At 42.3% G+C, this 72,089-nt stretch overlaps 2 protein-coding genes across 2 annotated transcripts; one reads left to right on the forward strand and one right to left on the reverse strand.

The window, feature by feature from the left end:
* Nucleotides 1-6,430: 6,430 nt before the first annotated feature.
* LOC122022932 lies at nt 6,431-8,562 on the reverse strand. The gene is made up of 4 exons (XM_042581037.1): nt 8,516-8,562; nt 8,211-8,428; nt 7,561-7,808; nt 6,431-6,446 (listed from the first exon to the last, which is right to left on the reverse strand). Exons 1-4 carry the CDS (start codon nt 8,523-8,525, stop codon nt 6,431-6,433), a joined length of 492 nt encoding a protein of 163 aa, XP_042436971.1. The 5' UTR covers nt 8,526-8,562.
* A 10,703-nt stretch (nt 8,563-19,265) lies between these two features.
* Nucleotides 19,266-21,529, forward strand: LOC122022269 (probable indole-3-acetic acid-amido synthetase GH3.1). The gene is made up of 3 exons (XM_042580225.1): nt 19,266-19,738; nt 19,816-20,720; nt 20,791-21,529. The coding sequence occupies exons 1-3, from the start codon at nt 19,431-19,433 to the stop codon at nt 21,408-21,410; spliced, it is 1,833 nt and encodes a 610-aa protein (XP_042436159.1). The 5' UTR covers nt 19,266-19,430; the 3' UTR covers nt 21,411-21,529.
* The last annotated feature ends 50,560 nt before the right edge of the window (nt 21,530-72,089 follow it).

Consider the following 72,089-nt stretch of genomic DNA (forward strand, 5'->3'; position numbering starts at 1 on the left):
AAGTCCACCTGCAGGGTTTAACATGACAATCCTTATGAGCTCCTCTTGGGGACATTCTCAACCTAGATTACTAGGACACAGTTTCCTTCTATAATCAACAACACACACTATAAGTGATATCATTTCCCAATTTATCGGGCTTATTGATTTATCGAACTAAATCTCACCCATAGATAAATTAAACAAATAAATATCAAATATATGTGCTTGTTATTATATTAGGATTAAGAGCACATACTTCCATAATAACTGAGGTTTTTGTTCTTTTATAAAGTCAGTATAAAAGAAACGACCTATAATGATCCTACTCAATACACTTTAAGTGTACTAGTGTAATTATATAGTTAAGATAAACTAATACCTAATTACACTACGACCTTCTAATGGTCTGTTCCTTTCCATTTTGATCGTGAGCTACTGTTTATAATTTATAAGGTACTGATAACATGATCTTCTGTGTGTGACACCACACACCATGTTATCTACAATATAAATTAATTGAACAACTACATTTATCATAAATGTAGACATTTGACCAATGTGATTCTTATTTCTAGATAAATGTTTATACCAAAAGCTAGACTTTTAGTATACATCCTAACACGGAGATCATGCCTATATCTCTTATTGCTACGTTGCCCCGATTTTCTACCTCACGGGCTCCTTCTGTTTCTCCGATGCACCCTAGTGGTTGTATGCTTGGTCCTTCTTGCTCAACTCGGGGTCGGCCTGCCTGCCCTGTAGCATTGCGCCACTCCTCCATCATTCGTTAAACTTGAGGGGCCAATTCTGGTGGCGGTAGACCCCTCTCAGCAGCTAGCCGGGCATCCCAGGCGAATTGGTAGCAGTCATTGGTGGCGTGCGTGTGGGATCGGTGGTACGTGCAATAGCGTGGTCCCCAGGGACCAGGTCGGGGGACCTGAAATGCAACTACCCGTGGCATCGGCCGGGTATCCTGACCGGGGTGGAAAGTGGGTCGGGCATCCCGAGCACGTGGGAGAGGCTGAGCAAGCGGCGGAGGTACTCTTCTCTCTGGCCGATTTATTGAAGGAGGCGGTTTGTCTGCCTTCTTTCGTGCCGCCTGCGCCTCTTCCACATTGATATAGCTGACCGCTTTTTCTACATCTCATCGAAATTATTTACGATATTCCTAATGTGATTCCTAAAGAACTCTCCTTCAGTTAACCCATGGGAGAAGGCGCTCATGAGTATTTTGGATGTGGCTGAAGGAACATCTTGAGCCACCTGATTAAAGCGCTTAATATAGCTTCTTAATGGCTCCGCAGATCCCTGCTTGAGGGCAAACAAGCAGTGATCTGTCTTTTGATATTTCCTGCTGCTGGCGAAGTGGTGCAGGAAGACACTCTTGAAGTCAGCAAAATAGGTGATGGACCCATATGGCAGTCCATCAAACCATTTTTGGGCAGAACCCGATAAAGTATTCAGGAACACGCCACATTTAACAGCGTTGCTATATTGATGTAACAGGGATGCGTTCCTGAATTTGTGAAGATTATCTTCAGGATCTTTACTGTCATCATATTCCCCTATAGCAGGGGGGCAGTACCCTTTAGGCAACTTTTCTTCCAAGATTTTAGAAGAAAAGGGGATTTTCTCTTCCGGCTCCGATCGGCGTTCCTCGCGGGGAATGATAGATTTCCCCTTCTTGGAGTCTTTAGGTAAAGAACTCTCGGCCACTGAGACTTACAGCTGCTCTTTGTGGCTATAATATCCAGGGTATAGCTGATAGTATCCCTGTCCCGACTCTCTATAGAAGGCAGGGGGAAATTCCAGAGGTTGTTTTTGCTTAAAGCCCCGATTTGAGGCGTGAGCAGGCTCTTTAGAGACGTCCGGTAGCTTTTTTGGTTGAAAAGCAGTTGTTTGTTGTTGCTTTTCTGAGGCAACCCTCTTCTTTGCTTCCTTGAAGAGCTCATATTCTCCAGCAGTCATGGTCACATTGATGCGTCCCGAGTACTCCATCGTCACGTTCCGGAACAGGCTGTAGTGTTCCCACAGACGACGCCAAATTTGATCCCGTCCGGAAGCTGAGTCGGATGAAGGTGGACCTCGATGTATTGGAAGTTGATGGAAAGTCACCGCGACGTCTGACCTACCTGGCCCCCCCTCGGAGAGTTTCGCACGAGTGGATGATGAAGGAATATGACCAGGGTGATGACAATACGGCTCTGCGCACACTCAAACGAGCACCCGAGTCGTTAGAGACCAGAAATCAGGGAAAAAGTCTCCGGGTCAGGCCCACCAACGCTCAAGTCATGTACTTTTTCCCAGAAAACACAGAGAAAGGATGAAAAGTAAAGACTAGTGAGAAAATGACGAGTGAGCGTACCTACATAAGGGACAAAGCATCCCTTTTTATACTGCAACGGATGTTTTTGGAACCTGGCATGTGTCAGGGAATGTCGGCTATCAGGCTTTGTCTACCGGTGAGTGACACATGGCGCCTCATCATAGGCCGGCAGCAGAACCAAAGGGGGATTGAGCCCCGACTGTTAGCATATTCCCTGACACACTGATTATTCTCTGACAGACAGTTACGATTCCCTAGCTTGTTTGTCCTGTAGTGCCTGGACGCTGGGTCTGTACTCCGAGATCTGTACTCCGACCTGTTTCTGCCTGCTGTTATCCATGATTTGTATGTCCCGACCTGTAAGCTAGGTTTGTGTCCTAACCTGCATCTGTCTACGGTTATCCCTGGCTTGTATATCTCGAATTGTACGCCAAATCCGTTTCCCAACCTGCGTTCATCTATTATTATCCATGGCTTGTACGTCACGACCTGTACGCTTGGTCTGTTTCCCGACCTGCCTCTCTATTGTTATCCATGGCTTGTACGTCCCGACCTATACGCCCGGTCTGTTTCCCGACCTGCCTCTCTATTGTTATCCATGGCTTGTACGTCCCGACTTGTACGCCCGGTCTGTTTCCCGACCTGTCTCTCTGTTGTTATCCATGGCTTGTACGTCCCGACCTGTACGCTCGGTCTGTTTCCCGACCTGCCTCTCTATTGTTATCCATAGCTTGTACGTCCCAATCTATACGCCCGGTCTGTTTCCCGACCTGCCTCTCTATTATTATCCATGGCTTGTACGTCCCGACCTGTACGCCCGGTCTGTTTCCCGACCTGCCTCTCTGTTGTTATCCATGGCCTGTACGTCCCGACCTGTATGCCCGGTCTATTTCCCGACCTACCTCTCTATTGTTATCCATGGCTTGTACGTCCCGACCTGTACGCCCGGTCTGTTTCCCGACCTGCCTCTATTGTTATCCATCGCTTGTACGTCCCGACCTGTACGCCCGGTCTGTTTCCTGACCTGTTTCATCCGAGGCATTTCCTTCTGCGCCTTAATCTGGCCTGTGGGCCCACTCCTCAGCTATACCTGGCCTGCGGGTCCAACTCTCAACTGTACTCGGCCTGTGGGTTCAATTCTTAGCTGTACCTGGCCCGTGGGCCCAATTATTGATCGCTATCGAGGCTGGCTATTGTCCGACGTACCTCGTCAGCTGAGACTTTGACCCTGACCACGCAAACTTGACTTCGGACCTCCACATAAGCTTGACTTCTGACCAGCCACGGAGGCTGGACTTTTGACTTCCCTGACCTCCACGCAAGTCTGACTTCTGACCACCCTGACTTCCATATAAGCATGACTTCTGACCATCCTGACCTCCACGTAAGTTTGACTTCTGACCATCCTGACCTCTGACCATCCTGACCTCCACATAAGCCTGACTTCTGACCATCCTGACCTCCACATAAGCTTAACTTCTGACCATCTTGTTGTCTTAACTTCTAACCACATCATCTGACTGACCCCACGAACATGCGTCGTATCAGTGCTCATTTTCGAATGATTTTTGAAATATTTTGGTGCTATTCTTTGGTATCATTTCAATGATGTGTTTCTTCAATGTGAACATTATAATGATGCATAGGAAGGGTAAAATAAAAATGTGGTGAAAAAAGTGATTCATTCGTTCTAGTACCTTGATTAATTTGTTCGTAGATCAATACGAAAGAGATAAATCATGAGTAGTTACTAGTCATTAGTGTAAGTGATCAATGCATGAGAGAAGATATGCTCGGACATGTAAAATTTTAATCCTAAGATTTTATATGATAATATTTTATATCTTAATAATTGTACCATGTCGAAGGGATAAAATTAAAAAAATATATGCACTTTACAAATATGAAAATCAAGTGTATTGGCAACTTTAAATGCCGCCCTTTCATCAATTACCTTTTTTTTTTTAACTTTATGCCAATAGTAGTTGATTACAACAGTAGATCAAGTAGATAAATGACACTAAATGATCTCGCAAACCCTTTGTCAGAATTTATTCACTCGTACTATAATATTCTATCATGAAAATGATCATTTAAACTTGTTGATTATGGTGTATATAGTGAGATGAAGTGACACCATATGACTTTGCAACTACAGATGTCCCCTTCTACTGTCAAACTCAACAGTGTTGACACTCACAGCTATTAATGCCATCCTTCATGTCTGCTAACGTAATTGTAATCCATACTTGACAAAGATGTAGCTGGGAGAATATTGTACGGATAAGTAGTATTTAGATGAAAGTTAATACCTTAAGTATTATAAAAGAAAATTTTATTAAAATTTTTTTAATAAAATTTTGTTATGATTTTATATAATAAAATTTTATTATGATTTTTTATAATAGAATTTTGCTATAACTTTTCATAATAAAATTTTAATATAATTTTATCGGATCTAGGATTTATGTACTTTTAATAGGGATCATTGTAAATATATTATACAACAACTATCATAAGAATTATTGGATTTGGTTCTTTTTTGTAGAGAGAATTCTAATAAAGTTTCGGCCGTTTTTGTGTAGTAGGCACGTCGCCGAATCACGATAACTCTTCTTCTTTCTCTTCTTCTTCTCCTTCCTTGTGTCTCCTCTTCTTTTGTGTATCTTTGTCTTGTTGCTCCGCGCGATCTCTTTCTCTCTTCCTCTTCTTTCGAACCATGAGGTTGAGATGTGTTGCCCCCTTTTTCGCAACAGTTGGTATAAGAACTACAATTTTTAGCATATTTCTTCAATATGTCGGGGACAGCTTCTGCGAAGTTTGATATTAGTGAAATTTGACGGAACCGGAAACTTCGGATTATGGCAAAGAAGGGTCAAGTACTTGTTGGTGCAACAAGGCATGGTGAAGGCGCTAGGAGAAACAAAACCGGAAAATATGGAGAGATCAGATTGGAAAAAACTTCAAGCAAAGATAGTGACAATAATCAGGCTTTATCTTATGGATTATGTGATGTACTATGTCATGGAAAAGGAGTCACCGGTGGCAGTTTGGCAAAAGCTGGAAAGTCGATACATGTCAAAGTCTTTGACAAACAAGTTGTATCTTGAGTAGAAATTATTTGGATTGAAAATGACAGAAGGAACCTATCTGAGCTAGCACATCAACATATTCAACCAAATTGTGAGCGATCTGAAGCGAGTTGATGTGAAGATCGAAGACGAAGACGAAGACAAAGCGCTGATGTTGTTGAATTCTCTACCTTCATCTCATACGGATGAAAATTTAGTTATTATTTTGATGTTAGGTAAGGAAACTCTCAAATTGGAAGAGATCATAGGTGCGTTGCTAGGTTTTCACCAAAGGAAGAAAACAAGCAATCACTACAACAAAAACTGCAAACGACAACGGATATTATCCGTTGTCGTAGGGTGAAAAAACCGTTGTAACTGAGGGTGTTGTAGAATGTATGGCCCTACGACAACGGTTTTGAATCCGTTGTCTTTGTAGACATTTGACAACGGTTTTTATCCGTTGTTGTATATATGCTTAAAATTTGGCTACGAAGGATACGACAACGTTTTAAAACCGTTGTGGTAGATAATTTCAACAACAAAAATAAACCGTTGTGGTAGACTTTTTTTACAACAGATATAAACGGTTATGGTAGATAATATTTGACACATTTTGTTTTTTTTACAATAGTTTTAATATATTTTACAACGGATAAAACCGTTGTCTTTTATCACTTTTTACAAAAAAAAAATTCGTTGTGGTTTACCTTGTTTTTACAACATTTTTAACTGTTGTCTTTAATGTTCATTAATACCAAACAACCAATCTTATTTTACTATAAGCAAACCACCAATACAAAACTAAATATTTATTACATTAAATCCAAAATAAACATCCATATATAATTCATCTTGTAACCACATATACAAAAATATACAAAATGAGTTGTTACTCATCAAAATACACATGTTTTTCATTAATGTTCTCCATATACATTAAATCACATGTTTTCCATTTGCTGTTCTCCATATGGCTTTTAATTTACAAATTAGCAAGGCAAGCTACATCCTAACAAAGCTCACTTCTTGCATCAAAAAAACTCAAGCCTCACGTATTGTCCGACCTGCAAGAGAATAATTTAACAAAATTTATCAAATTCCAGAATTCCAAAAGGAGAATGTAATTAACCAATCTGTAGTGCATAGAAGGCAAAAACAAACCAAATGAAGGAAACAAAAAGAGGTGTTTATTAGAGAATAACAGTACATGGAATCTACTAGGAGCAGTGATACCTAGCTTAGCATAGTTTACTAAATAATTAGCACTACATGCAGCTAACATTATTTAAGTGAACTATGATCCAAGATCAATAGAATCCATGCAAAGTGCATTACATCCATTAACATCTTGAAACAAAATATTCATGTAATTTTCTGTGCCATTTTCCAGACTACATTACCTTTGAGAATTTGGTATGCACAATATGCTTTTCCATTTTGCAAGTAACAAGTTGCTAGGAGCTACAAATTGATCTGCAATAAACAGACCCATGACAAAAGCCGCATAAGTGAAAGTAAAAAACATGGGTTCAAAATCTTCCAATTAAAACTTGAACAAAAAGAATTGGATCATCATGATGAGTTATGGTAGGGTTAATTGTTTGTAGAGCTAAAACAATTCCACAAATTCCTCAAAATAGAAATCACATACGCACAGCTTTAATTATTACATAGGACACTTAAAAGAACCAAAGTGTCAATCAAATAAGCGTAGATTAAGAGCTATAACATTCACTACATTCTAGCTGGAAAAATAGATTTTTCATTCCATTTCATCAATACAAAAAGAAAATCTAACAAATTTAGCTGCAATGCACATGCAATTCACGGGTAATTTGCACTGCTCATCCAAGCAAAAGTATATAGAGCAAACTATTAAGAAATCAAACTGCAGTATATAGATGTTTTGTATATCAATATACTATGGATCATACACAAAATGCCTTTACAAGCTCTTCATTTCATTATTCTCAAGCAATCACTAACAGGCATATAGATTAAATGAGTGATGCAAAAACTTACCACATGTACTGGAAGTGTTTGTGGATCCACAAATCTGAACTTATCAACCTTGTTTTCTTTTTTCATCTTTTTGAAGAGAAACCTTCCATTCAAGCAAAAAAATGTTAGTATGTTAATACAAATAAAATGAAAAAAATGAGTGATGCGAAAACTTACCACATGTAAGCAACCAGACAATTAGCAGATATTGACTCCAACTCATAAAAAGATGTGATATCTTCAATGTTCACTAGAAGTTCGTACTCATGGTCAAAGAAATCATGATAAAAAATAATTGATATAGTTTTTTCAGGGCTGTCCAAAACACGCATAGAGTAACAGTACAATAAATGTAATGACCGTGGCACATTTGATGGCAAGACAGGATTACTTCTTTTTGCAATACTTTTCTTCCTTTGAGGCTTCTACAAATTGCAAATATAAAAATGTTAGTGGAAAGTTCTATCACTTATGTTCAGCATCTTTCTGAACAACCCTTTAATTGGGTTTCAATTACCATCAATGTTCTTGTTCACGCATGTAACCTCAATGTACAGATTACATGGGTGTGCTAGATCTTATATATCTTGTATTACTAAATTTTATCCAACAAATACGTACAACCTTCAATCAAAATCTAAGAAGGTTTGGTTGGAAAAATCCAGCTAAACAACTATGCCAAGCAAATGAGAAAAAAAACCAGAAAACATACACTGACCAAATCAGAAGCTGAAAATTTGTGGTTGCTGAAACAAGTCCTCAAAAATTCCCAATGAAGAATTAAATTTGTACTCACGGTGTGGTGGCCGAATGAGTCAGAAATTTACCTCATTTTTCATCACTACCCAACGTGTAGGCCAAGCAACATGCGTCCCTATAGCAAAAATCCTAGAACAATCACGACCAACATCAAGGTCGAGCTGTATCATCAAGCGCCACAAGACCTCGCCTTTACTGAGTGGCTTGTTTACCTTGCTGATCACATCATTGATCATTTCTTTCATGATTCTCGTGTTCTTCTTGAATTCGTCAGAAGATGCCAGACCTGCAGATAATCATTTTTGTCAGGATAATCATGGGATATGAAGGCTAGATCTAATTGCTGCTCTAATTAAGATTGAATATAAAGTACCCAATAACATCTCCTGAAGCTCTAACTCGGATTCCGAACTCCAATCAGCACCCGACGAATCCATCAACTCGTATGGGGTTTCAAGATTGTACGTAATCTCTAATTGTAATGGGAGAAGTCAGGACCTTCCTGTTGCTGCTGTTCTTCTAATTTCCTGGATTCAGAGGCATAAAAATAGCAACTGTAACAGTGATTTAATATGAACAAGCAGCATAGATAGCCATAAGATTCGAAAAGAACTGGTAAGAAGAGTATCATACCTTCGCTTTCGGTGTCAAAGATTGTATATTAACTTCTCCATTAAAGAAATCTGATTAAAGATTGACAAAATGTGAAAAAGAAAACATGAAAATTGTAAAAGAGAACAGAGGATGAAATGGTGCTAACAAAGGTTACATGGTCTGACAACAATCCGACATTCTTCATGAGGATGAAATGGTGGAAGGCCCCTTCAGGGTCCCCATTTTGTGCTCTTCCTGCAATCACAGTATGGCAAGAGACCACATTGAGGAAAGGCAATCCTCTCAGAACCCTTTCTCCTTCTTTAAGATGACCACTTCTCATGTACATGTGAGCTAGAGAGCTCCCAACACACATGTCCTGCTCAAACCCATTGATAACCACGAAGGCATGGATTTGGCGACCAGAACCTGCATCCTTCAATCCAGCGCAGCATCACAAGGTGCTTCCCAAACCAAACTCATCGGGACGCAGGCCCTCCCTCCTCGACCTCAGGAAGCACTCGAGTCCCTCCTCATCGAGCTCGAAGTGAGCCAGCCCGGCAATCATGGCGTTCCAGGTGGCGAGGTTCCTCTCTGGCATTTCATCGAACAACTTGCGGGCAGCGTTGATGTCCCCGTTGTGGATGAGGCCGCCGATGAGGATGTTGAAGGACATCACGTTTCGACATGCCATTGCGTCAAACACGGCGCGGGCGGCGGGGACCCGGCCAAGTTTGAGGTACATGTGGAAAAGGTGGTTTCCAGTGAAGCGGTGGAAAGAGGCAGCGCCGACGATGGCTATGATTGTGTGGAGCTGACGGCCTAGGCGGAGGGAGCGCGGCGAAGGGAGTAGGCAGCAGGCGTTCAGGAGGTGAGAGAAGAGGTTGGGGTCGGACCATAGCTGGGGTCAGATCGGCCATCTTTCGGAGCACGATGAGAGGAAAACGATGGAGGCTGGGAGAGGGGGAGATGGTCGTGGCTGTGGGAATGGGAATGCGACAAAAAATGCGGAGGCGGAAGGGATTTGAGAGATATCGAGAAGTTTCTATTACAAAAAGACGATTGGAGCTATGGATAGTGTTGAGGTCGTGGAGGAAGAAGGGAGGGAGGGAGCGGAGGCCGGAGTCGCCTCCCACCAGTTCGTTGATTCCATCGCGACGAAGGAGAAAGTAAAGTGGCTAGGTTCGTGAGCGCGAAGGGAAAAACACTGCGCCGAAAACAAAACAGCGAGGGAAAGGAAAACAGCGAGCGGGAAAATGACCAAATTTACTAAAAACGCGGATAAAGACAATGGTTTATAAAACCGTTGTAAAAAGTGTTGTCGTTTAAAAAAAAACGCTCAATGACAACATTTTTGCCAAAACCGTTGTCTTTTATATTTAATAGGGAGTTCAAAGACAACGGTTTTGGCAAAAACCGTTGTCTTTGAGCAAATATGCAACGCTTTCTCTTAAAACCGTTGTCGTAGGGGTGTTGTTGTTTGCAGTTTTTGTTGTAGTGGATGAAGTTTCTTAAGGAGAAGGACTTGTGGTAAATAGTAACCAAGAGCATGGTAGGAACAAATCTCGACATGGATCTGGTAATGACAACAAGTCTCATTCTAAGTCGAGAAGGAAGAAGGTGATCACGTTCTACAAATGTGGAGGCAAAGGTCATATCAAAAGATATTGTCTAAAGATAAAGAAACATATTGCAGAGAACAAAGGTAGTTCGGCAAAATCTATAAACATAGTTGAAAAGGAAAATTCAAAGAGCAATAATAGAGATATCCTATCAGTTATGTCGAGTTCGGAGCAGCTGACGGATGCATAGATTTTTTACTTTGCATGTTCATATCACATGACTCCAGATAAGGATTGGTTTGACACCTATAGGGAAATGGATTCTGGTTCAGTGTTGATGAGAAATGATGCGTCATGCAAAGTTATCGGCATAGGGAATGTCAAAAATAAGATGTTTGATGATGTGATCAGAATTTTATGTGATGTCAGACACATACTAGATCTAAAGAAGAATTTGATCTTACTAGGCACACTGGATGGTATTGGTTGCAATTACAAATTAGTAAGTAGGGTGTTGAAAGTCAATAAGAGAGCTCTGACAGTAATGAAAGGACAAAAAGTAACAGGAAACAACTATAAGTTGATAGGGACTACAATTGTAGGTGGAGTCGCCTCAGTGGAATCTGAATCAGATAATACAGTCTTGTGGCATATACGGCTAGGGCATATGGGTGAACGTGGAATGTTAAAACTTCACAAGAGAGATTAGTTGAAGGGTATCAAGACGTGCAAGCTTGAATTCTGCAAATTCTATGTTCTTGAGAAACAAAGCAAAGTGCAATTCAAGACAGCAACAAATAAGACGGAGGGGATTTTGAACTACGTACATACGGATCTATGGGAACCATCCAGTGTAGCATCACGTGGAGGGCACTTGTATTTTGTGAGTTTTACTGATGATTACTCACAAAAGGTCTGGGTATACTTTATGCGTCACAAGTTAGAAACTTTTTCAAAGTTTAAACTATGAAAAATTGAAGTGGAGAACCAGACTGGAAGGAAGATCAAATGCCTTAGGTTAGATAATGGGACTGAGTACACAGATTCAAAGTTTCAGAAATTTTATAAGTAGCATGGGATAATGAGGTATTTCTCGGTTCATAGAACACCTCAGCATAATGGAGTGGCAAAAAGGTTGAATAGAACAATCATTGAGAAGACAAGATGTCTTAGGTTGAATGCAGGGCTAGCAAAGATTTTTTGGGCAGAAGCAGTTAACATGACATGTTATCTCATTAATAGATTACCAAGGGCAACACTAGAAGGCAAAGTATCAGAGGTAGTATGAACAGGAAATCAAGTAGATTACTCTCATCTTCGAGTTATTGGATGTCCAATATATATGCACATATCTAGTGAGGAAAGATCAAAGCTGGATGCAAAGTCAAAGCAGTGCATTTTTATGGGGTATCAAAAAGGAGTTAAAGGCTTCAAGCTTTGGGATCCTAAGGCAAATAAAGTGGTGATCAACAGAGATGTGGTGTTTGACCAGAATACTATGCTACAATGTATTCATGAAGAAGGAAAGGAAACACTACAGAGGAACATGAAGAAGATGTTGTGTATGTGGAGCTAAAGACTCATGACTCTGATGAGTTTCGCTCAGAGCACACGGAGCATTGCACTATAGCTGGTGGTAGAATGAGACGAGTCGTAAAACCACCCACCAAATATAGATTCGAAGACTTGATATTTTATGCGCTTATCACTAGTAGCGGAGACCCTACATCTTTTCAGGAGACGATGCATAGCTCTAAGAAGGACAAGTGGACGGGTCCTATAGCGAAGGAGATGGAGTCATTGCATAAGAACAAAACGTGGGATCTAGTGGAACTTCTTGAAGGAGAGAAAGTTATAGGGTGCAAGTAGATTTTCATATACTTGAGAAATACAGCTAATTATGACATCATATTCAGTAGACAACCGGAAGATCTTTCAGTTGCTGGGTACGTAGATGCAGACTATGTAGGAGATTTAGATAACATGACGTTTACTACAGGATACGTGTTCACTGTGACAGGAGGACCTATCTGTTGGAAATCTATGATACAATCTATTGTTACATTGTCTACTATGGAGTCGGAGTACATAGAAGCAACTGAAGCAACGAAGGAAGCTTTATGGCTTACAGGGTTGGTCAGAAAATTGGGCATTCAGTAAGGTGGAGTCAAGTTGTTTTGCGATAGTCAGAGTGTTATCTATTTGGTCAAAAATCAAGTGTATCATGCAAGAACCAAATACATTGATGTATGGTTTCACAAGATCAAATAGCTGTTTGCTTCCGGGGAAATTTAACTTGAGAAGGTTCACACTGTAGATAATGTTGCAGACAAGCTGACAAAGCCAGTGACAATAGAGAAGTTCAAGCATTGCTTGAACTTAATCCATATCTCTAAATGTCAGAGGAACAAAGCCCAGACCCAGAGATCCAGGTAGAGTTTTGTTCAAATACTCGTGTTCTTCGAAGGGGTGAATATTCGCCAAGGTGAAGATTGTTAACGGATGACTCATATTTGGATGAAGGTCAATGCGATGGATGTCATGGAAAAAAACTCTATTAAAATTTTTCGTAATTAAATTCTGTTATGATTTTATATAACTGAATTTTGTTATGATTTTTCATAACAGAATTCTATTGTGATTTTTCATAACAAAATTTGTTACGATTTTACTGGATTTGGGGTTTTTCACTATTTATAGAGATGATTGTAAACCTATTATACAACAATAATCACAAGAATTATTAGATGTGATTCTCCTGTGTAGAGAAAATTTAATAAAACTTCAACCGTTTTATGGAGTAGGCAAGTCGTCGAACCATGATAACTCTTCTTCTCCTTTCTCGTCTCCTCTCCTTTTGTGCGTTTTTATCTTGTTGTTTTGCTCGATCTCTTTCTTTCATCCTCTTCTTTCGAATTAAGAGGTTGAAAGATGTTGTCCTCTTTTTAAGCAACAAAGAAGTACAGGAAAGATCAAGTACACAGCTCACACAAATCAGTATGATCAGCATGGATATCACAGCCAGAGACAAAGCTTATCTGTGCAACGTAAATGCCATGTCTACGTCTGCATGCCCCAACTGAGAAGGTTAAAGCATGCACGGAGCTGCATCCATCCATCGTCCTCATCCCCATACACCACGCTGTCGCTAGAGAAAAAGAACAAAGCAAAGAAGCTAACGATACATTATATTAACCTCAGTTAATTACTGCAGCTAGCTAGCCGTGCATTAATGGCGAGCATGGTCTAGGGTTGTGGCAGCGACGACGACAGGACGACGTAAATGTCTGGGCCATGCATGCGCGCGTGCAGTTAGGGGTTGGCGACACGCAACGTGAATATCGGATCGGTGTCTAGGGTTTTCAGCTGGATGAAGTGAACAGCAACCAATGGCGGGAGAGAGCGAGACTGGGGGAAGATGGCGGGCATGGGCGGCGATGTTGAAGGGCGTGCCGGGGGGTGACAGCGGCCGTCGCGGGGGAAGTCCGACATGCCGTTAAACATCCTCCTCTTCTGCAGAGTCTGCCGTTAAACATGCAGCAGCTAATTAAGCTGATGAGTTTGCCATGCACTACTGTGTTTTCTTCAGCATGCTTTTGGTGGAACAGATGAGTGATTAATGGAGTTGTTGGTTAATTTACTCACTGTTGCACATTATGAAACTAGCTAGCTTGATAAATTCATATTGAGTGTGGAATCGAAGGTGAAATCTGAAATGATTGATAGCCAAATTAAGAGATTAAATAGAGATAATTTTGTATATAAGGATTAAAATAAAATAGAAAGATACAAGTATCGAGTGGCTGTTAAATTTTATGAAGGGACTCTATCTCTCTTATAAAATCTTGATCATTGATGATGAAATGGTCAATGAGACACGATGGGATGATTAGAAATGGATTCTCTCTAAGAAATATTGTAGAAGACCACTCTATAAAATTCATATTCATAGGAGCTTATATACCATTTTAGTGATTATGATATATATTTTTTCAGCATTTGAAAATTTTCTAATACCCTTCCTATCAAATATAAGTAAGAAGGTAAAGAATTAGAGTAGATTTTACCTTAAGGGATTTGAAATTTTGTATATTAATTTAAAATTGGCCTCGATCAGAAATTATATTTGTGTGTTAATAGGGATATATATAACTATTTGTGTTGTGTATTAAATGAAGTAAGATTCTTCATTAAATTTATTGAAAAATAAATTATTTATAAAAATATGTTTTTAAAAAATAGATTTTTGTTATTTAATTTGATCTGATTAAAAAGATATTGATAATATTTTTATATCTGTAGCGTATATAGATGGAAAAATATTTTCTCAATTATAATAGGTTGAGTTGGGGTTAGGTAGAGAAAGTGTGCTAACCATCTTGCTTGGGCTACCTAACTTGACTAGAGCGTTTGACTCAAATGATTAACCTGCATGAACTTGTTTGACTGACATGGCCAGACCAACTAGATCAATAGGAGCAACTGGCTAGACAAAGTCTGACTGACTAGCACTATACATATTGATCCAATCAACCTAAGACCAAATAGTCTGACTAAATTGCTCAGTCTACTCAAGCTAATCAACTTTCCCATATCAATCCACCTCCGAAAACAAAGATGGAAGATGACGAGAAAAGAGGAGTTTATTGATAAAAGAAAATAATTCATGGATGAGCGGAAAAATAAATAAATTCTAGTCTTTTCTAAAGGAAGTCTTTTTTTTTAAAAAAAATATCTATCACTTATCTTTTCAAGGAAACATACCGTCGGTGTATCTTTTTTTTCTTCAAACTATGTAGTAAATAAGCTATGGTAATCAAATCTTTGGTTAGTGATTCGGTCTGAAGTTGGTAGAAATGATACACGCTGGGTAAGGGTTTCAAGGTGACTCAAGTGTCGACGATATGGAGACTCTGAGATGGAGGTAGAATGTGGCCGTGCGAACCTGGAGCTGGAAACTATAGCCCTGCATGGCAAAAACAGGAACTAGAAGAGGAAAACGTAAGTCATCGGATTAAGGAAGGGTCTATGACGTAAACACTTTGACACTCAAGTCAAACAGTAGTTGAGCAAAATGGAGAAGAAGATGAATAGTAGAACTGTCATAGATGCATATGCCTGTAGGTGTTTTTGCATGTGTAAAATCATACCTCGCCAACGAAGAGGATTCCCCCTTTTTATACCGTCTCTCATAATCTCTGCAATTAATGAGATGGTGGAAAATGTCTCATGTCAGAATATGGGTTAGTGGAGTTGTATATATCAGAGTAGTAGAATATTTCCTGGTGAGTAACTGATACTCTCTAATAGGTTATTATAATTCTCTAATAATATTATCTTCTATAAGGAGTCCGGCCAACTCTTGGGCCGACCAAAAATATACTGGGAGTCGTGCTCAGAAGAAGTGGGGAGCTGAGCTCCTGAGCGCCGACTGGCTATATGTTGAGAGACTTGCCCCTGAAAAATGAGGAGCCAAGTTCTAGAAGGTCCAACCGACACTTTGGGTCGGGTGGATATAAGCTGGGAGTCTTGCTTCTGAGTGGGGAGCTGAGCTCCGTAAATTTGACCGACTTAAATCCACTCAGGTTTATTCTGGGAATTTGACATTCGCTCGGAAATAATGTTTGGTTGGACCTTATGTCGAATATACCCGAACAGACTAAGAGGACTTAGTTCTACTTCCTTGGGGACTTTGCTCTGAATGGAACCAAGAAGGTTTACATCGTGCCAGGAGTAACTCAAGATCTAATCAGACAAAGGTCCGATCGACTAAGCTTTTTGGACGAGTTGCGCGCTTGCACTAGCTCCGAGTGTTGACCCCTCCTTAACTTTGACTGTCATATCAGTTGACTTTCTTGACTTCAAACCCAACTTTAGGGGTATCACCTTATTCATCATATCACTAATCTCCCCTTCAAGTCTAGTTGAAAGAGGTTGCAAACCCAACTGACTAGACACTGGTGTTTCTTGTGCCTCTGCTCGGATGCTTTGTCCTAATGCGACCACTTGGGTTTATTCTGGGAGCCTTGTCCTTTTGAATAATTTACAGTTATGGCAAGAGTTAAGAACAACAAACCAACTGATCATTGAGCACGAGGGTAGACTCACTTATAACTCGGCCAAGCAGCATGAGAGTCTAGGACAGATGTGAGGACAAGATCACTTATAACTCGGCCGAGTGGTACGAGAGTCTGGAACAGGTGCTAGGGCAAGCTTGCTTATAACTCAGCCGGGCGACACAAGAGTCTGGGACAGGCGCGAGAGTACGCTCGTTTATAACTCAGTCTGGAGACACAAGAGTCTAAAATAGATACAAGGGCATGCTCTCTTATAACTTGGCTAATCAACACGAGAGTCTGGAACAAGCATGAGGGTATGGTCGAATACAACTCGATCGGGCGGTACAAGAGTCTGGAATAGGCACAAGGGCACACTCACTTATAACTCGATGTAGTGTCACAAGAGTCTAGAACAGGTGCAAGGGCTTACTTGCTTATAACTCGACCAGGCGGCATGAGAGTCTAGAATAGGCGAGAGAGAAAGCTCCCTTATAACTCAGTCAGGTGGCACTAGAGTCTAGGACAAGCGTGGGGGCAAACTCACTTATAACTCGGTCAGACGGCATGAGAGTCTAAACAAGTATGAGGGAAAGCTCTCTTATAACTTGGTCGGGCGGCATGAGAGTCTGGAACAGGCACGAGCACATGCTCTTTTATAACTAAGTCGGGCGGCACGAGAGTCTGGAATAGGTATGAGAGCAAGCTCACTTAAAACTTGGCCTAGCGGTATGAGAGTCTTGAATAGGCGTGAGGGCAAGCTCATTTATAACTCGGCCAGTTAGTACGAGAGTTTAGAACTGGAATGACGGTAAGCTCTCTTATAAGTCGGTCGATCGGCACTAGAGTCTAGGATAAGCGTGAGAGCATGCTCGTTTATACCTTGGTCGGGCGACACGAGAGCTTGGAACAAGCGCAAGCGCAAGATTTCTTATAACTCGACCAGATGGCACGAGAGTCTGGGACTGGAGCGAGGGTAAGCTCGGTTATAACTCAGGCAAACGACATGAGAGTCTGAAATAGGTGCGAGTGCAAGTTCACTTATAAATCTGTCAGGCGAGGAGCCTAAGTATAAGTGAGTTTGCCCCCACGCTTATAGGCGAGGAGCCCAAGTATAACTCGTGTCAGTCGGCAAGTTGAGAAATGATATTATTTATATGGTGTGTTGTTGATTATAGAATGCAACTGTGTCTTAGTAATCTAGGTTGATGATGTCCCCTTGAGGAGCTCATAAGGATTGTCATGTAAACCCTGCAGGTGGACTTAGTCCGGCATGACAATGAAGTTGGGTGGTACTACTCTTGGAGTTAGATATTAATTAAGTGAGTTGTCAGTAACTCATTTAATTAGTAGACATTCTATATCTTAAACACAGGGAGATTAATGCACTCATAATAAGAAGGAGCTCATAATGTAATTTGGGATTGGTGTGGTAGTTCAATAATAACTCTTTAGTGGTATGAGTTATTATTGATGAAGTTGAGCTAGGTGTTCAGGGCGAACACAGGAAGCTCAAACTCATCGGGAGACCAAAACCAATTTCTCCTCTCGGTCCCTGTTGTAGGCGCTATAAAACCTTGTATCCACTAAATCCACTTCTTATCCAAGTAATGGGCCGGACATAACCTTGCTTGGAGCAAGGGGGCTGACCAAGCATAAGCTTGGAGCCCAAGTAGTGGTCGACCAAACCATGCTTGGTGTCCAAGCATGGGGCCGACCACATAAGATTAAAAGGAGAAAAAGATAAGAGTTGCACAATTTAAATAGAATCTCCGCTTAATATAATTTCTCCTAAATTCAGCACAATTTAAATAGAATCTAATATATTTTTTATCCAATTAAGTTAAAAAAAAAAGAGTTAGACTCAATTTGATAGAAGATATACTAGATTCTAGTTTAATATATTAAATTTAAGAGAAATTATACTCATTTTAAAACTTTTTATATATAAAAAAGATAAGAGGCAATTAGGTAAATTAATAATATCCATTATGTTTGGTTAGAGAGTGGGAAATTGAGTACGGTTTTTTTCCTGCTTAATATAATTCCTCCTAAATTCAGCATTATTTAAAGAGAATTTAGTATATTTTCCATCCAATTAAGCACTATTTAAAGGAAATATAGTATATTTTCCATTCAATTCAGGTGAAAAAAGAGTCATGCTTAATTTGATAGAAAATATACTAGATTCTAATTTAATATACTAAGTTTAAGAGAAATTAAGAAGAAAACTTTTTATTAAAATTGGAGAGAAGAAAACTTTTTATTAAAATTAGAGGGTTATCCCCTCAATATCTAAATATGTCTCTTATATATACCACAACTAAGACTCAAATAAGAAAAAAAATACAATTAATATATCTTAATTCCAATTCCGTAAAGAAAAGAAATAAATTTTTATTTGAAAAGGAAAGTAATTAACTTAATGAGCTTAACTCAAATTAAGACGCAGATAAAGACAAATCCTCTTTAAAAAAAATCATATATATGAAAATTAACCTAAATACCTAAAAAAAATAAAAATTACCAAAAATAGTAAAAATACCCTGAAAAGAATTTAAACAGTAGAATTTGGGATTGAAAATTTGACGATTACGCATTCCACCCATAATAAACGTAGGTTTTCGAATTTTACACATGTGATGATAGACAAAATCTGATTCCAAATCCTGAGTCAAAAATTATTTTCGTTTGAAATTTAAAACCTCACATTAGTCAACACGGTTTGGGATTATATCATATTTCTTTTTAAAATATATTATTGAAATTATTATGGAAAATTGAATACATAAAACTTATCGAAAAATATTACATCAATTGAAATTTCACGAAGTTGACGAAAACACTCTTCATCTTCACAAATTTCTTTATTAATTTGCTAGATAAGACGCCTATTTTTGGGTATTAATCTATGCAAATATTCCTTGCCCCCACGATCTTCTCCTTTCTATAAAAGCTCTTCGCCGTCTTCCTCTCCTCACACGCATCGATCAAACACCGACGCCATCTTCATTAAATCAAATCATTTCAATCTTGTTGTTTATCGATCCATCGTTACTATTGTGAAGTTTAAACCATGCCAGAGGCAGGGAAGATCACGCCGCCGGAGGCGCACCTAAAGGCGCTCGAATTCATCGAGCACGTCACGGCGAATGCTGACGTCGTCCAACGGCGTGTGCTGGGCGAAATACTTGGGCAGAACGCCGCCGCCGAGTACCTCCGCCGGCATGGCCTCTCCGGCCGCGCTGGGGCCGACCCCGACGCGTTCAAGCGTCTCATCCCTGTCGTCACCTACGAAGACCTGCAGCCGGACATCCTTCGCGTCGCCCACGGCGACACCTCCCCCATCTTTTCCGGCCGCCCCATCTCAGAGTTCCTCACGAGGTATTATGAACAGTTCGTTCTTGTCTGCTTAATCCTGCGAGATCAGTGGTCTCAGGCAATCTTTGGTGGAATATCAGCTCGGGGACCTCGGGAGGGGAGCGGAAGCTGATGCCGACGATCGAGGAGGAGCTCGACCGGCGAAGTCTGTTGTACAGTTTGCTAATGCCAGTGATGGGGCAGTTCGTGCCGGGGGTGGACGGAAGGAAGGGGATGTACCTGCTGTTCGTGAAGGCAGAGACACAGACGCCCGGCGGTCTCGTGGCCCGCCCAGTGCTCACCAGCTACTACAACAGTCGCCACTTCCTCGACCGGCCACGCGACGATCCCTTCAACTCCTACACCAGCCCCAACGAGGCGGTGCTCTGCCCGGACCCCTACCAGAGCATGTACTCCCAGCTGCTCTGCGGCCTCGTCCAGCGCGACGAGGTGGTCCGAGTCGGCGCTGTCTTCGCCTCCGGATTCATCCGCGCCCTCCGCTTCCTCGAGAAGCACTGGAGGAGCTTGTGCCGCGACATCCGCGACGGCGAGCTCGACCCGGCTCACGTCACCGACGGCGGCGTGCGCGAAGCAGTCTCGCGCGTGCTGTGCCGTCCTGACCCAGACCTCGCGTTGCGGATCGAGGCCGAGTGTCAGCAGAGCTCGTGGAAGGGCATCATCCCGCGGCTCTGGCCTGGGACCAAGTATGTCGACGTCATCGTGACGGGCGCCATGGCGCAGTACATCCCCACCCTCGAATTCTACAGCGGCGGCCTCCCTCTGGTCTCCGCCATGTACGCCTCCTCCGAGTGCTACTTCGGCATCAATCTCAACCCCCTTTGCGACCCCAGCGACGTCGCCTACACGCTCATCCCCACCATGGCCTACTTCGAGTTCCTCGACCTCCAACACAGCAGCAACGACAAAGCCGATGTCGATGACCTCGTAGACCTCGTCGACGTCAAACTCGGCCACGAGTACGAGCTCGTCGTCACCACCTATCCCGGCAAGTTAAATCGTATATACAAGAAATTTGGCATCGAAAGCGGAGGTCAAGTAAGTTGCATGCATTTCAGGGCTGTATAGGTACAGAATCGGCGACGTGCTGCGGGTGTCGGGATTCAAGAACAAGGCGCCGCAGTTCAAATTCGTGCGGCGGAAGAACGTAGTTCTGAGCCTCGATGCAGAGAAGACGGACGAGGTGGAGCTGCAGGGGGCGGTGGGCGCGGCTGCTCGGAACCTCGAGCAGTTCGGCGCGGCGTTGGCGGACTACACGAGCTACGCTGAGACGGGCGGGAGCTCGGGTCCGGGGCACTACGTCCTGTACTGGGAGCTGCTGGGCGGGGATCGAGATCGGTCGCCGGTGCTCGCGGCGGCGATGGAGGACTGCTGCATGGCGGTGGAGGAGGCGCTGAACAGCGTGTACCGGCAGGGCCGGGCGTGCGACCAGTCGATCGGGCCGCTGGAGATCCGCGAGGTGGAGAAGGGGACGTTCGACAAGCTGATGGACTACGCGCTGAGCCAAGGCGCGTCCTTCAACCAGTACAAGGCGCCGCGGTGCGTGCAGGCGGGGCCGCTGGTGGAGCTGCTCGACGCGAGGGTCAAGGCCTCTTACTTCAGCCCCAACTGCCCCAACTGGAGGCCCGGCCACAAGCAATGGACCAACAACCACGACGAAGACCACAACCCCGTCTAACTGCTCGCAACTCGTTTGTTCTAATGCTAAATTGTACAGTTGAATAATGGATTTTTCTCTCTTGTTTAAATCTTACATTATTATTATTATTATTATTATTATTATTATTATTATTATTATTATTATTATTATTATTATTATTATTGATCATATATGAAATCTACGAATATGAGTACGGGTTCCGATGAATGACGATGACCTCCGATGAAGATGACCTTTAAATATCTAAGAGAACTCCTCAACGCTCCTACGCACAGTGAGACGAGCCAACAAAATATTAGTGACATAAGACCGAGGTAGGGATCCCTGACTAGACCCTCCGACGTTCAAGTCAGTTTCTCTCACAAATGGAAGAAGAAGAAGTAGACAGTAACTGAAGAGTTTGAATGCTAGAACTTACGTACCTTGCCAACGGAGAGAATTCTCCTTTTATACTACCTCACGTGACCTTTGTAGTTGTGAAGTGGTCTCCGGTTCGTTAGAGTTTGTTTAGAGATGAAGTTATCTTTTATACTTTGTACAATAATCCTTTAAGGAGTCTTTTTTTACCCCAGATGTACTCATTTTGTCGTCTATGACTTGTATTTATAATGGAGGCGCGTCATCATAATTGAAGAAGCTTCTAATAGATATTTTCCGCCAAATATTTTGTTAAGCATGTCTCGGCCGGTTATTCAAGCCGATCGTATATACTGTTAAGAATACCTCCTGCTGAATATATCTCGGCCAGTCGTTCAAACCGACTGTATATACTGTTTAGATTACCTCCTGCTGAATATGTATCGGCCGATCGTTCAAGTCGGCCATATATAATGTTCAGACTACCTCCCGTTGAATATGTCTCGGCTGGTTATTCAAGTCGACCGTATATACTGTTCAGACTACCTCCTGTTGAATATATCTTGGCCGATCGTTCAAGCCTGCTGCATATACTGTTTAGACTACCTCTTGTTGAATATGTCTCGGTCGGTCATTCAAGCCGCCCGTATATACTGTTAAGAATGCTTCCTGTTGAACTTGTCTTTTATGCTCGGGCGAGCTTTGTCCGGCCAAGTATATATGAGCATGTGGGCGCTCGCTCGGCCTACGGTCGGTCGGTAATGTGTTGAGAATCTTATATAAAGCTAAATGTCTTTATGCTCAGGCAGACTTTGCCCGACTGAGCATATATGAGCACCTGGGTGCTCGCTCGGCCTACAGTCGACCGGTAATGTGCTGAGAATCTTATATAAGGTTAAATGCCTTTATGCTTGGGCGGGCTTTGCCCGACCGAGCATATATAAGCACGTGGGTGCTCGCTCGCCCTGTGTGTCGACTAGTAATATGCTGAGAGTTATATATAAGGCTAAATACCTTTATGCTCGGGCCGACTTTGCCCGGCCGAGCATATATAAGCGCGTGGGTGCTCACTCGGTCTGCGGCCAGCCGGTAATATGCTGAGAATCTTATATAATGCTAAAAGTCTTTATGCTCGGACAGGCTTTGCTTGACCGAGCATATATAAGCGCGTGGGTGCTCACTCGGCTTGCAGTCGGCCAGTAATATGCTAAGAATCTTATATATGGCTAAATGCCTTTACGCTTGGACGGACTTTGGCCGACCGAGCATATATGAGTGTGTGGGCGCTCACTCGGCCTTTATTCACCCGGCTTTATGCTCGTGTAACGACCCGCCTTTTACTGACTAGCTGTAAGGCCGATCGTCACAATATGCTGTGCTAAACTATTCCCTGACCATCATTAAATCTAGATGCGGAAGCTGTACTAATTAAAATTTTTCTAAACTATTAACTTTTCTTGATTCTATACATGCTAAGGGGTGTAATCTAAAGTATACCTAGCATATACTACATCCCCTATGGTCAAGGAACTGAAATAAATATTTTCCAGCTGTTATCAGACCTCCCAATCGATCCACAGATCGATTGGAATAATTGGATCGATCCAGTGATCGATTCAGCCGGCTACTGTATGCGGGACATAGGTTGGATCGATCCAGTGATCGATCCAGCACGCTACTGTGCTCGGGGCGATATTCTGGATCGATCGGCTGATCGATCCAGACTGTCCAATCGATCCAGTGATCGATCCCAGAGCCTTCTATTTGCGACGGAATTGGCTGGATCGATCGGCTGATCGATCCAGACGTCTACTGTTCGCGAGACGAGTTGCCCAGTCGATCAATCGATCGATTGGGAACCCTCGAATCGATCAACTGATCGATTCGAGTTTCTGATTTCATGCCAAAGGTCTGATTTCAGCACTGTCTCGTGCCAAATCACTTATAATGACTCCAAAAATGACTAAGAACACCCTAACAATAATAACTAACATTCTAACATCATAAAATCTAGTGTTCTAAGCATAATAGAGTGCATGGTTAACTAATTCATAACAATTAACAAATTAAAGTGCAAAATGATAAAACACTAAAAAGTTCTAATGCTTAAAGCAAAGCTTGCTACAATTCCCTAAGATCTTTATTCCCAGTTCCTGCCCACACGCATCTTCGTAGCATTGTCCTCCAGCCTCCGCTAGTCCATCTTTCCTTTACCTTTATCTGCAGTATAAGGAAAAAGTATCTGTAAGCTTTCGCTTAGTAAGAAACCATCTACCTCACTAAAACATGCATACGGTGCAATTATGATTTGAAAACATGCTATTTGAAATACAACTGAATATACTAAGCATGGCATGACATACAAAACATAGAATTTAGAAACTGATCATGGCAATAAGAGCTAATCATAAACTATCACATTGTAGCAATAAGAGAATTAAACTGATACTAAAACTGAGTTAAGCTAATACTGATCTGATGCTAAAGCTGTACTGAACTCACATAACTATTTCGTGGGGTTTGAAAACTATATTCATAATTAGATTAAAATAATAATCAAGCTGCTGTTTGGGCCCGGCAACTATACTTGCTATGCGCGCATCCTTAACTAAACCCGGGTTTGCAAGTCCCAAATTTAGTAGGGTTACTTGGTTATCTGAACCTAGGGACGACTATGGGAGTCCAACCCAATGGATATCTAATCCAGTACAGTGCCACTGAGAAAGTAAAATACTGAACATAAGCTAATAACTATTGTCTTGCTTTTACTAGGTTGTCTACACCCAGAACTAGGTTATCTGAACCTAGAGGCGACTGTGGGAGCCCATCCATTGGACATCTAGTCCATAATAACTATAGCAAGACTAAATAAGCTGTAAAAATGCTTCTATTACATTTATCTAGGCTACTAAAATGCCTAAGTTGCATTTTAACTGTGCTATTAATTGATCGAACGCTTGGTATGCGCTAGTTCGCATCCTTTGTGTCGAGAACTGCATATAGCTAAACTAAAAGCATACAATCATCCGAAAAGCTACTTATACTGTAGGTGAGGGGTTTCTTACCTCGTGCTAGAAGTTTCTTACGATTCTAATCGCTAGATTTCCCGGAGAAGACGATCCTTTCGACGATTTTCTCGCGTCTATGCGTTCCTCTCGCGGAGGGGAGCGTCCTTGTATCCAAGATGTCGCTGGAAAGTCCTCCTATGGCCCTAGGGACGAAATCCCTAGGTGTGCTTGTGGTTGGCGCCGAGAGAAGGAGGAGGGGAAGTGGGCGGCGGTGAGGGTTTGAGGGAGAGGAAAAGTTACATTAAAATAACTCTTCACCTATTAATTCCCTATTTATATTAAGTGGGTAATTCCGCCCAACTCTAATATAAATTTAATTGTTTCCCTTTCCTTTCAGCACGGCCCTGCTGGGTTCACCTGGTTACCTAAGGTTCACCATAAGTCGTAGAACCCAATAGGGCTCGGGTTCAATTCCCACCTAGGCCATTTTCATTTTCTATTTGTTTTTGCTATTTCCGCTGCTCTAAAAATTCTATAAAAATATTCTAAAATTCCAGAAAAATCATAGAATATTTCTAAAATAATTTTGAGAATTTTCGGGCGTTACAATCCCCCATACCTTATAAAAAGTTCATCCTCGAACTTAGAATAACCCTGGGTACTTCTGTCTCATACTGGCTTCTGTCTCCCAAGTTGTCTCTTCTGCTGTGTGATTTTACCAAATGACCTTCACTAATGGTACTTCCTTATTATGTAATTTCTTAACTGCTCGATCTACTATCTGAGTAGGCCGACTGTCATAGCTGAGGTCTTCGCGGACTTGTACCAGCTGGGGCTCAATCACCTAGGTGGCATCTGAGATATGCTTCTTCAGCATAGAGACATGAAATACATTGTGGACAGCTGACATTTCCTGGGGTAGCTCTAGCTCATATGCTACCTTGCCCACGCTTCTGCTGATAAGGTATGGTCCCACATATCTGGGACTTAGCTTGCCCTTCTTCCCAAAACGCATTACTCCCTTCATGGGAGCTACTCTGAGGAACACTGAATCCCCGACTGAAAACTCTAAAGGTCTGCGCCGTGTATCAGCATAGCTTTTCTGGTGGCTCTGAGCTGTCTCTATCCTCTGGCGGATCTGCTCTATAGCTGCTGTGGTATCTGCCACTAGATCTGTCTGAAGTTCTAGTTCTTTCTGTTCACTACTCTCATACCAGCAGATTGGAGATCTACACCTCTGCCCATAGAGAGGCTCGTAAGGTGCCATACCGATAGTGATCTGATAGCTGTTGTTGTATGCAAATTCTTCTAGACTCAGATATTTGCACCAACTTCCCTTGAAGTCTAGGGCACATGCTCGGAGCATATCTTCGAGTACCTGATTTACTTGCTCCGTCTGACTATCTGTCTGAGGATGGAAAGCTGTGCTGAACTTTAACTTCGTGCCCAAAGCAGACTGTACATACTCCCAGAAGTGTGATGTGAACCTACTGTCTCTGTCTGAAATAATGGTTCGTGGGACTCCATGTAATCTAACGATCTCCTTGAGATACAACTGAGCTAGCTGTTCCATGGAGTAGGATATCCTGATAGCTAAGAAGTGGGCTGATTTAGTCAACCTGTCAACTATTACCCAGATGGTATCAAAACCATTCGTGGTTCTGGGTAGTCCCACTATAAAATCCATAGAAATGTCTTCCCACTTCCATTCTGGGATCTGAATAGGCTGCAAAACTCCTCCTGGTCTCTGATGTTCTGCCTTAACCCTTTGACAGGTTAGGCAGGTGCTGACATATCGAGCGATGTCTCTCTTCATCCCAGGCCACAAAAAACGTTTCTTCAAGTCCTGGTACATTTTGGTGGAGTCAGGATGCATCGCATAAGGAGTCTTGTGAGCCTCGTCTAGGATCTTCCTTTGTAGTTCCTCCTGATCTGGAACACATAGCCTGTCGCCGAAATATAGTACCCCGCTATCTGATATTCTGAACTCTCCATTTTCTGATTCTGCTAATCCTTGCTTGATTTTCTGAATTTCGAGATCCTGCTCCTGAGCTGGCTGGATGTCACCAAGCAAGGTAGGCTCTAAGGTCATAGTAGAGAGCTGTCTGACTATGAGTTCGAGACCGAACTCTGTGATCTCCTTCTGTAGGGGCGGTGACATGGTTGCTAGAGATAATGGGGCGGCGCTGGACTTTCTGCTGAGGGCGTCTGCTACCCTATTTGCTTTTCCTGGGTGGTAGAGGATGTCTATATCGTAGTCTTTGACCAGCTCTAGCCATCTGCACTGTCGCATATTCAGATCCTTCTGAGTGAAGAAATACTTCAGACTCTGATGATCTGTATACACTCTGCACTAAGCTCCACACAAGTAATGTCTCCAAATCTTGAGGGCGAACACTACTGCTGCAAGCTCAAGGTCATGAGTGGGGTAATTCCTCTCATAATCCTTGAGTTGTCTGGAGGCGTAGGCGATTACCTTGCCATCTTGCATCAGCACTGCTCCTAATCCCAGTTTAGAGGCATCACTATATATATCAAAGCTGTCTGTATTCTCTGGTAGGGTCAGAATAGGTGCACTGGTCAATCTCCTTTTCAGCTCGCTGAAACTGTTCTCACAGTCCTCTGTCCACTGAAACTTTCTGTTCTTTCTGGTAAGAGCTGTCAGTGGGGAGGCTATCCTGGAGAAGTCCTCTACGAATTTTCTGTAATAACATGCTAATCCCAGAAAACTTCTGATCTCACTAGCGTTCTTGGGTCTTTTCCAGTTACTCACAGCTTCTATTTTGCTGGGGTCTACCATGATACCATCCCTTGAGATGACATGACCCAGGAAGGACACCTGATCTAACAAAAACTCACATTTTGTGAACTTGGCGTACAGCTGGTTCTGCTGAAGGGTCTGCAATACTATTTTCAGGTGCTCTGCGTGTTTTTCCTGAGTTCCTGAATAGATAAGAATGCCATCGATGAATACGATAACGAACTTATCTAAGTATTCCCTGAATACCCTGTTCATGAGGTCCATGAAAGTAGCTGGAGTATTTGTCACGCCAAAGGGCATGACTACGAACTCGTAATGTCCGTATCTGGTTCTGAATGCTGTCTTGGGTATATCCCCTTCCTTAACCTTCACCTGATGATAACCTGATCTGAGGTCTATTTTAGAGAACACTGCTGCTCTCTTTAGCTGATCGAACAGGTCATCTATTCTGGGAAGAGGATATCTGTTCTTGATCGTGACTTGGTTCAGTGCCCGGTAGTCTATACACAGGCGCATGCTCCCGTCTTTCTTCTTCATGAACAATACAGGTGCTCCCCATGGTGAGTGACTAGGGCGTATGAAGCCTTTGTCAAGCAGCTCCAGTAGTTGTTCATGAAGTTCCTTCAGTTCTGCTGGAGCCATGTGGTACGACGCTTTGGAAATAGGATTGTTACCGGGAATGAGCTCTATCTTGAATTCAATCTCCCTGTCTGGTGCTAGGCTTGGTAACTCTTCAGGGAAGACTGCTGGGTAGTCACATACGACTCGGACCTCTGCTAGCTGTTGGTCCTTGTCCTGGTTGGTACTGACTACATGTGCCAAAAATCCCGTACATCCTGAATCCATTAATCTCTGTGCCTTCATAGCTGAGAGAAACTTCTTGGCCTTTCTCTTGGGTTCTCCGATGAACTCAAACTGTGCTTCTGTTTCAGGTTAGAATACGACTTTTTGTTTACGGCATTCTATAGAGGCACCGTATCTGATCAGGAAGTCCATTCCGAGGATGACATCATAATCAGTCATATCTAGCACTATCAGATCACAAAAGAGTTCTCTGTCTGCTATAACGACTGGCACTGCTCTGAGCCAGTGCGTGGATGCCATGATGTCTCCTGAGGGTAACGTCGTCAGAAACTGACTACTGAGTACCTCTGGAGGTACTGCTAACTTCTCAGCAAATGCCCTGGATATATATGAATGGGTTGCCCTAGTATCGAATAAGACAGTTGTACTTTGCTGTAAAATACTAATCTGACCTGTAACAACTGTCGAGGCATTTGCTACGTCCTTTCTGGTCAGTGAGTAGATCCTCGCATTGGTCGTAGCTGGAGGGGCTTCTAATCTGCCCTGGCTGAGGTGTGGACCATCTAAAGCGGCTTGCATTTGATGCAACTGTGCTGGCTTGGCTTCGTACTGGATCGGCTGTGGTGGAGGAAAGCTGGCCTTGTTCGGACACTGCTTGGCCATATGCCCTTCTTGTCCGCATTCAAAGCATCCTCGTGTGCCCTTACGACAAACTCCAGGATGAAATTTCCCACAAGTAGTGCACTTTGGATAACTGGGCTGCTTGCTAGCTGGTCCTCCTTTTGGGTAACTCCCTGGCTTGCGCTTGTTGCTGGAGTTCCCTTTCCAGTTAGAGCCGTGGGAGCTGTGGCCCTGGTGTTTCTGAGTGCCTGAGCTTCCTTGACCTTTCGACTCTGAGAGAACTTGCTTCTGCTGCTTGATACTGTTCTGGTAGTGCTCGGTGGTCAGAGCACTGCTGACTAGTTCTTCAGTGGTTTGCGGCTTATGAATGCCGCCAGCCACGTTCATTGCTATTTCCGACCTGAGCATCTTGAGCATCAACCGGACTCGTTCTTGTTCTGTGCTGACTAGTTCAGGGCATAGACGTGCCAACCTGTTGAATTTCTTCACGGCTTCCTCCACTGAGAGGTTGCCCTGGCGAAACTCGGTGAACTAGTCGTAGTGGCGGTTTGTGACCCGCATGTGAAAGAACTCCTCAAAGAATTCCTTCTTGAAGTCAGCCCATGTCATCTGGTTTACTAGGCGCTTCGCTCTGATCCTCTCCCACCACATGCGTGCATCTCCTGTCAAGCAGAAGGAGGCGCACTTCACCTTCTCATGCTCTCGCCAGTCCAGAAGCTCCATCATACTTTCCAGTGTTTTGAACCAGGCTTGAGCATCCCATGGTTCACTGGTGCCTGAGAAGTTCTCGGGCTTGACTCTCTGCCACTAGATCAGATAGGCTTCTCTTTGTGTTCCTGCTGCTGGAGCTACTGGTGCTGTTGGCTGGACTGGTGGAACCTCTAAGATTACTGGCGTTGCTAAGTTGGGTTCCGGGGTGACTGTGGGGGTATTCTGCTGACTAGCCTTTAAGGTGGCTATTTCCTGCTGCTGTTCAGCTAGCTACTGCTGTAACTGAGCCACTAATGCTGTAAGGTCTGGGGGAGGCACTGAACTGCCTGCCTCGTGCTGGGGCTCAGTAGCTGGTGCCCTCCTAGCTGGGCGTCCTTGTGCCATTTCTAAAGACATAGAGGACATATATAACTAAAGCAATCATGTTTATATAACTACTATCACTACCATGTTAGGTACTATCATCAATCAACACGCTATAGTAGCTATAAACATGAAAGAAAGAACATAATAAAATGAGAGACGTTTCTTACTTGGAAGCTGCAGGTTCAATGCTGATGTGTGTGTAGGAAGTATGGGAAGCTGCTCTGATACCACTCTGTAACGACCCGCCTTCTACTGACTAGCTGTAAGGCCGATCGTCACAATATGCTGTGCTAAACTATTCCCTGACCATCATTAAATCTAGATGCGGAAGCTGTACTAATTAAAATTTTTATAAACTATTAACTTTTCTTGATTCTATACATGCTAAGGGGTGTAATCTAAAGTATACCTAGCATATACTACATCCCCTATGGTCAAGGAACTGAAATAAATGTTTTCCAGCTGTTATCAGACCTCCCAATCGATCCATAGATCGATTGGAATAGTTGGATCGATCTAGTGATCGATTCAGCCGGCCACTGTATGCGGGACATAGGTTGGATCGATCCAGTGATCGATCCAGCACGCTACTGTGCTCGGGGCGATATTCTGGATCGATCGGCTGATCGATCCAGACTGTCCAATCGATCCAGTGATCGATCCCAGAGCCTTCTGTTTGCGACGGAATTGGCTGGATCGATCGGCTGATCGATCCAGACGTCTACTGTTCGCGAGACGAGTTTCCCAGTCGATCAATCGATCGATTGGGAACCCTCGAATCGATCAGTTGATCGATTCGAGTTTCTGATTTCATGCCAAAGGTCTGATTTCAGCACTGTCTCGTGCCAAATCACTTATAATGACTCCAAAAATGACTAAGAACACCCTAACAATAATAACTAACATTCTAACATCATAAAATCTAGTGTTCTAAGCATAATAGAGTGCATGGTTAACTAATTCATAACAATTAACATATTAAAGTGCAAAATGATAAAACACTGAAAAGTTCTAATGCTTAAAGCAAAGCTTGCTACAATTCCCTAAGATCTTTATTCCTAGTTCCTACCCACACGCATCTTCGTAGCATTGTCCTCCAGCCTCCGCTAGTCCATCTTTCCTTTACCTTTATCTGCAGTATAAGGAAAAAGTATCTGTAAGCTTTCGCTTAGTAAGAAACCATCTACCTCACTAAAACATGCATACGGTGCAATTATGATTTGAAAACATGCTATTTGAAATACAACTGAATATACTAAGCATGGCATGACATACAAAACATAGAATTTAGAAACTGATCATGGCAATAAGAGCTAATCATAAACTATCACATTGTAGCAATAAGAGAATTAAACTGATACTAAAACTGAGTTAAGCTAATACTGATCTGATGCTAAAGCTGTACTGAACTCACATAACTATTTCGTGGGGTTTGAAAACTATATTCATAATTAGATTAAAATAATAATCAAGCTGCTGTTTGGGCCCGGCAACTGTACTTGCTATGCGCGCATCCTTAACTAAACCCGGGTTTGCAAGTCCCAAATTTAGTAGGGTTACTAGGTTATCTGAACCTAGGGACGACTGTGGGAGTTCAACCCAATGGATATCTAATCCAGTACAGTGCCACTGAGAAAGTAAAATACTGAACATAAGCTAATAACTATTGTCTTGCTTTTACTAGGTTGTCTACACCCAGAACTAGGTTATCTGAACCTAGAGGCGACTGTGGGAGCCCATCCATTGGACATCTAGTCCATAATAACTATAGCAAGACTAAATAAGCTGTAAAATGCTTCTATTACATTTATCTAGGCTACTAAAATGCCTAAGTTGCATTTTAACTGTGCTATTAATTGATCGAACGCTTGGTATGCGCTAGTTCGCATCCTTTGTGTCGAGAACTGCATATAACTAAACTAAAAGCATACAATCATCCGAAAAGCTACTTATACTGTAGGTGAGGGGCTTCTTACCTCGTGCTCGAAGTTTCTTTCAATTCTAATCGCTAGATTTCCCGGAGAAGACGATCCTTTCGACGATCTTCTCGCGTCTATGCGTTCCTCTCGCGGAGGGGAGCGTCCTCGTATCCAAGATGTCGCTGGAAAGTCCTCCTATGGCCCTAGGGACGAAATCCCTAGGTGTGCTTGTGGTTGGCGCCGAGAGAAGGAGGAGGGGAAGTGGGCGGCGGTGAGGGTTTGAGGGAGAGGAAAAGTTACGTTAAAATAACTCTTCACCTATTAATTCCCTATTTATATTAAGTGGGTAATTCCGCCCAACTCTAATATAAATTTAATTGTTTCCCCTTCCTTTCAGCACGGCCCTGCTAGGTTCACCTGGTTACTAAGGTTCACCATAAGTCGTAGAACCCAATAGGGCTCGGGTTCAATTCCCGCCTAGGCCATTTTCGTTTTCTATTTGTTTTTGCTACTTCTGTTGCTCTAAATATTCTATAAAAATATCCTAAAATCCCAGAAAAATCATAGAATATTTCTAAAATAATTTTGAGAATTTTCGGACGTTACAATCCCCAAGAGAAGCTCATAAGGATTGTCATGTAAACCCTGCAGGTTGACTTAGTCCGACATGATAATGAAGTTGAGTGGTACTACTCTTGGAGCTAGATATTAATTGAGTTGTCAGTAACTAATTTATTTAGTGGATATTTTATATCTTAAACATAGGGAGACTAATACACTCATAATAAGAAGGAGCCCAAAATGTAATTTGGGATTGGTGCGGTAGTTCAATAATAATTCTTTAGTGGTATGAATTATTATTGATGAAATTAAGTTGGGTGTTCAGGGTGAACACGGGAAGCTTAATTTCATCGGGAGACCAAAACCAATTTCTCCTTTCGTTCCCTATCATAGCCTCTTATTTATAAAGTATTATACCCACCCATACCCACCTTCTTACCCATCCTTATGTGGTCGGCCAAGCCAAGTTTGGAGCCCAAGCAAGGGCCGGCCAAGACATGGCTTGGATGAGTTGAAGTGTGGCCGGCCCTAGCTTGAGTCCAAGCTTAGGTGGTTGGCCACAATAAAATTAAAAAGGATTTTATTTTTTAAACTTTTTCTTATGTGGATTCCATGGTTTTAAAAGAGAGTTTAAAATTTAAATCTTTCCTTTTATAACTTTCTACAAAAGATTAAGTGAAATGTTTGATATCTTTCCTTATTTGTATTGAAAGGAAGATTTTAATTTTTGATAAAACTTTCCTTTTTTAACCATCCTCATGATTTAAAAGAGAGTTTTAAAATTAAATCTTTCCTTTTATAGTTTCTACAAAAGATTAAGAAAAGATTTGATATCTTTCCTTATTTGTAGATTGAGAGGAAAATTTTAATTTTAAAGATAACTTTCCTTGTTAGAAATCATCCACATATTTTAATAGAGAGATTTTAATTTATAAAATTTTCTTTTATAACCAATCATGAAGGGAAAAATTAATAGAGAAATTTTTATTTTAAAAATTTTCGGAAACAAATAAGGAAGTTTTAATTTTGTGTTTAAAACTTTCCTTACTTGGATGATTGAGAGGTGGCCGACCACATTAAGTTTGAAAGGGAAATTTTTATTAAACTTTCTTTTCATTGGCTAAGAGAATAAGGATGTTTTTATAAAAGTTTCCTTATTTGCCAAGACCAAGGAATATAAAAGAGAGGGTAGAGGTGCCTCACCTCATAACTTATGTTCTAGTTTTCCTCTCTTTTATTTCTTTGGTTGGTGGCCGACCCTTCTCATCCTCTTCCTCTCCTCCTTTTCTTCTTTATTGGTGGCCGGTGGCATCAACTCTCAAGGAGCTTGTCGGTGGCCGAATTTTGCTTGGAGAAGGAGAGAAAGGAGGTTTTATTTCTAGCATCCCTTAGAGCTTAGTGGTGTGGCCGAACCTCATCTATTCTTGGAATCCTTGTGGTGGCCGAAACTCACAAGTAGAAGAAGGAAGCTTGGGTGGTTCTCATCTCTGTAGATTGTCGCCCACACGACGTCCGAGATAAGAAGAGGAATACGGTAGAAGATCAAGATGTTGTTGCTTACAAAGAAAGATATAACTAGTAATTATTTTCCGCATCATACTAGTTTTCTTTATATAGTTTTTGAAATACCAAACACAAGAGGCATATGATTCTAGGTTTCGAATTTGTGATTCGAGTTTGTGTTTTTTGTTTTTCGAATTTATGATTCGATTGTTCTATTTGGTTAAACCTAGGATTATATAAGGAAATTAAATATTAGATTTCTTTAAAAGGCTTTGTCTAGGCGGTGGTGGATGATCTCATATCTAAGAAGTCCTAGTGTCTCACCATGTAGTCTTGGAAGCCAATTTTAGAAATTAATATTTAATTGAATTTGTAACATAGGTTGATTTGGATCAATAATGTTAAGCATCATTTGCGATCCAAGTCTAAACCACTAAGAACAGATAAGTTAAATTTGGAATCAATAATGTTAAGTTCCGTTTGCGATTCCTAATTTAATTTCTAAAGAACACAATAGGTTGTTAGTAAAGGTTCAGAACTTGTACAAATTTTTTGTAAGGGGAACCAGTATGATATTCCGCGTTGCAACCAACAATTGGTAACAAAGCTAGGGTTTGCCTCTGTGTGTTTGGTTTTTAGTTTAATTATGCACATGCCATACATAATTTAGGCAGGATAATAGTAGAATGTGTTAACTTTGTGGTTGCAGGCTTCAACTATTATGACTTATAGATATTGTGTGTGATTGGACCCTTGGACATGTCAAGGACATTTTATTGTGTGTGCATGATTGTAATATTAAATACAGCAGGAGCTGTATTAGTTATTAGGATTTTACATTTTTGTTTTGATCTAGATCACATGTACATTCCTTTGTGGACTATAGGATCAATATATGTAAAATTATATTTTTGTAGCGGATTGTATCGTTGCGAGGCGTGGTACTATTTGTGGATCAGAGGCATAGCAGAAAAGGAAACAAGATAGATGCGGCGACTAGACCCGATTGCAGTGGCTAAAGAAGGCAGCAGCTAAGGTTGGCAACACACGGAGGACAGTGATGGAAAAGACCATAATAGTTAAAAAATTAATTTCCATATTTATTGCTTTTATTTACTATGATGTGTGTGATGTGCGCTTGCATAGTTAAAATTCCTCACCTTAAATAACTAAGTGGGAGAGAGATTAGTAAATAAATTCCACGGTCTCTATTACTGGTTTGTAAGTGATGCGACAAACTTGTGTGTTGGCTCTGAGTATCTCCCTCCCCATCGGATGAGTTTGTTTACAGATCACTAGATCAAACTTCCTTTATGAATGGTTATAGGAAATTATTTAGGAGCGTGTGATCTTCTCCATCTGAAGGGGCACAATCCTATTTAATGGACTAAGTATCAAGTAATGGTATACACTTAGGCACAATTAATAGTATCGTCCCCATCGGAGTCACTGCTATTATTTGTGCGACCGAAGGAAAAACTAACTATTAATTTTATTTGTCATAAAGTTAGGTTGACAAGAATAAAATTAATAGGTAAAACCTTCTCTTACAAATGTTTGATTTTGTATACGTCCACGCTATCGTGGCATGCAAAATTCACGGTGTTTTGAGGTGTTGGTAAATTTAAATAGTATTGTTTGAGGAATCAATATTATTTTAAATTTAGAGTCTTGACCAAAGTTTATTTTGTGATTCTTAGGATGTCTTTCAACCCACTGGACATTATACTGAAAGAGAACAAACTTACTGGTCCTAATTACATAGATTGGAAAAGAAATCTGGACATTGTCCTAACTGCTGAAGGCTATAAGTTTGTACGGTTAGAGGTTTGCCCTAATGTGCCTAATAGTGATTCTAGTCAAGAGGAGATTGAGGCTCATAAGAAATGGGCAAAAGCAGATGAGATGACGCGGTGTTACATTTTGGGTTCAATGTCAAATGTACTGCATTATCAGCATCAGGATTTACCAACTGCTTATGACATGATGAACAATCTCAAAGAACTCTTCAGACACCAGAGTCGGGCTGCTAGGCAAGAGGCAATGAGAAAATTAATGACAACCACCATGTCAGAGGGGACACCCGTAAGGGATCATATCCTCAAGATGATGACTTATTTGAATGAAATACAGATCCTTGGAGCTGAAATCGATGGGAAAACTCAGGTCGATATTATTCTCCAAACACTACCTAGAAGTTTTGAGCAGTTCCGCCTGAACTATAACATAAACAAAAGGGAGTATACGTTGGCGGAACTTTTGACAGAACTATAGGCAGCAGAAGGTATATTTCGTCACAATTCTCAGATTTACTTTGTTGAAAATGTTTCTACTTCTAAGTCGAAAGGCAAGAAGAAGAAGAAACAGGTTGGCTCAGCAAAGAAGAGATCTCTAGGTACTAAACCTAAAGCTGGAGTGAAGAAGCCAAAGGGCAAGTGTTTCATCTGCAAGCAGACTAGACATTGGAAGGTAGTCTGTCCTGGTAGGAATTAGAACAATAAAGGTATATCTTATTCTCTAGTAGTTGAAATATGTTTAGCGGTGTTATCTACCAGCACTTGGTGTGTAGATACTGTTGGAGTGTATACTAAAAGCCTAGGTTTTGTATAAACATTTATAAGAATCACATTGGTCAAGTGTCTACATTTATATATACCAAATGTAGATGTTCAATTAATTTATATTGTAGATAACATAGTTTGTGGTGTCACACACAGAAGATCGTGTTATCGGTTTTTTATAAATTAAAAACAGTAGCTTACGACCAAGATGGAAAGGAATAAACCATTGGAAGGTAGTAGTGTAATTAGGTATTAGTTTATCTTAACTATATAATTACACTAGTACACTTAGAGTGTATTGAGCAGGACCATTTAGAGGTCGTTTCTTTTATACTGACTTTATAAAGGAACAAAGACCTCAGTTATTATGGAAGTGTGTGCTCTTAATCCTAATATAATAACAAGCACATATATTTGATATTTATTTCTTTAATTTATCAATAGGTAAGATTTAGTTCGATAAATCAATAAGCCCGATAAGTTGGGAAATGATATCACTTATAGTGTGTGTTGTTGATTATAGAAGGAAACTGTGTCCTAGTGATCTAGGTTGATAATGTCCCCAAGAGGAGCTCATAAGGATTGCCATGTTAAACCCTGCAGGTGGACTTAGTCCGACATGACGATAAAGTTGAGTGGTACTACTCTTGGACTAAGATATTAATTAAATGAGTTGTCAGTAACTCACTTAATTAGTGGACATTCGACATCTTAAACACAGGGAGACTAACACAATCATAATAAGAAGGAGCCCAAAAATGTAATTTGAGATTGGTGCGGTAGTTCAATAATAGTTCTTTAATGGAATGAATTATTATTGATGGAATTAAGTTGTGTGTTCGGGGAGAACACGGGAAGCTTAATTTCATCGGGAGACAAAAACTAATTCCTCCTCTCAGTCCCTATCATAGCCTCTTGTATATAGAGATTTATACCCACCACATACCCACCTTCTTACCCAACCTATAGGGGTCGGCCAAGCTAACTTGGAACCCAAGCTAGGACCGGCCAAGACCCAAAGGTTGAGCCAAGTTGGTGGCCGGCCAATGCTTGGAGTCCAAGCATGATGTGGCCGGCCACATCATATTAAAAAGGATTTTATTTATAAATTTTTTCTTATGTGGATTCCATGGTTTTAAAAGAGAGTTTAAAATTTAAATCTTTCCTTTTATAGCTTTCTACAAAAGATTAAGATAAGATTTGAAATCTTTCCTTATTTGTAGATTGAAAGGAGATTTTAATTTTGAGAAAACTTTCCTTTTTAACTATGTTCTTGATTTAGAAGAAAGTTTAAAAATTAAATATTCTCTTTTATTAGTCTCTACAAAAGATTAAGAAAAGATTTGATATATTTCCTTATTTGTAGATTGAAAAGAGATTTTAATTTTTAGAGATAACTTTCCTTTTTGGAAATTATCCACATGTTCAAAAGAAAGATTTTAATTTATAAAATTTTCTTTTTACTAACCAATCATGAAGGGATTAAAATTATTGAAATTTTTATAAATTTCTGGAAATAAATTAGGAAGTTTTAATTCTTATTTAATTAAAACTTTCCTTGTTTTGGGAGAAAGTGGCCGGCCATTGAAATTGAGAAAAGAAATTTGATTTTAATTAATTAAAATTTTCTTTTTCATGGAAAAGGAATTAAGGAAGTTTTTATTAAATTTTCCTTATTTGCCAAGACCAAGGATTATAAAAGCGGGGGTAGAGGTGCCTTCATGACTAACGACTCTATTCTTTTCTTCCTCTCTTTTCTTCCTTGGTGTGGCCAGCCCTAGGGTCTCCTCTTCTCCTTCTTTTTTCTCTTCCTCCTTTGTGGCCGGCGGCATCAACTTAAGGGAAGTCCATGGTGGCCGGTTCTAGCTAGGAGAAGAAGGAGAGAAAGAAGACTTCGTTTCTAGCATCCCTTGGAGCTTGGTGGTGGTGGCCGGATCTTTACTTCTCATGAAGAATTAATGGTGGCCGAATCTAGCTTGGAGAAGAAGGAGCTTGGTGGTTCTCGTCTCGGAAGATCGTTGCCCACACAACGTCCGAGATAAGAAGAGGAATACGGTAGAAGATCAAGAGGTTATTTTAGCTTACAAAGAAAGGTATAACTAGTAATTATTTTTCGCATCATACTAGTTTTCTTTGTATAGTTATTTATGGAAATACCAAACACAAGAGGAATATGATTCTAGAGATTTCGAAATAGTTTTTTCGAGTTTGTGTTTTCTTCTTTTTCGAATTTGTGATTCGATTGTTCTTTTTTGTTAACCTAGAGTTATTTAAGGAAATAAATATTAGCTTTCCTTAAAAGGCTTTGCCTAGGCGGTGGTGGTTACTCCCATATCCAAGAAGGCCATGTGCCTCGCCATGCAGTCCTGGAAGCCAATTGCAGGAAATTAATATTTATGGAATTAATAACTTAGGTATTTTTGAATCAATAGTGTTAAGTTCCGCTTGCGATTCAAATCTAAACCATTAAGAACAGATAAGTTAAATTTGGAATCAATGATGTTAAGTTCCGTCTGTGATTCCTAATTTAACTTCTAAAGAACACAATAGGTTATTTAAGGAAAGGTTCGACACTTGTATAAAATTTTTTTGTACAGTGGAACCGGTACACTTTCCTAGGACTAACCAACAATTGGTATCAGAGCTATTGTTTACCTCTGTGTGTTTGGTTTTCAAATTAGGCTATACACATGTCATACATAATTTAGGCAGGATAATAGTAGGATGTGCTAACTTTGTGGTTGCAGGCTCCAACTATTATGGTATATTTTTATTGTGTGTGATTGGACCCTTGGACATGTCAAGGGCATTTAATTGTGTGTGCATAATTGTATGTAACTAATACAGCAGGAGCTGTATTAGCCCTAGGTTTTAGAATTTTATTTTTCGATCTAGATTACATGTACATTCTATTTATGGAATATAGGATCGATATATGTAAAATTCTATATTTGTCACGGATCGTATCTTAGCGAGGCGTGTTGTTATTGGAGGACCAGAGGCGCAGCGGAATAAGAAGTAAGATAGATGCGACAACTCAACCCGATGGCGGTGGCTAAAGATGGCAGCAGCTAGGGTTGGAGCACACGAAGGATAGTGATGGAAAATACCATAATAGTTGGAAAATTAATTTCCATATTTATTGCTTATATTTACTGTGATGTGTGTGCGTATGATATATGCTAGCATAGATTAAAATTCCTCACCTTAAATAACTAAGTGGGAGAGGGATTAGTATATTAATCCCACGGTCTCCATTACTGGTTTGTAAGTGATGCAACAAGCTTGCGTGTTGGCTCTGAGTGCCTCCCTCCACAACGGATGAGTTTGTTTGCGGATCACTAGATCAAACTTCCTTAATGGATGGTTATATGAAGTTATTTAGGATGTGTGTGATCTTTTCCAACTGAAGGGGCACAATTCTATTTAATAGATTTAGTATCAAGTAATGGTATACACTTAGACACATTTAATAGTATCCTCCCCAACGGAGTCACTACTATCACTTGTGTGACCAAAGGGAAACCAACTATTGATTTGTCATAAAACTAGATTGGCAAGATAATAAAATTAATAAACCCCTCTTACAAATGTTTGAATTTGTATACGTCCACACTAACGTGGCATACAAGATTCATGGTGTTTGAGGTAATTTTATTCGTCAAAAAGTTATATTGACAAGATAGTCAATGGGTAAATCCCTCCTCTTACAAATGTTGATTTTGTATACGTCCACACTAACGTGGCATGCAAAATTCACGGTGTTTTGAGGTGTTGGTAAATTTAAATAGTATTGTTTGAGGAATCAATATTATTTTAAATTTAGAGTCTTGAGCAAATATTTGATCAAAGACAGACCAACTATTAATTTTATTTGTCATAGGTTGACAAGATAATAAAAATTAATGGATAAAATCTCCTTTTAGAATTTGTATACGTCCACACTATCGTGGCATACAAAATTCATGAGGATTTTGAGATGTTGGTCTTGATCAAATATTTTTGTGATTCTTAGGTTTTCAAATGTTAGTCGATCCCCTAGTTGTTATACTATAGAATAGACTTAGTTGTCCCAATTATTATGATTGGAAATAATACTTGGACATTAAGGTAGACTGTCCTCTTAGAGGTAAGACCAATATAGGTGTATTTGGTTCATTAGTTGTTGAAACATGTTTAGTGGTGTTATCTACCGGTACCTGGTGAGTAGATACGGGAGCCACTATCATGTCTGCAATTTATTGCATGGGCTCCAGGAAACCCGACAACTATATGAAGAGAAATCACCGTCTACATGGACACTACTACAAAAGTAGCAGTTGTTGCAGTGGGAGATGTTTATCCTCTGATAGGAATAAAATATGAATTTTGAGAAATTGTCTATATATACCAAGTTTAGAAAGAATTCAATTTTGGTTTCTAAACTATCAAAGAATAGATATTCTATCTATTTTGATAAACTTGTTATCAAGAAAAATAGAAAAATTATCTGTTTTGGTACATTGGTTGACAATTTATAAATCCAATAACTCCCACGATACAATAAATAACACATCTTCTAACTTTAAGAGAAAGTAACCTTCGGAAATGAACCAATTATATCTTTGGCTTCTAAGGCTAGGTTATATTAACTTGAGTAGGATTCATTGGTAATCAATGAACTCTTGGGTTCATTGGTAGTGAAAATCTTTCCAACCTGAGAGTCTTACTTGGAAGGAAAAATAACCGAGAAGCTTTTAAGTCTAAGGGATATGGAACCAAAGATATAATGGAATTGGTTCATTCTGATTTGTGTGGTCCTATGACTATCCAGATAAGAGGTAGTTTCGAATAGTTTGTCTATTTCATAGACAACTATTCGAGACACAAATAGATTTACTTGATACACTGCAAGTCTAAGTGCTTTGATTAGTTCAAAGAGTACGAGGTTGATGCAGAGAAATGTCAAAGTAAAAAAATCGAGACACTACGGTGAGATCGTAGTAGCAAATACCTCTTGGGAGAATTTAGGAGTCACTTATCAGAAGTAGGGATTCAATCCCAACTAACTGCACTTGGTACATCCCAACAGAATGGTGTAGTAGAAAGAAGGTATAAGGCTCTTATGGAATAATTAGAATAATGATGAGTTATTACCAAATTCGTTTTAAGGATTGTAACACCCCACCCTCCTCGCTACTAGTCTGCGAGGGCAGAGCGCTACTGGACTACTAACTTTACTTAACTATCCTTGTTCACATGTTGATAGAAATTCCTAAAACTCTCGGAGAACTCAAAACATACAATTAACTAGCAGCGGAAGACTAAATGACTCATCTAATACATTCTTAATAAATGAAAATCTTAAAAAATTCTTATGCTAGGTCCCAAGGCTTCTATAGTCCAGGCATCACACATCCATCCGCACCTCCTTGTCGCCTTCCTTTGCTATAACTTTTCCTTTCTTTTATCTGCAGTAAGAGGAAAATGCATCTATAAGCAAAATTACTTAGTAAGCACTATCTAACTCATAAAACTCGAATATGCATGTGAATATACTGAAATCTAAAAGCTGAATGCTCAAAAGGAAAACTACTCATGCTTATCTACAAGCAAAAGAAACATACTAAAATGCTAAACGTGTAAAACAAATCTATACAATCATGCTAGCATAATCTTGCCGAATTTTAAACACTTTCTGAATCTTATTTCACTTGTTTAAAAACTTATACTTTAATACTTCAAAATAATAATAAACTTTCTTCTTGGGCCCAGACGTAGTACCATCTTATGCGCGTTCCCTAATAGGTTGGGGTAGCGAGCCACCAATCCTAAAAGAGCAGACCTCGGTCTACCAGGGCCAAGACCTCGGAATTGAACACCTGGATTTGTTTAACGACAACCTCGGAAGTCGGGTACTAGCCTCTTAAATAAAGTAAAATACTTGTTATCTTTTATTACTTCTAATATATAATGCCTCGGCATTTTCTTTAAGCACCTTGTGTGCTAAAATTCCTAAAGTCTTGACTTTGGGATCTACTTAAGGCATTGGCCTTTCTCTTTCTTTTTCTTTTTCTTTCTTACACTTGTTAATACTTCTAATAAAAGAATGCTTCTTTAAAAACTGAAATGTTTAAACAAATTCTAACTTTGAAATGCATAAACAAAAATCTACATACTATGCTAATCAAAATTCTGCATACTATACTAATCAAGATTCTGCATTCTATGCTACACTATTTCTGCATACTATGCAAACATAAATTTTGCACTATAATACTTAACCAAACTGCACTATAATCTTTTTCTTTAAAAACTGCACTATAAGTTCCACCAAAAATCTGCACTACAAGTTCCACAAAAAATCTGCACTATAAATTCCACCAAAAATCTGCACTACAAGTTCCACCAAAAATCTGCACTATAAACTTTAAAGAAATCTGTACCATAAGCTCTTAAGAAATCTGTACTACAAGCTCTAAAGAAATCTGCTCTAAAGAAATATGCATTTTAAGCTCTAAGAATCTGCACTACAAGCTTAATTAAAATCTGCACTATAAGCTATTGAAATCTGCACTATAGGCTTAATTAAAATTTGCACTATAAGCTTAAATAAAATCTTCACTATAGGCTTAATTAAAAATCTGCATTATAAGCTTAATTAAAATCTGCACTATAGGCTTAATTAAAATCTACACTATAAGCTTAATTAAAAATCTGCCTTAATTAAAAATCTGCACTATAAGCTTAATTAAAATCTGCACTATAGGCTTAATTAAAAATCTACACTACAAGCTTAATTAAAATCTGCACTATAAGCCTACATAAAAATCTACACTATAAGTTTAATTAAAATCTGCACTATAGGCTTAATTAAAAATCTGCCCTACAAGCGCTCCTCATGCTTCGAATTCAAGAAGAACAAAGGTCCGAAACTACTCCTACTACAGGTGAGAAGCACTTACCTTGCTTCTTGGACTCACAACCGAACAAAAAGGGCTTCTAGGACCTTGGCCGGCCGCCGGAGACGATGCCCTAACTCCCTTTCGTTTTCTACCCGAGCTCCGCCATCGTACGCAGAAGAGAAGAAGAGAATGGTTTAAGTCACAGGAAAACAGAGCATCAACTTATCCCTTTTTATAACTTAATATTTCTATTAACTCCTTAAATAAATTCGCTACCTTTTCTAAACAGACAAATCCAACATCAACTTATCCCTTTTTTAATCCAATATTCTGTTAACTATCTTAAATAAATTCGCTACCTTTTCTAAACAGACAAATCCAACATAGACTTATCCCTTTTATAATCCAATATTCTATTAACTATCTTAAATAAATTCGCTACCTTTTCTAAACAGACAAATCCAACATCAACTTATCCCTTTTATAATCCAATATTCTGTTAACTATTTTAAATAAATTTTGCTACCTTTTCTAAACAGAACCGCCTGCTTGACCACTTGGTCAGCTGGATTTGCTTAAGGCTTGGTTCGGCCGGAGGTTGCAGGTTTGAATCTCGGCTAATTTTCTTTATTTTTTGCAACTTGTTTCTTTCGGTAAAAATACCAAACGAACTCCAAAAATTACATAAAAATACTCTAAAAATTTCTAAAAATCACTAGAATTTTTCTAAAGTATTTCTAAATATTTTTAAGTACTATTAGGACTCGATATGAGGAAATTTAGATTATTACAAGGATATACACTGAAAACGGAAGTGAACATAGTACCTTCTAAGTCAGAACTCTCTACTCTCATAGAATTGCAGAATGTGCGTAAGCCTAGTCTGAAGCATATTCGGATTTGGGTGGTCTAGCACGTGAGAGACACTGAAAAGTTGGACATGAGTTCACTTGTTTGTGAGTTATCCTAGAAAAACTAAAAGAGGTTTGTAGTCCTTAAAATCGAAAGGTCATTGTTGGCACCAATGCCCGATTTTAGAAAAACACTATATTATGAACCATAAGCCCATAAGTAAATTTGTTCTTAAGAAAATAATAAAGGATATGTCTAATCTAGTACCAACTGTACAAGATGAAATATCACAATAAACTGCAACACGTATCACAATTGATACACAAACCGTGCCTCGTCGTAGTGGGAGGGTTGTGAGGCAACTTGAGAGATTCATGTTTTTGGGAGAATCTTCGGACTTGATCCCGAGTAAATATGAACCTGATCCCCAGACATATAACGAAGCAACCCAAGATAAAGATGTAGCATCTTTGCAAAAAACAATGAATACAGAATTAGAATATATGTATTCTAATAAAGTCTAGGAGCTTGTAGAATCACCAAATGGTGTAAAAGCCATTAAGTGAAAATAAGTCTACAATAGGAAAGAGGGATAGACAGGAAGGTAGAAACTTCCAAAGCAAAGCTTGTTGGAAAAAGGAAACTTTTTACCGGTAGCCATGCTTAAGTCTTTCCGGATTCTTTTATCTATTATGAGATTGGCAAGTGGATGACAAGACAACTTTCCTTTATGGAAGTCTTGAAGAATGCATCCATATAAAGCAACCAGAGAGGTTCATTGCAAAGGGCAAAGAGCATCTAGTATGTAAGCTCAATCAGTCTATGGACTGAAGTAAAGCTTCAAGGTCTTGGAACATTTGATTTAATTCAGACCTATGGATTTATTTAATAATCGAATGAGTCTTGTGTATACAAGAAGTGTGATAGAAACGTGGTGGTATTTCTTGTACTATACGTAGATAATATTTTTGGTAGTTGGAAACAATATCAAAGTGTTGTCAGAAGTAAGGGTATGGTTGTCCAAATAATTCGATATGAAAAACTTAGGAGAATGTGCACACATTCTTGGGATCAAAGACATAAGGGATCGCAAGAAAAGAATGTTGTACTTATCCCGAGCTTCATACAATCCTTGCTTGTTTAGCATGCAGAACTCCAAGAAAGGTTTCTTACCTTTTAGGCATGGAGTAGCTTTATCTAAAGAGATGTCTTCGAAGATATCAAAGGAAATAAAGGACATGAAGGCAGTTCCTTATGCTTCGGCTGTAGGAAGTCTAATGTATGCAATGCTGTGTACGAGACTGGATATCTGTTTTGCCATGGGCATGGTTAGCAGATATCAAAGTAACTCTAGATAAGAACATTGGTCTGTGGTAAAGCATATATTGAAGTACCTTAGAGGCACTAGAGATTATATGCTAGCTTACAAGGTAGATAATTTGGTCCCTGCAGGTTACACGGATTTTGACCTCCAATCAGATAGGGATAATAGTAATTCGACCTCGGGGTTTTGTGTTTACTTTAGGAGGTAAGTCATAACTATGGAAGAATGATAAGCAAAAGTGTTTTTTCGGACTCAACCATAGAAGCTGAGTAAGTGGCAGCCTCTGAGGCAGTCATAGAAGCTAAATGACTCAGTAACCTCAAGATGGACTTAGGTATGATTTCTGGTTTGTCCAAAGATTATTATAATTTATTGTAATAATGGTGGTGCAGTAGCAAACTCGAAGAAACCATGAGTCTATAAGGCAAGTAAACACAAAAGAGTGCAAGTACCACCCAATACGAGAAATCGTATAAACGAGGAGAAGTTGTTGCCGCCTAGATTGCATCAAATGATGACCTATAGATCCTTTCACTAAGGCCCTTAAGGCAAGAGCTTTTGATGGACATGTTGAATGGATGGGAATCAGATGTATGGCAGCATTTATGTCAGCATAGTCTTTTAGTATAAGTGGGAGATTGTTGGAGTGTATACTAAAAGCCTAGCTTTTGTATAAACATTTATAAGAATCACATTGATCAAGTGTCAACATTTATATATACCAAATGTAGATGTTCAATTAATTTATATTATAGATAACATAGTGTGTGGTGTCACACACAGAAGATCGTGTTATCGGTTCTTTATAAATTAAAAACAGTAGCTCACGACCAAGATGGAAAGGAACAAACCATTGGAAGGTCGTAGTGTAATTAGGTATTAGTTTATCTTAACTATATAATTACACTAGTACACTTAGAGTGTATTGAGCAGGACCATTTAGAGGTCGTTTCTTTTATACTGACTTTATAAAGGAACAAAAACCTCAATTATTATGGAAGTGCGTGCTCTTAATCCTAATTAATAACAAGCACATATATTTGATATTTATTTCTTTAATTTATCAATGGGTAAGATTTAGTTCGATAAATCAATAAGCTCGATAAGTTGGAAAATGATATCACTTATAGTGTGTGTTGTTGATTATAGAAGAAAACTGTGTCCTAGTGATCTAGGTTGATAATGTCCCCAAGAGGAGCTTATAAGGATTGTCATGTTAAACCCTGCAGGTGGACTTAGTCCAACATGATGATAAGGTTGAGTGGTACTACTCTTGGACTAAGATATTAATTAAATGAGTTGTTAGTAACTCACTTAATTAGTGGACATTCGACATCTTAAACACAGGGAGACTAACACACTCATAATAAGAAGGAGCCCAAAAATGTAATTTGGGATTGGTGCGGTAGTTCAATAATAGTTCTTTAGTGGAATGAATTATTATTGATGGAATTAAGTTGTGTGTTCGGGGCGAACACGGGAAGCTTAATTTCATCGGGAGACCAAAACTAATTCCTCCTCTTGGTCCCTATCGTAGCCTCTTATATATAGAGATTTATACCCACCACATACCCACCTTCTTACCCAACCTATAGGGGCCGGCCAAGCTAACTTGGAACCCAAGCTAGGGCCGGCCAAGACCCAAAGGTTGAGCCAAGTTGGTGGCCGGCCAATGCTTGGAGTCCAAGCATGATGTGGCCGGTCACATCATATTAAAAAGGATTTTATTTATAAATTTGTTCTTATGTGGATTCCATGGTTTTAAAAGAGAGTTTAAAATTTAAATCTTTCCTTTTATATCTTTCTACAAAAGATTAAGAAAAGATTTGAAATCTTTCCTTATTTGTAGATTGAAAAGAGATTTTAATTTTGAGAAAACTTTCCTTTTTAACCATGTTCATGATTTAGAAAAAAGTTTAAAAATTAAATATTCTCTTTTATTAGTCTCTACAAAAGATTAAGAAAAGATTTGATATCTTTCCTTTTTGTAGATTGAAAAGAGATTTTAATTTTTAGAGATAACTTTCCTTTTTGGAAATTATCCACATGATTAAAAGAAAGATTTTAATTTATAAAATTTTCTTTTTACTAACCAATCAAGAAGGGATTAAAATTATTGAAATTTTTATAAATTTCTAGAAACAAATTAGGAAATTTTAATTCTTGTTTTAATTAAAACTTTCCTTGTTTTGGGGAGAAAGTGGCTGTCCATTGAAAATGAGAAAAGAAATTTGATTTTAATTAATTAAAATTTTCTTTTTCATGGCAAAGGAATTAAGGAGGTTTTTATTAAAATTTCCTTATTTGCCAAGACCAAGGATTATAAAAGAGGGGGTAGAGGTGCTTTCATGGCTAACGACTCTATTCTTTTCTTCCTTGGTGTGGCCGACCCTAGGGTCTCCTCTTCTCCTTCTTTTCTCTTCCTCCTTTGTGGCCGGTGGCATCAACTTAAGGGAAGTCCATGGTGGCCGGTTCTAGCTAGGAGAAGAAGGAGAGAAAGAAGGCTTCGTTTCTAGCATCCCTTGGAGCTTGGTGGTGGTGGCCGGATCTTTACTTCTCATGAAGAATTAATGGTGGCCGAATCTAGCTTGGAGAAGAAGAAGCTTGGTGGTTCTCGTCTCAGAAGATCGTTGCCCACACAACGTCCGAAATAAGAAGAGGAATACGATAGAAGATCAAGAGGTTATTTTTGCTTACAAAGAAAGGTATAACTAGTAATTGTTTTCTGCATCATACTAGTTTTCTTTGTATAGTTTTATTCGGCGGTAAGAACAGGGGACCCCCTTTCCGGGGAGTCAACGCCACGTGGAAGTCAAAGGGCCAGGTGGCCGACCGGACAGGGATGGACCGACCAGACGACCGTGAAAAGGTTGGATACGGGGACCGACCGGGGAAGGGTGGGCCGACCCCCCCCCCGGCCGGCCGACCAGTGTCCAACTGATGGAAAAAGGCGCCCCGGCAGGAGTCGGGGTTCCGGCGCTCGCTGAACAAGATCATAGGGCCGAGCGGTTGGCACGCTCGGTCGAAGACATAAGGTAGCATACTGCGAACAGTCCCCACGGAGCACATTACCGAGGATCTCCTAAGCATACCAGTACATATGACCGGCCGGACGTGAGGTGAGTGCCGGCCGGCCGGACGCCCCGGCATGGAGTAAGGAGAAAAGGACAAGGAACATATTCTGACAGCTGGCATGCTCTATGACCAGGCCATACTCCAAATCTGGCGACAAGGGGTTCCGCTGTCCCATCGAAGACATGCTTGGATTGTGGCAGTATGGTGTCACGTAAGCCTTCTGACAAGCCCTTACTGAGGTATGGGCTGGGGACACGTATTCGCCTCGGCATGTGTGCATAAGCTCCTTCCCAGCTCTATATAAGGAGCCTCGCACTTCACCGGAGGTACGTGTTCTTGGAGACTTGGAGCCACTTTTTCGTTGTTCGCTTACCTGACTTGAGCGTCGGTGGGTCGTCGCCGGGAACCCCTTCCCGGCCCGACTTCTGTGCAGGTTCCCCGGAGGCCCGTGCGGACAGTCAGGAGATCTACGCCAGTCGCTTGGAGAGCGCCACGTGCCCAGCGTCCGTTGATTCAGCTTTCGGACAGGATCAATTTGGCGCCGTCTGTGGGAAAGCTCCTGCATCCGATCGGAAGCAATGGACGAAGCTGGACGACAGCACACGGTGACGCTTTCCACGGAGGAACTCGACGCTCTGATCGAGTCGAGGGCCGCTAAGCTTGTGGAACAAAAACAGAAGGCACAAGCCGAGCGGCCTGAGCAGCAAGCAACATCGACATCTGGTGGCCGAGCGGAAGCACCACTAGCCACAGTTCCATTCCATCGGGCTCTATTCCGCACTCCTGAAGCCGCAGCAGTTAATCGTGATTGAGGATCATCCTCAGATGAAGTACCAAGATGAGACAGTAGAAAAGGCAAAGCCCCCGAGCAGACGCCTCGCCCGAACGGATCAACCGTCAATTCTCAGAGGCTATTCTACAAGACCCTCTGCCAAAGCACTATGTGCCCCCGGCGATCGGTGAATACAATGGAACCACAGACCCAGATGATCATTTGGGTAAGTTCGATAACACGGCTACTCTTCACCAATATACAGATGGAGTGAAGTGTCGGGTTTTTCTTACCACCCTCTCGGGATCGGCTCAACGGTGGTTTTGGAGACTGCCGGACGGATCTATCTCAAGCTTCAAAGACTTCCGAACGGCCTTCCTTCACCACTTTGCAAGCAGTCGGCGCTGTCAGAAGACTAGTGTCAGTCTGTTTGCCATTAAACAAGAAGCCCGCGAATCGCTCCGAGCTTATATCCAGCAGTTCAACAAGGTGACCATGGATATTCCTACGGCCACCTCGGAGACTATGATGAATGCCTTCACACAAGGCCTCGTGGATGGGGATTTCTTCCGATCGCTCATTTGGAAGCCGCCCCGAGACTCTGACCATATGCTACACCGGGCCAACGAATACATCAATGTGGAGGAAGCTCAAGCGGCCCGAAGAAAGGAAACTCCAACCGAGTGGGCTCCCCCTGCCGAACGGAAGCCGCACACTGCTCATCAGCCGCCCAGAGGACCGAGGGCCGAAGCAATCCGCTCCCCCCATGCTAGGTCCCATGTACAAGAGGTAGCTGCAGAGCGGCCCAGACCAAAGAAAAAGGTATGGACCCCTATGTTTTGCTCATTCCACCGGACGGACACGCACAACACCAGAGATTGTCGGAGTCTTCCCTTGATCGCCCATCCTGTTCCCCGGAGTGGCGGCCGCCGATCGCCATCGTCCGACAGGCGACAGAGAACTCACAGAGCCGATCGGACTATATCTGATCGCCGACAAGACAAACTCCTGAACGGCAGCATACTCCTAGGCATGAAGACAATCCTCGAATATCTAGGGAGCGGCCTAGACCGTCCGCTCGGGAAGAAGAAAATAAGAACAACACTTCCCGAGGAGAAATCAACATTATAGCTGGCAGGCCGACCGGAGGCGATTCTAACCGAGCAAGAAAGGCGAGTGTCCGGCAGCTTCAGATCCATGCGGTCGGCTGCAGCCAGGAACGGGCGAGAGGACCCGAAATCAGGTTCGGGCCCAAGGACTTGGAGGGAGTCGAAGTGCCGCATGACGATGCTCTCCTCATCAAAGCGGTAATAGCCAACTACACTATTCACTGTGTTTTTATTGACACAGGAAGCTCGGTCAATATCATATTCAAAAAGGCCTTCGATCAACTACAAATTGATCGAGCCGAGCTGCTGCCCATGACAACCCCCCTCTATGGGTTTACGGGCAACGAAGTTCAGTCGGTCGGACAAATCCGACTGGCTATCTCGCTGGGAGAGGAGCCACTCAGGAGGACGCAGACAGCAAATTTCGTTGTGGTGGACTCTCCGTCAGCGTACAATGTCATATTGGGACGACCGGCTCTCAGTGAATTCCGAGCGACCGTCTCCACCTTCAACCAGAAAATCAAGTTCCCGGTTGAAGACAAAGTGGGAGAAGTACGAGGAGATCAACTAGCAGCTCGGCGATGCTACGTCGAGATGGTTCGAGCAGAAGCCAATTCCGCTCGGAAGACGCCACGAATCGAGGTGAACGCTATAACTGAAAAACCTCCCTCTTTGGTTTATGAAGAAAAAGAGGAAGTGCAGATTCACCCGACCTGATCGGAGGCCACTACGTTCATTGCGGCCGATATGGAGGCAATCCAGAAAGAGGAAGTGATCAAATGCCTCCAGAGAAACTGCGATGTCTTCGTCTGGTCGACGCATGAGCTGCCCGGAATTTCACCGAGCATAGCGCAGCACGAGCTCCATGTCCGGCCGGACGCTCCGCCGGTGAAGCAGAGAAAGAGGGACTTCAGCGCTGAGCAAAATGCAATCATCCGAGCGGAGGTCGAGAAACTCCTGGAGGCCGGCCACATACGCGAGGTCCAGTTCCCGAGCTGGTTGGCGAACGTGGTGCTAGTCTCCAAGCCGAGTAACAAGTGGAGAGTGTGCATCGATTTCCGGGACCTTAACAAGGCGTGCCCAAAGGATTTTTATCCCCTGCCCCGGATCGATCAACTGGTGGACTCCACGACCGGCTGCGAGTTGATATGCATGCTCGACGCTTATCAAGGCTATCATCAAGTGCCGCTCGCTGGAGAAGATCAAGAAAAAGTCAGCTTCGTTACAGCCGATGGCACCTACTGCTATAATGTAATGCCGTTCGGACTGAAGAACGCGGGAGCCACTTATCAGCGCTTGATGAACAAAGTGTTCAAAGAGCAGATCGGGCGAAATCTGGAAGTATACGTCGACGACATTCTCATCAAGTCCGTTCGAGCGGCCGACCTCTTTAAAGACATGGAGGAGACTTTCCGAACGTTGAGGAAGTATGGAGTTAAGCTGATCCTCAGAAGTGTCTGTTCGGAGCAAAGGGTGGGCGATTTTTGGGCTATATAGTGATCGAGCGGGGCATCGAGGCAAATCCCAGCAAGGTGAAAGCATTACAAGATATGCCGCCCCCAAGAAACCTGAGGGATGTGCAGCGTTTGACCGGTCGGATAACTGCTCTGTCCAGATTCATCTCCAAGACCGCCGACCGGAGCCTGCCTTTTTTCAAAATTTCGCGCAAGGCTACTAAGTTTCACTGGGATGAAGAATGCGACCGGGCATTCGAAGATCTGAAGACGTACTTGAACTTTCTGCCTGTGCTAGCCAAGCCAACTATGGGTGAGCCACTTTGTATCTATTTATCTTCAACTGAGCAAGCAGTCGGCTTGGCACTAGTAAGGGCGAGCGGAGAAGAACCTGTATATTTTCTAAGCCATATTTTAAAAGATGTCGAATCTCGCTACACTGGGCTCGAGAAGCTGGCTTTCGCTTTGGTCCTCGCCGCTCGACGCCTCCGCCCCTATTTCTTGGCTCATACTATCATCGTCCGGACGAACATCCCATTGGGAAGAGTGCTGTTAAATCCAGAAGCGTCCGGCTTGCTCATCAAATGGACAACGGAGTTGAGCGAATTTGACATTCAATACCAGCCCCGCTCGGCGATAAAGGCTCAGTCCTTAGCAGATTTTATCACCGAAGTGCAAAGGCCAGAATCCGAAGCCATGTGGAAGATATTTGTGGACGGATCATCTACTCGGCTCGGAAGCGGGATTGGAGTACTACTGCTCTCTCCCCAAGAAGAAAAGATGCACTTATCCGTCCGGCTGGAATAGAGAGCTACAAACAATGAAGCAGAGTATGAAGCCCTCATAGTTGGCTTGCAGGCAGCTCGGCATGTTGGGGCCGGACGGGTGACGCTGCATTCAGATTCTCAGTTGGCCGCTCAGCAACTCTCTGGTACTTTTGAGATTAACAATGCTTGGCTCAAACTCTACGCTGAAGCCTTTGAGAAGCTTAAAGTCAATTTCAGAGAAGTCATTGTCCAGAAGATCCCCCGAGTGGAAAACCAAGCGGCCGATGAGTTAGCCAAACTCGCAAGTTCAATAACGCCGATCGCCATCCAGCAACCAATTGAACAAGTATCTTTGGTGGCGCACGTCGACTGGATGGAGGGCCTCACGTTTCTGAGCGACTGGAGGACACCCATCATGGAGTTTCTCCGCTCGGGCGCTATACCGACCGATCGGGATGAAGCCTAGCTATTAAGATGGAGAGCCGGCCGGTTCACACTCATCGGAGATCAACTCTACAAGAAGGCTTTCTCCCGCCCGCTTTTGAAATGCGTGAGCTCGGAAGACGCAGCGTACATCCTCCAAGAAGTGCATCAAGGATCGTGCAGAGGGCATCTGAGTGAACGATCACTGGCTAAGAAGATCCTGCTGGGCGGATACTTCTGGCCAACCTTACAAGAAGACGCCGCTCGGACCGTGTCGACGTGCCTTTCTTGCCAAAAGTATCATAAATTCTCACACCGGCCGTCTGAGGAAATGAAAGCAGCTACTGTGTCCTGTCCGTTCGACCAATGGGGAATGAATATTGTGGGTCAGTTTCCTATGGCGACCGGGCAGCGGAAATTTCTACTGGTTGCGGTCGATTATTTTTCTAAGTGGGTGGAGGCCGAGCCGCTAGCCAAGATCACCGAGCAGATGGTCAAGAAGTTTATCTGGCAACATATTATCTGCCGGTTCGGCATCCCCCGTCGACTTGTTTCCGATAACGGGCGGCAGTTCACGGGAAAGTTGCTCGAAGATTGGTGCAAAAGCTATGGCATCGAGCAACACTTCACGTCCGTGGCATACCCCCAAAGCAATGGTCAAGCCGAAGTAGCCAATCGGGAAATTCTTCACATTTTGCGCGCTCGGCTCGACCATCTGGGAGGAAGTTAGGTGGATGAAGTGCCGGGCGTCCTATGGGCCATCCGAATGACCCCAAAGGAAGGAACGGGCGTCACGCCGTTCCATCTGGTGTATGGCGGTGAAGCGGTCATTCCTGTCGAAGTCGGCGTCGAGTCCGTCCGGATCTAGAATTATGGTGATGATAACGCCGAGCGGAGGAACATGGAGCTGGATTTGGTCGAAGAAGAGCGAGCCAGGGCGTCCGTCCGGCTGATGGCGTACCGGCAGCGGATGAAGCAAAATTACAACAGGCGCGTAATCCCCAGAGCATTCCAGGTTGGTGACCTTGTCTGGAAGAAAGTAAAGCCGGTCGACGACGTTGGCAAGCTGGAAGCTCCTTGGGGAGGCCCCTTCAAAATCATCGAAAAGCTCCGCTCGGGCGCTTATTATTTGGCGAATGAAGACGGGCGGCAGCTGGATCGCGAATCATCTCCAGCCGTACCGAGCTGGGTAAGAGGTGCGCTGATGTAATTTTGTATACGTTTCGGTCGCCTATGCACTTGTAATGCAGGAAGCCAAAATGATTAAAGGATGGCAAATAGCTTCGCCGAACGGCTGTGTTAAAAATAGCCTTAAAGACCGTCGAGCTCCAACGTTAAAAATCGAGAGATGAGCCGGCGTCTATAAATCCTCCGAGCGGAAGACCGTCGAGCTCCGACGTTAAAAATCGAGAGACGAGCCGACGTCTATAAACCCTCCGAACGGAAGACCGGCGAGTTTCGACGTTAAAAATCGAGAGACGAGCCGGCGTCTATAAACCCTTCGAGCGGAAGACCGTCGAGCTCCGACGTTAAAAATCGAGAGACGAGCCGGCGTCTATAAATCCTCTGAGCGGAAGACCGTCGAGCTCCGACGTTAAAAATCGAGAGACGAGCCAGCATCTATAAACCCTCCGAGCGGAAGACCGTCGAGCTCCGACGTTAAAAATCGAGAGACGAGCCGGCGTCTATAAATCCTCCGAGCGGAAGACCGTCGAGCTCCGACGTTAAAAATCGAGAGACGAGCCGGCGTCTATAAACCCTCCGAGCGGAAGACCGTCGAGCTCCGACGTTAAAAATCGAGAGACGAGCCGGCGTCTATAAACCCTGTTAGTTAGAGCCCTAGAGCCAATCATTTGATGATTGTAAGGACTCATTGTATCATATTCTTGTATATTAATAAAGGCATTTGGATTATGGTTATTATACTTACTTGTATTGGTGCCAAATAAACTAAGTATAATAATGTTCTTGAGTAGATGGTTCTCACCTATATCAATCGGTTAGTTGAACCGATAGTGAGATGATATAGGGAACACTACTCTTAATCATTCCTAGTCGAGTATTAACATTCAGGGACAATGTTAATGCAATAAGACTAGCATGTAGGTCAACTCGATGACTTGATCTCACAAGTCATGGATATAGAGATATCAAGTTGACACATGGGTATACATTAGAGAATGTATACTGAATGACCCGCCATGAGAAAGTATCATGGATCGTTATATGAGTGTCATATACTTTCTCATGTGGCTATTAGTATGACTACTAGTCCTTAGACTTGAAGTCACCATAGATCCCTACATAAGGAGTTATGTACTTTGGTTTCGTCAAACGTCACCCGTAACTGGGTGGACTATAAAGGCGATTACTGGGTATATAACGAATTATGTAGAGGAATGTGAGTGATGTAGATGGGATCTATCCCTCCCATATGACGGGAGCGACATCGGTATTCTTGATAGAGTGAAACCACTAAGTGCATGGCCATGCCCAAATGAGTCAACATTAGATGTTGAGCTCATTTGATCGAGTGAGTCTACTTGGAGTTCAAGATTTAGATTGATTAGAGGATGACACGGTCTATGCCTCACATTGATCAAGCTAGATGTCTAGGATAGAAGGACACTTGTCATATTTTGTGAGCAGTCACAATTAGTAGTCACAAGGTGATGTCGGATCTCGACATTCTTGTAACTTGGGTAGTAATGATGTGTTGCTAGATACCGCTCATTACTTATGCTCCTAAATGAGTTTAGGGCATTGCCAACATTACTGTAGGACCATTGGGCCGGCTAGAAGGGGGGGTTGAATAGCCTGAAAAAATAAACAGAAAAGACCCTTCTCGAACTTTCAACAGAACACTTGCATAAAGTAAATTAGCAGTAAATAAAAAGCAGAAAGAAGAGGCTCACAATTTGACTTGGTTACAACTAAGGAGGTTGTTAATCCAAGGAATGAACGTGCACTAAAATATCTCCTTCAGGCGGAGAAGCCTCTTACAGCAGTGAAAGCTCAAAAGACAGAAGCTAAACTAGAACAGAAGCGCACAAGTGTTTGGAATGTAAATTTCTGAGTTGATCTGAAGCTTCTGGACCAAGGCTATATTTATAGCCTTGGTCGGGGCACCTGGAAGGGTTCCGGGTGCCCTGGGGGGGGATAAATTTTATCCCCCAATGTTCAGATCGAGTTTTGACTCGATCTGGTCAAAATCAGGGTCCGGGCGCCCGGAAGGGTTCCGGGCGCCCCGGATGGCTCCGGGCGCCCCAGACTGTTCCGGGCGCCCCGGAGCCCAAAGTCAACAACGTTGAATTTTTTGTCCGGGACCTCTTCTCTGGTTCAGTCCCTCCTCGGTCTGGTTCTTCTCCTCCGGATCCGCTCGCTTGGGTGATCTCTGCCATCCGGAAAAGGGCTCACCCGAACCCAACTTCCGGTCTTCTCGAGCGTGCTTCCCTCCGACTTCTCGTCCCTCGGAATTGCCGTGTGTTTCATTCTCGTCCGCTAGCGTACTCATCCGCAGTCTTCGTCCCTCAGTCGTCGACCTTCTCGCTAGCTGCGTCTCTTGCTCCCCGAGCAATCTTCCGCTCCAGCTTTCGTCCCTCGGAACCACCGCGCGCTTCCTTTTCGTCCGCCGGTGTACAGCCTGCCCCTCAGACGCACAGCAAGGCCGTCCTTCTCGCTAGTCATGCGTCTTCCACTCGAGTACCTGTGTTCCTAAGCTCCTGCACACTTAGACACAAGGTTAAATACACAGGACCTAACTTAACTTGTTGATCACACCAAAACAACCTTGGGGTTCCAACAATCTCCCCCTTTTTGGTGTGATCAACCCAAGTTAAGCTAGGGTTAAAATAGACATAAAATTGAATTAAGTAAATTAACTTAAATTGCAATTTAAGTGCAAAAAGATAGAAAAAATTAAATCTATTTACCTCCTCCTAGACTTATACTTTCCCTTCTCCCCCTTTGATCACAAAAAAAATGGGGTTCCAAGAAAAATAATCTAAGGGTTAAAGACTTAGAAAAAGTATTTCTAAAAAATCTAAGTTTTTAAGAAATTAAGTTTTTCTAAGTAATTAAAGCTGAGATTTCTAGTTTCAAGAAAAAAGTTCTTAAATATTTCTAAGTATATAAATAAAATCCAAAAAAAAATCCTAACTTACATTTTTAAGTATTTTTTTTAAATGACTTAGGAAAAAAAATTCTAAGTAGGTAAATTTCTAATTTGAAATAAAATGTTTTGAATAACCTTTTTCAAGCACTAATTAATTCTTGTATTAATGCTTCATTAGTAAGTTAATTAAACATTTATTTCAATATTTTGGCTTCCAGGTCGTGGCGAGGCACTAGGCCTTCTTGGTTATTGGAGCAACAACCACTTCCTTAGACAAAGCCTCATAAAGAAATTCTTTGTTTAATTTTCTCACTTAAAGCGCTAATTTTACTTTTGAAATTAATTTAAGCATGATTTAGGAACCCAATATAGGTTCCAACCTACTGGATTAACTAAAAAGTTTTTAGGGACATATTTTCTTGAAATGTTCCTAATTTGTCCCGGGTGATATTTAAAGTACCAATTTAAATTATTAAATTTTCTAACATTGGTTTTAGATGAACATGCATGGTTTTTCAAGTTGTCTACTTGAATTTTCAAATCATCATTTTCAAGTTTCAATTTTTCATTTGCTAGTTTTAATTTATCTAATTCTTCTAAGGGACAAGACTTAGCTAGAATTACTTTTAAATTTTTATTTTCACTTTCTAATTTGCAGCAATATTTTGTTAAAAGTTTAACAAACTTAAACATTTTATCGGGAGGAAGAGATTGTACCTGACTTACCTTGTCGATCTCGTTGTCCGTTTCTCCCCCTGAGCTGCTTTCTTCCGATGTCTCCCCTTCATCGATGCTCTCGATGCTCATTTCGGAAGAGCTTGAATCGTAGTCGTCGTCTTGATGACTCGCCATCGCGTAGTCCGAGAATGCTTCGACTTCGATTCGACGACGATCGTCCCACGCCGCCTTCAGTGGCCTTCGTTTTGGATAGGCTTCTTACCCTTTCCTTGTCTTTGTTCTTCACTTGGGGCAGTTATCCTTGACATGCCCTTCTTCGTCGCAATGGTAGCAGCGGATCGTTCTTTTCTTTCTACCCTGTGGATGGTTAGTTTTTCTAGAATTATATAACTTCTTAAATCGTCTTACCATCATTACCATTTCCTCGTCGTCGAGAGAAGATTCCGATTCAGGTTCGTCTCTCGAAGCTTTAAGGGCGACGTTGTTCTTTGGCTCTCTCATTCCTGCACATCTTGACTCATGCACTTCACATGTTGAAAAAAATTCTTCTAATGAAATTTTTTCTAAGTCCTTCGAAATGTAAAAAGCATCTACTAATGATACCCATTTTGAATTTCTAGGGAAGGAATTTAAAGCGTACCTGAGCGAATCTCGGTTACTTACCTCTTCTCCGAGATTCGAAAGTCCGGTGATGAGCTCCTGTATCCTCGAGTGTAGATGTGCAATTGTTTCACCTTCTTCAAGACGGAGGTTGGTGAGCTGGTTGCGAAGTAAGTCCCGTCTCGCAAGCTTGGCTTCGGATGTTCCTTCGTGCAATTCAATGAACTTCTCCCAAAGCTCCTTTGCCGAATTGTAGGTGCCGACACGGTTGACTTCTTGTGGAAGAAGTACGGTTAGCAGATGGAATTCTACTTTCTTGTTTGCCACGTACTCGGCCTGCTCTTTCTTTGTCCATTGACTTTTTGTTTTACCCTCGGGAGCTTCAAAACCGAGTTCCATTATTAATAATAAATCAAAATCGGTACCGAAAAATACCTCGATGTGCTTCTTCCAGCTTGCAAAGTCCCCCTCGAATTTTGGCGGGTGGATGTTAGATCCGGCCATCTCATTGCTTCGTTCGGCGGTTAGTCCTCCTGAAGCATCTCGGCTCTGATACCACTTGTAGGACCGTTGGGCCGGCTAGAAGGGGGGGTTGAATAACCTGAAAAAAATAAACAGAAAAGACCCTTCTCGAACTTTCAACAGAACACTTGCATAAAGTAAATTAGCAGTAAATAAAAAGCAGAAAGAAGAGGCTCACAATTTGACTTGGTTACAACCAAGGAGGTTGTTAATCCAAGGAATGAACGTGCACTAAAATATCTCCTTCAGGCGGAGAAGCCTCTTACAGCAGTGAAAGCACAAAAGACAGAAGCTAAACTAGAACAGAAGCGCACAAGTGTTTGGAATGTAAATTTCTGAGTTGATCTGAAGCTTCTGGACCAAGGCTATATTTATAGCCTTGGTCGGGGTGCCTGGAAGGGTTCCGGGCGCCCTGAGGGGGATAAATTTTATCCCCCAACGTTCAGATCGAGTTTTGACTCGATCTGGTCAAAATCAGGGTCCGGGTGCCATGAAGGGTTCCGGGCGCCCCGGATGGCTCCGGGCGCCCCGGAGCCCAAAGTCAACAGCGTTGAATTTTTTGTCCGGGACCTCTTCTCTGGTTCAGTCCCTCCTCGGTCCGGTTCTTCTCCTCCGGATCCGCTCGCTTGGGTGATCTCTACCATCCGGAAAAGGGCTCACCCGAACCCAACTTCCGGTCTTCTCGAGCGTGCTTCCCTCCGACTTCTCGTCCCTCGGAATTGCCGTGTGTTTCCTTCTCGTCCGCCAGTGTACTCATCCGCAGTCTTCGTCCCTCGGTCGTCGACCTTCTCGCTAGCTGCGTGTCTTGCTCCCCGAGCAATCTTCCGCTCCAGCTTTCGTCCCTCGGAACCACCGCGCGCTTCCTTCTCGTCCGCCGGTGTACTCTTCCGCAGCGCCTCGTCCCTCGGACGCACAGCGTGCCGTCCTTCTCGCTAGCTGCGTCTTCCACTCGAGTACCTGTGTTCCTAAGCTCCTGCACACTTAGACACAAGGTTAAATACACAGGACCTAACTTAACTTGTTGATCACACCAAAATAACCTTGGGGTTCCAACAGTTACAAGAACCTATAGGGTCACACACTTAGGACAATTAGATGGAGATTAGGTTCATATGATGAACCAAGAGGATTAGATTCATTTGATGAATCAAATTGGATTAAGAGTAATCCTAATTGGGCTAACTTGAGTTTGACTCAAGTTGATTCATGTGTTCAATGAGTCTAATTTAGATTTTGACTCATTGAATCAATTTAATTAAATGAATTAGATTCATTATATTAAGTTGGCTTGAATCAAATGGTTGGATTCGATCAACCATGGAAGAGATTTGGTCAAGTTTGACTTGACTTGACTTGAGAGGAAGATTAAAAGTCAAGTTTGACTTGACTTTATGCCACCTCATTGGTGAGTTGGCATTGATGTGGACCAATGATGTTACTCCACATCATCATGGTGTGCCATCTCATGGAGGTTACAACTCTTTAATGGCTCCACATTAATTGCACTTAATGTGGAAATGGGAGTTACATTCATTTGAATGTGGCCGGCCACTATTGTAGGGGAATGAAATGAATTTTTCATTTAAGCCTCATTCATTCCATCTTCTTCCTCTCAAGCTCTCCCTCTCCCTCTCCTCCTTGCTTGGCCGAATCTTACCAAGGTGCTAGCACACCTTTGTGTGAGGTTTTCTCCACCTACGTGTCCGTGTGGATACTTCTAGAGGACCGACGCTTGACGGTCTAGAGATCCGGCAATTCCTTGGACGAGCGGGAACGCGAAAGGGCACGCTTCAAGGTATACTTCTTAACACATAGATCTAGGAGTAGATCTAGATATTTAAAAACTCGTACTCGTAATTTACCCTCCGAGCGGAAGACCGTCGAGCTCCGACGTTAAAAATCGAGAGACGAGCCGGCGTCTATAAACCCTCCGAGTGGAAGACCGTCGTGCTCCGACGTTAAATATCGAGAGACGAGCCGGCGTCTATAAATCCTCCGAGCGGAAGACCGTCGAGCTCCGACATTAAAAATCGAGAGACGAGCCGGCATCTATAAGCCCTCCGAGTGGAAGACCGTCGAGCTCCGACGTTAAAAATCGAGAGACGAGCCGACATCTATAAACCCTCCGAGCGGAAGACCATCGAGCTCCGACGTTAAAAATCGAGAGACGAGCCGGCGTCTATAAATCCTCCGAGCGGAAAACCGTCGAGCTCCGACGTTAAAAATCGAGAGACGAGCCAGCGTCTATAAACCCTCCGAGCAGAAGACCGTCGAGCTCCGGCGTTAAAAATCGAGAGACGAGCGACGAGCCGACGTCTATAAAACCTCCGAGCGGAAGACCGTCGAGCTCCGACGTTAAAAATCGAGAGACGAGCCGGTGTCTATAAACTCTCCGAGCGGAAGATCGTCGAGCTCCGACGTTAAATATCGAGAGACGAGCCGGCGTCTATAAACCCTCCGAGCGGAAGAACGTCGAGCTCCGACGTTAAAAATCGAGAGACGAGCCGGCGTCTATAAACCCTCCGAGCGGAAGATCGTCGAGCTCCGACGTTAAATATCGAGAGACGAGCCGGCGTCTATAAACCCTCCGAGCGGAAGACCATCGAGCTCCGATGTTAAAAATCGAGAGACGAGCCGGCGTCTATAAACCCTCCGAGCGGAAGACCGTCGAGCTCCGACGTTAAAAATCGAGAGACGAGCCGGCGTCTATAAACCCTCTGAGCGGAAGACCGTCGAGCTCTGACATTAAATATCGAGAGACGAGCAGGCGTCTATAAACCCTCCGAGCGGAAGACCGTCGAGCTCCGACGTTAAATATCGAGAGACGAGCCGGCGTCTATAAACCCTCCGAGCGGAAGACCGTCGAGCTCCGACGTTAAAAATCGAGAGACGAGCCGGCATCTATAAACCTTCCGAGCGGAAGAGAGCAATAAGGACTGCAAGTGTCCAAGGAACTCTGCTATCAAAGCGGAACATTACATATTTAGCCGAGCGGAAAGGTTACGCAAAATACTTCGTGAAAATCCCTTTCGAGATATTAGAGGTGTGATAAAAGGCGAGCGGATAACGCACATATAAACTTCTATTCAAGATATCCTAGCAAAACAAAAGCAAGCAAAAGGAGATTACATTAAAGAAAATAAGGCCGAGCAGCCCAATTACAAAAAGTGACAGTTTTAAGCCGAGCGGTAGAATTACATATAGACTCCTACTCTAAATAGTCATAAAGAGTCGTCGGGATGTTGTTGAGAAGTGCCACTTGATCTGCGGCCGGGATGTCGGCGGACTCGGGGAGATGCCCCTTTGACTTCAAATATGTTGTGGTGGCGGTCATAGCCAGGTCAAACGCAGTGTACATCCGCTCGCAAACTTTCTCCGAATATTCGGGCGAGCGGATATAGTTCTGTCTCAGGGCAGCGACCCGGCTCGGCTCGGCCTCCTGGTATTCTTTGAAGGCCAATTGAGACGCGGCGAGGGACTCCTACAAAGTTTTCAGCTCGTCCGTATGCTTGATTGCGTCGGCCGCACGACCCTCCTTCTGTTGGTCAAGCTGCTCCATCAAATCTTTGACTTTATGCTCCAATCCCCGAGCCTCAACATTCTTTTTCTCCAGATCGGAGATGGCCGTATTTTTTCGGGTGGTGGCCAGGGTTATTTTTGTGTCGAGCGACTTGACTTGTCGCTCGGACTCGGCCAAGGCGTGGGCTTGATCAGCCGTCTTCTTCTGCTCGACCGCTAACAAATCTTGAGCTTTCTTCAGCTCCTTTTGCAGCTCGGCATACGAAGGGCCTTGAGAGCCGGACGGACCGCCTGCCACCTTCAATTGCCTTAACTCTTCGTCCACCATGGCTAGGCGGTTGGAGACTGCTATCTCCTCCACCCATCTCCGATGAAAAAAGAGAAGTTGTTAATGGCCGATCAGAAAAAATGCATGCAAAACTTTGGAGAAAATGAACTCACCCCCGTGGCCTATTGCATGTGGCTATTGGCCAAATTTCGAAGGGGGATCAACGCGACGCGTGCCCGGGCATCGACCCACATCTCAGCTAGGGGCCCTTTCAAGGTGATAGTGTGCTCGGGCGCGATTGGGCGGTCGGCCTCTGGCAGCAGCTCTTCGGTCGGGAGATGAAGAGTGACCCGAACCGTGCGGCCATGACTGGGGTCGTCTGACCGGCGGTCGGAAGAGGAACAGAGGCCGGTGCCGAAAACTGAGATCGGATGGTTGAACGCTGGACTGGTTGAGCGGGCAGAAGGGTGCTGACCGGAATAGCCTCAATAGGGGCTGCCGGCTCGTCCCATTCAGAGGGCGTCCGGTCGGACGAAATGGCCTCGACCTCGGGAGCCTTGCCGCGAGCACGTGCAGTGGCTCGGGCGGACGGTTGAACCGTAGATGTGGCTGATCGGATGGGAGTCTCCACTCGGCGCCTTTTGTGGAGAGGCCGCTCCTCTTCCGGTGCGGAGCCTTCATCCCGAGCGGAAGGCTCTTGGCTGATAGTTGCTCCAGCCGCTGGCTCTGGGAGAGAAGCCTGAGCGGCCGACTCCCCAGCATGTGTCCCGCTCTCTTCTTCGTTTGAGCCGACCGGCTGGATATGAGCGTCTCGATTTCTTTGGCTGCCGCGGCTTCAAGCGCCGCCGCCTTTCTCTTCAGAATACCAGCCATCACCGACTCCATGATAATATCCGCTGTAAAGGGAAAAAGGACAAAATCAATTAGCAAGCAAGGCAAATGTACAAAGTGAAAATCTTATCGAATCCGCTCGGGAGAGGTGTTCTGATCGGACTCAGCCCGAATATGTACATAACGCCTTCTAGGAGAAATTTGTTGATATCAAAACGCAGCCCGGCGAGCATGTTGGCGGCGTTGAGATAATCCGACCGGGTCTTGAACCTTCTGAGCTCGGGGGAGAGAGGAAGGCCGACATGCCACTGGGTTCGGAAGGTAGGCCGTTCGGGAAGGCGAATGAAGAAGTAGAATTCCTTCCAATGCTTATTGGAGGAAGGCAGTTTATTGAAGAAGACCAAGCCGGGCCGAGCTTGGAACATATAGGTGCCCGGCTCGGATTGCTTGGGGTAATAGAAGTAATAGAAGACCTCCGGCCGGAGGGGAATGTTATGAATTTTGAAGAGGATGACTACATCGCATAAAAGGCGGAAAGTATTGGGGACTAGGCTTCCGAGCGGAATGCCGAAAATGTTGTAAACTTCTACAAAGAAGGGATGAATGGGGAGTCGCAGACCGGCTGTGAACTGGTCGCAGAAAACACAAAATGCTCCGCGCGGCGGTTTGTGTGGCCAAGCGGATTCTGTGGGTATGATGATTTCAAGGTTGGAGGGGATCTCAAAAGTGTTAATCAGAAGGTCGGCGTCGCGCCGATCGAAGCGCGACTCCATGGTAGTGTACCATGGGCCGAGGGTTTGGTCTTGGGATTGAGAAGATTGGGCCATGGTCCGGACGGACGAAATCAAAAGAGAAGGAAGAAGATGGTAAAGAAACAGTAGCCCAAGAACGAAAACTTGGGAAAGAAAAACAACGGAAATGCCAGAAACAAAGAGAAAAAGAAGTAGAAAGAAGCAGAACCTTACAACGGAGAGGAGGATCAAGGGAAGAGCACCGGAGACCGCCGGAAACAGAAGCGCAAGATCGCCGGAAGTCTGGAACGCAGGAGGAATTGGGAGGCACGCGACAGTAGACATGAGGTGAAGGAAAGAAAATGAAGCTTTTATAGGGTGGAGCCCGAGCGGCCTCCACCGTTGGATCCAAGTCACGAGAATCGGAGCACACATCGCACCGTTCATTTCGAACCGCCTCGATCCCATCAAAACCCACGTCGTTGCCGTACAATGACGGCAGCACCGCCACGTGGCACTCAGCCACTGGAAGGCATTTAATGAGCGCGTGCTCGACCTTAATGATGGAGATTGGTGGAAAATTCGAAGAGACGCTAAGGAAAGTTGGCGTTTTGGCTACCCCCTTTGTGTCCGAGTGGATGATATTCTCAAAGCGCCGCTCAGCCCAACTGATGGTCCAGTCAGTCGGACTAATCGCCTCCTTCGACTAGACTTGAAGGGGAGACAAGTGATCCGGCGGTAAGAACAGGGGACCCCCTTTCCGGGGAGTCAACGCCACGTGGAAGTCAAAGGGCCAGGTGGCCGACCGGACAAGGATGGACCGACCGGACGACCGTGAAAAGGTTGGATACGGGGACCGACCGGGGAAGGGCGGGTCGACCCCCCCCCCCCTCCCCGGCCGACCGACCGGTGTCCAACTGATGGCAAAAGGCGCCCCGGCAGGAGTCGGGGTTCCGGCGCTCGCTGAACAGGATCATAGGGTCGAGCGGATGACAAGCTCGGTCGAAGACATAAGGTAGCATACTACGAACAGTCCCCACAGAGCACATTACCGAGGATCTCCTAAGCATACCAGTACATATGACTGGCCGGACGTGAGGTGAGTGCCGGCCGGCCAGACGCCCCGGCATGGAGTAAGGAGAAAAGGACAAGGAACATCTTCTGACAGCTGGCATGCTCTATGACCAGGCCATACTCCAAATCTGGCGACAAGGGGTTCCGCTGTCCCATCGAAGACATGCTTGGACTATGGCAGTATGGTGTCAGGTAAGCCTTCTGACAAGCCCTTACTGAGGTATGGGCTGGGGACACGTATTCGCCTCGGCATGTGTGCATAAGTTCCTTCCCAGCTCTATATAAGGAGCCTCGCACTTCACCGGAGGTACGCGTTCTTGGAGACTTGGAGCCACTTTTTCGTTGTTCGCTTACCTGACTTGAGCGTCGGAGGGTCGTCGCCGGGAACCCCTTCCCAGCCCGACTTCTGTGCAGGTTCGCCGGAGGCCCGTGCGGACAGTCAGGAGATCTACGCCAGTCGCTTGGAGAGCGCCACGTGCCCAGCGTCCGTTGATTCAGCTTTCGGACAGGATCAATTTGGCGCCGTCTGTGGGAAAGCTCCTGCATCCGATCGGAAGCAATGGACGAAGCTGGACGACAGCACACGGTGACGCTTTCCACGGAGGAACTCGACGCTCTGATCGAGTCGAGGGCCGCTAAGCTTGTGGAACAAAAACAGAAGGCACAAGCCGAGCGGTCTGAGCAGCAAGCAACATCAACCGATGGACTCTTGGGTTCATTAGTGTTGGAAAACTTTCCAACTTGCAAATCTTGCTTGGAAGGTTAAATGACCAAGAGACCTTTTAAGGCCAAGGGGTATAGAGCCAAAGATGCGTTAGAACTGGTTCATTCTGATTTGTGTGGTCCTATGTCTATCCAGGTAAGCGGTGGTTACGAATATTTTATCTCTTTTATAGATGATTATTTGAGATACGAATACATTTACCTAATGTGCCACAAGTCTTAATGCTTTGATAAGTTCAAAGAGTACAAGGCTGATGTGGAAAAACGTCATGGTAAAAGTATCAAGACACTATGGTCTGATCGTGGTGACGAATACCTCTTTGGAGAGTTTAGGAATTACTTATCAGAAGCTGGGATTCAATCCCAATTGTCAGCACCTGGTACACCCCAACAGAATGGTGTGGCAGAGCAAAAGAATAGAACTCTTATGGAAATGGTTAGATCGATGATGAGTTATTCAGAATTACCAAATTCGTTTTGGGGATATGCCTTGGAAACAACAACGCACATTCTAAACTTGGTACCTTCTAAATCAGTACCTTCTACTCCCATAAAATTGTGGAATGGGAGTAAGCCTAGTCTAAGACACATTCGGATTTGGTGTAGTCCAGCACATGTGCTGAAGGGAGACACTGACAAGTTGGAATCATGAACAGAAGTTTGTCTGTTTGTAGGATATCCTAAAGGAACGAAAGGTAGTTTATTTTATAATCCTAAAAATCAGAAGATCATTGTTAGCACCAATGCTCAATTTTTATAGGAAGATTATATAATGGACCACAAACCCATGAGTAAAATTGTTCTAGAAGAAATTCGAGAGGACACACCTACTTTATACTAACAGTATAAGATGAAATATCACAAGAAACTGCAACACGTATCATAAATGATACACAACAATAGACAGTGTCTCGTCATAGTGGGAGGGTTGTGAGACAACCTGAGAGATTCATATTTTTGGGAGAGTCGTTGGACTTGGTCCCAGGTAAACATGAACCTGATGTTGGGACTTTCAGGCCGCAAAAATCACTTTTTGCGTTGCGGAAACCCCGAAGTCTTGCCACCGGATCCGTGCAAAGATATTTAAAATTTTACATGTATATTTTTGTAATCCTAGATCTACCTTAGATCTACATGAAAGGAAGTATACCTTTGAAGCGAAACCCTTAACAAATCTCGCTCGTCCAAGGTCCGTCGGATCTCAAGTGTGTTCAAGTGTACACACCTCTAGAAGTATCCACACGGGGACAAGAGATGGAAGACAAACACCTAGAGTGTGCTAGCACTCTTGGATGTTTCAGCCAAGGAGGATGAGAGGGAGAGAAGAGAAGAGAGGACGAAGAAGAAGGAATGAATGAGCACACAATGCTCTTGATTCCTCAATTAAAGTGGCCGACCACTTATTGGAAGGTTATAAACCTCCATGGAATATCAAGAGTCAAGGCTCTTGATCTCCCTCATTAGGTGGCACACCTTGATGATGTAGAACACCATGATTGGCCGGCCCATGCCAAGTGATTTTAGTCAAGTCAAACTTGACCAATGAAGTGGTATTTGGTCAAGTCAAACTTGACCCTTCACCTTCCCTCTCAAGTCAAGTCAAACTTGACCCATTTATCTCACATGGTTGATCAAATTCAACCATAGATTCAAGTCAATTTGATTTAATGAATCTCTATTCATTAAATTAAATTGATTCAATGAGTCATAATCTAAATTAGATTCATTGGACACATGAATCAAATTGAGTCCAACTCAATTAGTTAAATTTGGATTACTCTTAATCCAATTTGGTTCATCATATGAACCTAATCCTTTTGGTTCATCATATGAACCTAATCCTTTTGGTTCATCATATAAACCCATTCTCCATCTAATTGCCCTTTGTGTGTGACCCTATAGGTTCTTGTAACGTTGGTAATGCTCCTAAACTCATTTAGAATCATAAGTAATGAGCGGTATCTAGCAACACATCATTACTACCCAAGTTACAAGAATATTGAGTTCTAACATCACCTTGTAACTACTAATTGTGACCCTCAGAATATATGATAATGTCCTTCTATCCTTGACATCTAGATTGATTAAATTGAGGCATAGATCATGTCATCCTCTAATCAATCTATATCTTGAACTCCAAGTAGACTCACTCTAAACAAATGAGCTCAATATCTTATATTGACTCATTTGGACATGGTCATGCACTTAGTGGTCTCACTCTATCAAAAATGATGATGTCACTCCTGTCATATAGGAGGGATAGATCCCATCTACATCACTCACATCCCTCCAAATAATTTGTTACATACCCAGTAATCGCCTTTATAGTCCACACAGTTACGGGTGACGTTTGACGAAGCCAAAGTATGTAACTCCTTATGTAGGGAACTATGGTGACTTCAGGTCCAAGGACTGATAGTCATACTAATAGTCACATGAGAAAGTATATGACACTCATATAATAATCCATGATACTTTCTCATGGTGGGTCATTCAGTATACATTCTCCAATGCATACCCATGTGTCAATTTGATATCTCTATATCCATGACTTGTGAGATCAAGTTATCGAGTTGACCTACATGCTAGTCTTATCGCATTAACATTGTCCCTGAATGTTAATACTTGACTAGGAATGATTAAGAGTAGTGTTTGTTAGGATGTATACTAAAAGCCTAGCTTTTGGTATAAACATTTATCTAGAAATAAGAATCACATTGATCAAATGTCTACATTTATGATAAATGTAGTTGTTCAATTAATTTATATTGTAAATAACATGGTGTGTGATGTCAACACAGAAGATCATGTTATCAGTACCTTATAAATTATAAATAGTAGCTCATGACCAAGATGGAAAGGAACAAACCATTGGAAGGTCGTAGTGTAATTAGGTATTAGTTTATCTTAACTATATAATTACACTAGTACACTTAGAGTGTATTGAGTAGGACCATTAGAGGTCGTTTCTTTTATACTGACTTTATAAAGGAACAAAGACCTCAGTTATTATGAAAGTGTGTGCTCTTAATCCTAATATAATAACAAGCACATATATTTGATATTTATTTCTTTAATTTATCAATAGGTGAGATTTAGTTCGATAAATCAATAAGCCCGATAAGTTGGGAAATGATATCACTTATAGTGTGTGTTGTTGATTATAGAAGAAAACTGTGTCCTAGTGATCTAGGTTGATAATGTCCCCAAGAGGAGCTCATAAGGATTGTCATGTTAAACCCTACAGGTGGATTTAGTCCGACATGACGATAATGTTGAGTGGTACTACTCTTGGACTAATATATTAATTAAGTGAGTTGTCAGTAACTCATTTAATTAGTGGACATTCGACATCTTAAACACAGGGAGACTAACACACTCATAATAAGAAGAAGCCCAAAATGTAATTTGGGATTGGTGCGGTAGTTCAATAATAGTTCTTTAGTGGAATGAATTATTATTGATGAAATTAAGTTAAGTGTTCGGGGTGAACACGGGATGTTTAATTTCATCGGGAGACCAAAACCAATTCCTCCTCTCGGTCCCTATCGTAGCCTCTTGTATATAGAGATTTATACCCACCACATACCCACCTTCTTACCCAACTAATAGGGGCCGGCCAAGCCAAGCTTAGGGCCGGCCAAACCTAAAGGTTGAGCCTTAAGGTGGCCGGCCAATAGCTTGGAGCCCAAGCTTAGGTGGCCTGCCACATTATATTAAAAAGGTTTTTTGTTAAAATTATTTCTTATGTGGAAATCATGGTTTTAAAAGAGAGTTTAAAATTTAAATATTTCCTTTTATAGCTTTCTACAAAAGATTAAGAAAATATTTGAAATCTTTCCTTATTTGTAGATTGAAAGGTAGATTTTAATTTTGAGAAAATTTTCCTTTTTAACCATGTTCATGATTTAAAAGAGAGTTTAAAAATTAAATATTCTCTTTTATAAGTTTCTACAAAGATTAAGAAAAGATTTGATATCTTTCTTTATTTGTAGATTAAAAGAGATTTTAATTTTTAGAGATAACTTTCTTTTTATCCACATGTTTAAAAGAAAGATTTTAATTTATAAAATTTCCTTTTTACAAACCACCATGAAGGGAAAAATTATTGGAGAAATTTTTTATAAATTTCTGGAGACAAATTAGGAAGTTTTAATTTTTGTTTTAATTAAAACTCTCCTTGTTTTTGGGAAGTGGCCGACCATGTATATTGAGAAGAGAAAATTATTTTTAATTAAATAAATTTTCCTTTTCATGGCAAAAGAATTAAGGAAGTTTTTTATTTAAAATTCCTTATTTGCCAAGACCAAGGATTATAAAAGAAGGGGTAGAGGTGCCTTCATGGCTAACGACTCTATTATTTTTCTCCTCTCTTTTCCTCCTTGGGTGTGGTCGGCCCCTCCTCTTTCTCTCTTCTCCATCTTGTGGCCAAACCTCATCTAATCTTTGGAGTCCATGTGGTGGCCGGATCTTGCTTGGAGAAGAAGGAGAGAAAAGGAGGCGATATTTCTAGCATCCCTTGGAGCTTGGTGGTGGCCGAACCTCTTCATCTTTGGAGGAGCTTTTGGTGGTCGAAACCTAGAAGGAAGAAGAAGGTGCTTGGTGGTTCTCATCTCGAAAGATCGTTGCCCACACAACGTCCAAGATTAGAAGAGGAATACGGTAGAAGATCAAAAGGTTATTTGTGTAACGCCCGCCCTCCCTGCTTACCCTAAGGGACGGGGCTACGATACTCTATGTATAAATTTTTCTTTTTAAAACAGCGGAAGACTTAAAATAATTTTCTTAGTTTAATAAAAACTTTTCTTTTGTTTTCCTTTTCATCAAAACCGAACTACACTACCATGGCCTCAATAACATGATATCAAAATTAGTAGAAACATAACATCAAGTCACACACACGGTACTACAATTCATGATACCAAAGCGTAGTTCTTTAAAAGTTTTTAAAGCAGGTTCTTATTTGGTTGCCTAGCCACCGCCACACACATCTCCTTGCCTCTCCTGCTGCTCCTCTAATTCATCCAGCTTTTTCCTTTATCTGTGGTACAAGGACAGTAAGCTGTGAGCACTTATGGCTCAGTAAGTTCCTTTCCTACTCACTAAAACCGAAAATCATAGTATAATCAAATTAAAGAATGTCTCAACATGGCATCACTTCAACTAGTCATGACATAATGTAACATACTCTTTTAAGCATATCATGCAACATGAAGAAATCATAACTAGTCATGGCATATCATAGCGTAAAGCATAGCATGAAGCATAACATAATCGTATCTAATCATGGCATATCATCATAAGGAGTCATGGCATATCATGCACATGAACATATCATGGAACATAACATAATCATATCTAACCATGGCATATCATAAATCATCATAAGGTATATGCAATATGATTTTGAAAAACATGTATCGGAAAAACATGTGTATGTCTCATGATCTTTAAAACCATTTCTTCTTACATATATACTTGAACATAATCTCAACTTAAAGGGGATCCCGGCTATGTACCACTTACATATTGCGCGCAACCTATGTAGGTCCAAGGTAGCAAGTCTTGAACCCTACAAGGCAAACATACTAGGCCCGAGTCTTACTCCATCGACCTAGGGACACTTAGGAGCCCATCCCTAACGAGGCCCGAGTCTTATTCCATCGACCCCGGGGCGCTTATGGAGCCCACCCTTGGTACAAGCCATATAAAGTAAAGTACATGTCATACTTATACATATCATACATCATAAAAGCATGCATCACTTAGGCACACATCATATCATAAAAGTATGCATCACTTAGG

Source organism: Zingiber officinale, chromosome 9B (genome assembly GCF_018446385.1).
Source record: "Zingiber officinale cultivar Zhangliang chromosome 9B, Zo_v1.1, whole genome shotgun sequence".
NCBI classification, from domain to species: domain Eukaryota; kingdom Viridiplantae; phylum Streptophyta; class Magnoliopsida; order Zingiberales; family Zingiberaceae; genus Zingiber; species Zingiber officinale.

What these genes read in the sequence shown, in the direction of transcription:
- LOC122022932 (XM_042581037.1), bottom strand. An exon ending in GGGTAGTGATGAAAAATGAG is followed by an intron (nt 7,809 to 8,210) that starts GTAAATTTCTGA and finishes TGCAATTTGTAG; the next exon opens with AAGCCTCAAAGGAAGAAAAG.
- LOC122022269 (XM_042580225.1), top strand. Translation starts at nt 19,431, where the DNA reads ATGCCAGAGGCAGGGAAGATCACGCCGCCGGAGGCGCACCTAAAGGCG. An exon ending in ATCTCAGAGTTCCTCACGAG is followed by an intron (nt 19,739 to 19,815) that starts GTATTATGAACA and finishes GTGGAATATCAG; the next exon opens with CTCGGGGACCTCGGGAGGGG. An exon ending in CGTCGTCACCACCTATCCCG is followed by an intron (nt 20,721 to 20,790) that starts GCAAGTTAAATC and finishes CATGCATTTCAG; the next exon opens with GGCTGTATAGGTACAGAATC.